The sequence below is a fragment of the Leuresthes tenuis genome, unplaced genomic scaffold (assembly GCF_036924035.1).
Source record: "Leuresthes tenuis unplaced genomic scaffold, fLeuTen1.0.hap1 SCAF_50, whole genome shotgun sequence".
NCBI lineage: Eukaryota > Metazoa > Chordata > Actinopteri > Atheriniformes > Atherinopsidae > Leuresthes > Leuresthes tenuis.
The window spans coordinates 507,556-568,479 of NW_027325404.1; the positions used below are offsets into that span (position 1 = coordinate 507,556).

The following is a 60,924-nucleotide window of genomic DNA, read 5'->3' on the forward strand; positions in this document are numbered from 1 at the left end:
CATTTGCACACAACGTGAGTTTAAAATGCAGGCATCATAGTGATAAAGGGTCCAATGATAAACAATCAAAACATGAACAATTAAATATGATTATCTTCATCCCTCTCTAAGTCAGCGTCACTAGAGGAAAAATTTTGAAAGCAAAAAAGTTCTTTGAGTCATTTGAATCATTTGGTGAGATACATACAATGAGGCCTTTCACACAGGGAAAAATACAGCAGCCCTGTATTATTGCTTCCTGTGAAATCAAGATACAATGTGCACATGCTGGTTACAAATAAGAAAATACAAACAACAAACAGTTTCTTCCATGGTTCACAGCATGTGTATGATCATCTTCATCGCAGGTCTCAGTAAGGATGTTTCAATCTTCGGTGTCAGAGGTTACTAGCACTTAACACACCGGTGGAGTACAGCTTTTACTGCTGACTCTTATCTTTGTCCTTCCGGGCGTGTTGGTTAGGCTGATGTATGTCAGGGTGGAAGTCATCTACTGGTTCTGGTACCTTCTTACAGTGACTGGCATGAATCCAGGTTGCTCTCTCTGCAACTTTAACAGCTGTATGAGTGACCAGTAGCACCTGGAACGGGCCTTGCCAACGTTTGGACTTCCAATGTTTCCTGCGAAGTTCCTTCACCACCTGTCATCTGGTTGGAGTGGTGTGTTTTCTGTGGCTGGAAGGGCTGCTTCTACTGTCTGTGAAACTTGAGATAGAACAGTGGAAAGGTTTCGACAGTAAGACAACATAGCATCATCACAAACAGTTGTGGAAGGGAGGGGTCTGGTTACAGGTCCCAATCCCAGGTTAGGAGGTCTGCCAAATAAAATTTCAAATGGGCTGAGATTCACTTGAGCTCTGATTCTCATTCTCATGTAGGTAAGCACAATAGGTAATACTTTTGTCCATGGCAGACCTGTTTCTTCACAACATTTGGCTAACTTGGACTTTAATGTACCATTTTCTCTTTCCACAGCACCTCCACTCTGTGGATGATAAGCACAATGTGTGCGCAAGGTTATTCCCAGGAATTTACCAACCTCAGTCAATGCAGTGTTTACAAAATGTGTGCCATTATCACTGCTGATCTTCTCTGGAATGCCCCATCTAGGAATGATTTCTGTTTAGCAGTGCTTTAGTCACTGCATTACTGTTTGCATGTTTTGCAAGGAAAACTTCAACCCATTTACTAAACACGTCCACTATTACTAGTGCATATTTCTTTCCTTCAGCTGGTGTGAGTTCAACAAAATCCATCATCAAATGTTCAAAAGGTTTCTCTGGTGGAGGGTGTGCAACTTGCGATGTGTGTAATGCCTTTCCTACATTATGTGTGGCACAAACCATACATGACTGACAGTATTTTTGCGCATATGAACTGAACCCTTTTGTGAACCACTGAGCAGTGAGTGCATTCAGCATCCCCCCTTTTGACACATGGTCCAACCCATGTGTCAATTTTGAAAAATGAGGAAAAAAATGTTTAGGTAGACAGGGTTTACCATCAGGTCCCATCCAAACACCATCCGTATGAGTTGCACCCACAGAGGACCAAATGCGTCCAGAGGACCAAATTTCATCTGCAGAGGCAAAAGTTTGCAAAGCATGGAGATCTGTGAGGGAGTCTTCTGCCTGCAAAGAGAGGGAAGCGAAAACAGGAAAAAAATTAGCTGCTTGCTTAGCTGCAGCATCAGCTCTGGCATTGCCACAAGCAACAGGATCGTCTGAGTTAGTGTGAGCCGTACACTTACAGACCGAGATTGCTGTAGGCAAAAGGATCGCATCAAGAAGATCAGAAACCTGCTTGGAGTTCAGAATAGTTTTACCATCTGATTTAAGGAAATGCCTGTGTTTCCACAGCGCACCAAAGTCATGAACAACACCAAAAGCATATCTGGAATCTGTGTAAATAGTGACAGACTTACCAGCTGCCAACTTACAAGCTTCAGTAAGTGCAATAAGCTCAGTAGTTTGAGCAGAGAAATGTTTAGGAAGAGAACCAGACAACAAAGTGTCATGTGAAGAACATACTGCAAACCAAACACAGTTAGTACCTGTGGCTGGATCACGCAAAGCTGATCCATCTACAAAAAGAATCATGTCAGAGTTTGGAAGAGGAGTCTCTAAAAGATCAGGTCGGGGTGTACAAACTTGTTCCAAAACAGCTTCACAGTCATGAGGCTCCCCATCCTCAGGAGTCGGAAGCAAAGTAGCAGGATTCAGAACAGTACAACGTTTAACAGTGACATTTGGCATATCACAGAGGTGTATCTGAGCCAACGAGCAGTTGAAAGATGTGAAGTTTTCTGCTCGAGAAGAATAAAGGCAACAGCATGAGGAACCAAAACAGTCAAATTAGCGTAGCCCACAATATCTTGGGAGGCCAGGACAGCTTTCTCTGCAGCTGCAACAGCACGAAGACAACCAGGCAGGCCTGCAGTCACAGAGTCCAGTTTTGCTGAGAAATGAGCCACTGGCCTTTGCCTGCCCCATGTTCCTGCATAAGAACAGATGTCATACAACCATGCTTCTCATCAACTGCCTGTATGAAAGGTTTATGAGGATCTGGAATGCCAAGTGTTGGTGCTGTTTGAAGAGCCAGCTTAAGCTGACTAAAGGCTGGAGCTGCATGTCAGAACTGCAGCTGCCTTTACCATGGATAAGAGCACCTAAGAGAGCTTCGAGAAAAGAGTAGTTAGGAATAAAGTTCCTGCAGTAAGATGTTATACCTAAGAATGACATAAGCTGTTTTTTAGTAACCGGTTTAGGAATGATCTGAACTGCAGCAAAACGTTTAGGAGAAAGTGAGCGCCCATCCTTAAAAATCACATGACCCAAAAAGGTGACTTCGTCCTGTACAAACTGTAACTTAGAAAGGCTGGCTTTATGGCCATAAGAAGGAAGATGTTTCAACAGATTCACTGTCTTTTTCACACTGTTGTTTAGATGGACCACATAAAAGGATGTCATCCACATACTGCAAAAGAGCAGAGCCTGTGGTTGATTGAAGTTAATCCAGACTAGCTTTGAGGGCAGCATTGTAAATAGTGGGACTTTCACAGTACCCCTGGCATAACCGGGTAAAAGTCCAAGATCTCCCTTCAAACTAAAAAGCAAACCAAAATGGGCTATCAGGGTGCACTGGCGACAAGTCAACCACTGAGAAAAACTGTGCATCTGATGTAATTTGAGACAAAATAGTGTGTGGGTTGGGCACAGTAGGAGCATGTGGCTGAACTGCAGCATTCACCGCTTGGAGGTCCTGTACAAAACGCCATTCATCTGGCTGGCCAGCATCTTTAATCTTTTTAACAGGAAACAATGGAGTAAGCACAGGTGAATTTTCAAAAGGAACAATAACGCCTGTTTTCTGAAAAGATTGAAAAACAGGTTTAATCCCTTTAATTGCTTCAGGCTTAAAAGGGTATTGTTTTTTACATGGACAAAAGTCTGATTTAGGGGTGACAATTACTGGTTCACAGCCTTTTATCAACCCCACATCATATTTGCTCTTAGCCCAAAGATCATTGGGCACTTCAGCCAACATGGGTATCAAAGACAAATCTGTTTCAGATAAAAAACATGCTTCAAAATGTGATTCTGTGGTAGGAATTAAGTCCACAGTTCTTTGACAATGCATTGTACTCAAAAATGTTTTTTTGTATGCTGACAATCGTTCAGAAAACATCAAATTTGGATCAGCAGGTGAAACGGTCCACTCCATTTCTTTCTGACATGTAGCAACAAACTCTCCCACACCTTGTCACTGCCAGTGTGTATGTTTGGCCAAGGAAATGTGAGGGCGAGTACCACAAACATTAAAAAAATCGAAGTGCTCTGGAGTGAGCGACACAGCCAATAAAGTAGGCGCACATATTTTTTCACTTCTTCTCATAGTCATTGTCAGGCCCCGAAGAAATGTGTGATGTGCAGTGCAAATCAGTAGGTTGCATGAAATCAGAAAGGGGTGAAACTAACGCTTTTGCTTCTTCCACTAGTTGTTGTGAAAAAGGAGAGCTGGGAAGTTTCCACTCATAAGCATATGTAAGTGCCGATGAATCAAACTGCACTGCTGTGAAAACTTTGTCAGGCTGTAACATAACCTTAACACCCTCTGGTGTAGAAGTTAAAATAATGCCTAATTTACACATGAGATCACAGCCCATCAGGTGAATGGGACACAACTCTGATAACAAAAATGAGTGTTTGAAGGAGAGCTCATCGGGAGTGACAACACGCAATGGGCATTGTCATTTTCTCCTTCACAACCTGGCCTGATGCAGACATACAGTAAACGTGGTTTCCACTTAACTTTGGAGGACAATCAAACTCCCCTGACGTCACTACTGATGAACATAAGTTCCTATATTCTGAAAGAAATATCTTTGCTCTAGGACGGAAATAGCATGCAAAACTTTACTACGTGAATCACAGTCGGCAAGCGTTGCTTCACTACACAGAGCAGGAAAAATGTGTGAGTGTGTTTGTGCTATCACCCATTAGTGAAGGCTCCGCTGCCGCGTGACGTCCAGAACCTGCCTCCCACCCTCAGTCAGCCTTTTGCCCAATTTCATCACTTTTTAGCTGTGGACAGTCCTTCTTCCAGTGTCCAGTCTGGCCACAGTAAAAACAAATATTCGGATCATAGCTCTGGCGTGGCCCATTTCGACCTCCTCTCCCACACGTCCACGTCTTCGACTTCGGCCTCGTCCTCTGTTTACACCAACTGCGTAATACATGGTCATGGTTGCCAAATGCAGCTCCTTTTCACACTTGTCCCTTTTGGTTGTCTTACGCGTCTCAACTTGGTTCTGAGCATGGCGAGCATATCGGCGAACGTCAGCCAAACGAGGACCCTCACACCATCCCACGTAAATGTTCTTTACTTCAGTGGCGACATCTATATAATATTGTCTGGGTCCCGTTAAAACATGTATTTTTCCCATCTAATTCCTTGTTTGCTTTAAAACAAGTATTCCCCATTTTCTATCCCTTCAGTAGCCAACCAGTTTGTATGGAGTACACTGGAGCAACTTGACTGATCAGTAAAACACTGCTTTTGTTGTCACCGCAAGGCTTCCCCCGTCGGTTGTTTCACTGAGACACTACTGAGTAACTACAACTCAACACAGTTTATACACATAACATTCATATACATACTAACAAACAAACAAACAATAATTTATCGCAATTTTCTCATCTCTGTTTGAACGTACACCCAGGTAAATATTCCTGTAGTCTTCTCATACCGACTATGGACCCATTCATTGTTTAACTTCACTGTTTTGCAAATCCTAATTGAATATTACACATTGACATTGAACTTTACTGGTGTTACAAAGTGTGTCAAATTATCACTGAAGATCTTTTCAGGAATTTCAAATCTAGAAATGAGTTATTTTACGCGTGATTTTGCTACTGAGAGTGCATCTGCTTGTGCACATGGAAATATTTCAGACCATTTGGTAAAAACCTCTGTTGTCACTGAGCAGAATCGTTTCCCTTAACATTAATTTAGTTCAATGAAATCTACACAATAATGAAATAATGAAATCCAAACAAATATGTTGAAAAAGATACACTGGCTTAGGGAATTATCTTCGTTTTGGTCTTAGATTGCCCTGTGGAATGTATTTTGCACATATTTGACCTGCTAGACAAAACTTTATTCATTTATTTATTCTAAAAAAAAAATTCAATAATTAGTAAAACCATATGCTGTAAAAACCTTGTTCATTATTGCTTCCATCCCTCCTGTTGAGACATGACATGGTCCGTGGCTCAATACTGCAGCATATTTAAACAAATTCTTTGGCAGTATGGTTTTCCTTCCGGTCATTCATACGAGTCTATTGTAGATGGCAATTGAATAACATCTAATAATGCTAAAATATTTGTAGTTTATACATTTAGCTGTGGATGTCAACATACCTGTTTTTCCAATGCTGTGTTAACACATGTACAGTTGAGAAGGCATACTGACTGTCAGTGTAAACGTTAACAACCTTTTTGTTATTTAATTTACAAGCTTCAGTTAAAGCTACCAATTCGACTGCTTGAACAGAGTAATTTTTTGGTAGTGGTTGTTTTAAGAAAACTTCAGTTTCTGTTACTACTGCAAATCCTGTAGCATTTGTGCCATCAGGGTTTTTTGCTTGACCTGTTGAATAAATATAGTTATTTCTGCATTTTCATAACGTATATCAGTTAAGTCTGGCCTGGGTAAAACACTGATGGTTATTTCTGACATGCAATCATGAGGCTTTCCATCTGTGGGGTAGGTAGCAGTGTGGATGGATTAAGTGTAGCACATCTCTCGACAACAAGGTGTGGCTGTGAAAGAAGAACTGTTATGTAGGAGAGATGTCTGGTAAAGATATTTTGTTAAGTAACCATATCACAGCCACTGCATGAGGTACCTTAAGTGTTAATGGGTGAAATAACACCATTATTGTTGATGCCTGCACTGCCAATGGCTTCTGGCCATTGATTCAAAAGTACGATCTCGTCCCTGTTTCCCCCTTTCAGTGGACACTGGCCCCTAATTACCGCAAATCAGCAGGGGGTCTTTCATTAGGAGTACTGGACTCCCCCGTGCACGGTTTCAGCTCCGACCCTGGAAAGCGGAAAAAACGTTGAGATCTGGTTTGAGGACCCAATTGTTGAGAAAAGTCTCTCAATGAGACTCAGAGTTGCTGGAGTCAGTTAATGCAAATGTTTAATCTTGCAGCAAGTTCAAGAATGTGTGTGTGTATGGGTGTATGTGTGCGAACGTGTGTGAGTTTGTGTGTGTGAGAGTTTAAAGAACCTGTTATCCACAGGCCGGTCTTAACTAGTATGGCACAGGTCCAGCCTGTCTCATCTTTTTTGGAAGGTCCAGCGCTCGGCCGTAACCCTTCTGTCTGTTTGGACTCTCACATACATTCGGTTAATCATAGAAAAACGAGAACAAAACTTTTTAGCCCCTTAAATTCATAAAACAGACATGGTGCAGTTATTTCCATTCTAGAAAATAAGAGTAATCACCACCATTCCTATAAATTCTGGATATTCTAACAATCTGAATCTTTTTTAAATGTTCGATGAAGCCCTTTGCTGTTCTGTTTAGAGACTCAGCTGATCATAAACCAAGTTTTGCTCTTGAACCAAGCTTCTAAACTCTTCACCTTTTTCATTTCTCAGTTAGTATTCACTTTAAAACTGATTAAAAGAAAAATTAAATGAATGCCTATCAACAAATGTGGGATCTAAACTCTAGTGCTTTCTCTAAAATAATTTCCTTTCTCAATTCAGAAATGTGTGTGTGTAAGTCACAACACCCGTGACACCAAAACGGCTTTCTTTTCTCTCTTTTCTCTACACTCTGCACTGTGAGCACACACACCAAATCAGAAAGGCTTTTTTCTCTCTTTTCTACATTATGGACTGTGGGGACACAAAACCGCTCTCTCTCTATTTTTTTTTTGATTGTGTGCCAGGGCGTTGTCTCACGTATTAGATTATGCTTAAGATACGAATGGGTTTATCAGTCACATCAGAATCCATACATACTGATCCTCCCGTAATAAAATGGTCGGATCTTATCAAACACACTTTGTTTCTTGTGACAAGTCAGCGAAACAGCGTATACACGTCAAGACACTGAATCAAGTTTGCCACAAGAACTCATAAGTTTGGCAGTATTGCTCTGCCGTCAGCAATCATACACCCATTTTATTTTCATGAGACATGTGCACAATGCCTGTTCAGCTGCAAGAAGGTCTAAATGTCCATCAATAATTGCTAGAAAACATGAAAGAAAATTTTCGAAAATCAAACCACACATGATCATAAGTGGGAGAGGAGGTGTTCAGCTGCAAGAAGGTGTGAATGTCCACCCATAATACCTGAAAAATGGGTAAAAAAAAAGGTGCAAATGCCCAACCATACATCATCAAAAGCAGGAGTGCATGTGTTCGGCTACAAGAAGGTGTGAACATCCAACCAAAGTTTGTAAAAAGCAGTTAAGAAAAGGTTCGAATATCCAACCATACATAATCAAAAGCGGGAGCAGAGCTGTTCGACTGCAAGTAGGTGTGAATGTCAGATCATAATTTGCAAAAAGCTGATGAGAAAGGGTGAGAATGCCCGACTATACACCATTAAATGCGGTAGCGGAGTTGTTCGGCTGTGAGTAGGTGTGAATCTCCAACCATAATTGCTGAAAAATGTGTTAGAAAAGGTAAAAATGCCGGTCCATACATCATCGAAATCGGGAGAGGTGGTGTTCAGCTGCAAGAAGGTCTAAATGTCCATCAATAATTGCTAGAAAACATGAAAGAAAATTTTCGAAAATCAAACCACACATGATCATAAGTGGGAGAGGAGGTGTTCAGCTGCAAGAAGGTGTGAATGTCCACCCATAATACCTGAAAAATGGGTAAAAAAAAGGTGCGAATGCCCAACCATACATCATCAAAAGCAGGAGTGCATGTGTTCGGCTACAAGAAGGTGTGAACGTCCAACCAAAGTTTGTAAAAAGCAGTTAAGAAAAGGTTCGAATATCCAACCATACATAATCAAAAGCAGGAGCAGAGCTGTTCGACTGCAAGTAGGTGTGAATGTCAGATCATAATTTGCAAAAAGCTGATGAGAAAGGGTGAGAATGCCCGACTATACACCTTCAAATGCGGGAGCGGAGTTGTTCGGCTGTGAGTAGGTGTGAATCTCCGACCATAATTGCTGAAAAATGTGTTAGAAAAGGTAAGAATGCCGGTCCATACATCATCAAAAGCGAGAGAGGTTGTGTTCGGCTGCAAGTAGGTGTGACTGTTCGACTAAAGTTTGTAAAAAGTGGGTAAGACAAGGTGCGAATGCCTGACAATGTATGATCAAAAGCGGGAGCGGAGGTGTTCAGCTGCAAGAAGGTCTACATGTCCATCAATAATTGCTAGAAAACATGAAAGAAACTTTTCGAAAATCAAACCGCACATGATCATAAGTGGGACAGGAGGTGTTCAGCTGCAAGGTGTGAATGTCCACCCATAATTCCTAAAAAATGGGCAAAAAAAATGTGTGAATGCCCAACCATACATCATCAAAAGCAGGAGTGGAAGTGTTCGGCAACAAGAAGGTGTGAACGTCCAACCAAAATATGTAAAACGAAGTTAAGAAAAGGTTCGAATATCCAACCAAACATAATCAAAAGCGGGAGCAGAGCTGTTCGACTGGAAGTAGGTGTGAATGTCAGATCATAATTTGCAAAAAGCTGATGAGAAAAGGTGAGAATGCCCGACTATACACCTTCAAATGCGGGAGCGGAGTTGTTCGGCTGTGAGTAGGTGTGAATCTCCGACCATAATTGCTGAAAAATGTGTTAGAAAAGGTAAGAATGCCGGTCCATACATCATCAAAAGCGAGAGAGGTTGTGTTCGGCTGCAAGTAGGTGTGACTGTTCGACTAAAGTTTGTAAAAAGTGGGTAAGACAAGGTGCGAATGCCTGACAATGTATGATCAAAAGCGGGAGCGGAGGTGTTCAGCTGCAAGAAGGTCTACATGTCCATCAATAATTGCTAGAAAACATGAAAGAAACTTTTCGAAAATCAAACCGCACATGATCATAAGTGGGATAGGAGGTGTTCAGCTGCAAGGTGTGAATGTCCACCCATAATTCCTAAAAAATGGGCAAAAAAAAGGTGTGAATGCCCAACCATACATCATCAAAAGCAGGAGTGGAAGTGTTCGTCTACAAGAAGGTGTGAACGTCCAACCAAAATATGTAAAAAGAAGTTAAGAAAAGGTTCGAATATCCAACCAAACATAATCAAAAGCGGGAGCAGAGCTGTTCGACTGCAAGTAGGTGTGAATGTCAGATCATAATTTGCAAAAAGCTGATGAGAAAGGGTGAGAATGCCCGACTATACATCATCAAATGCGGGAGCGGAGTTGTTCGGCTGTGAGTAGGTGTGAATCTCCGACCATAATTACTCACAAACGGGTAAGAAAAGGTAGTATTGCCAGACCATATATGATCAAAACAGGGAGCGGAGGTGGTTCAGCTGCAAGAAGGTTTGAATGTCCGACTAAAGTTAAAATATATTAAAGAAAGCGGGAGGAGAGGTCTTCGGATGAGAGTGGTTGAAAATTTCCGACCATAATGTATAAAATGCGGTGAAAAAAAGGTGTGATAGAACACTAAAAGGTGGAGCGGAAGTGTTCGGCTGCAAGAAGGTGTGAATGTCCGACTATATTTGGTGAAAAGCAGGTGAAGCAAGGTCTGGATGCCAAACCTTACATCATCAAATGCGAGATCAGAGGTGTTTGGCCGCAAGAAGGCCATAGTTTGCCAAAAGCGGGTAAGGTGCGAATGTCCGACTAAATATCAAAAAAATTTGGGGCAGAGGTCTTCGGATGCAAGTGGGTGTGAATATCCAACCATACAAGTATGGTGGAGAGGAAGCTGTGAATAGCCGACCATAGTTTGGAAAAAGCGGGTAAGAAAAGGTTTGAATACCCGAACATACACCATCAAAAGAGGGAGCGGAGGTGTTCCGCTGTACGAAGGTGTGAATGTCCGACCATAGTTGGTAAAAAGCGGGTAAGAAAAGGTTAAAATACCCGACTGTACACAATCAATAGCGGGAGCGGATGTGTTCAGCTACAAGAAGGTGTGAAAGTCCGACCATGGTTTGTAAAAAGCGGGTAAGAAAAGGTGCGAATGTCCGACAATGTATGATCAAAAGAGAGAGCGGAGGTTTTCGGATACAAGAAGGTTTGAATGTCCCACCATAGTTTGTAAAAAGCGGGTAAGAAAAGGTTCGAATGCCCGACTATACACCATCAAAAGCGGGAGCAGAGGTGTTCCGCTGTAAGACGGTGTGAATGTCCGACCATAGTTGGTAAAAAGCGGGTAAGAAAAGGTTAAAATACCCCACTGTACACAATCAATAGCAGGAGCGGAGTTGTTCGGCTACAAGAAGGTGTGAAAGTCCAACCATGGTTTGTAAAAACCGGGAAGAAAAGGCTCGAAAGCCCGACTATACACCATCAAAAAGAAGGTTTGAATGTCCATCAATAATTGCTTTAAAACAAGAAAGTAAATTTTCGAATATCAAACCGTACATGATCATAAGCGGGAGAGGAGGTGTTCCGCTGTAAGACGGTGTGAATGTCCGACCATAGTTGGTAAAAAGCGGGTAAGAAAAGGTTAAAATACCCGACTGTACACAATCAATAGCGGGAGCGGAGTTGTTCGGCTACTAAAAGGTGTGAAAGTCCGACCCTGGTTTGTAAAAAGCGGGTAAGAAAAGGTTCGAATGCCCAAACATACACCATCAAAAGAGGGAGCGGAGGTGTTCCGCTGTAAGACGGTGTGAATGTCCGATCATAGTTGGTAAAAAGCGGGTAAGAAAAGGTTAAAATACCCGACTGTACACAATCAAAAGAGGGAGCGGAGTTGTTCAGCTAAGAGAAGGTGTGTAAGTCCGACCATGGTTTGTAAAAAGCGGGTAAGAAAAGGTTCGTATGCCCTAATATACACTATCAAAACCGGAAGTGTAGGTGTTCGGCTGCAAGAAGGTGTGAACGTCCGACCAAAGTTTGTAAAAAAGCAGTTAAGAAAAGGTTCGAATATCTAACCAAACATAATCAAAAGCGGGAGCAGAGCTGTTCGACTGCAAGTAGGTGTGAATGTCAGAGAATAATTTGCAAAAAGCTGATGAGAAAGGGTGAGAAATCCCGACTATACACCATCAAATGCGGTAGCGGAGTTGTTCGGCTGTGAGTAGGTGTGATTCTCCAACCATAATTGCTGAAAAATGTGTTAGAAAAGGTAAGAATGCCGGTCCATACATCATCAAAAGCGGGAGAGGTGGTGTTCGGCTGCAAGTAGGTGTGAATGTCCATTAATAATTGCTTTAAAACATGAAAGAAAATTTTCGAATATCAAACCTTACATGATCATTAGCGGGAGAGGAGGTGTTCAGCTGCAAGAAGATGTGAATATCCACCTATAATTACTGAAAAATGGGTAGGAAAAGATGCAAATGTCCAACCATAAATCATCAAAAGCAGGAGTGGAGTTGTTCAGCTACAAGAAGGTATGAAAGTCCAACCATGGTTTGTAAAAAGCGGGTAAGAGAAGGTTCGAATACCCGAATATATACCATCAAAAGCGGAAGCGGGGGTGTTTGGCTGCAAGAAGGTGTGAACGTCCGACCAAAGTTTGTAAAAAGCAGTTAAGAAAAGGTTTGAATATCCAACCGAACATAATCAAAAGCGGGAGCAGAGCTGTTCGACTGCAAGTAGGTGTGAATGTCAGATCATAATTGCTGAAAAATGTGATAGAAAAGACTAGAATGCCGGACAATACATCATCAAAAGCGGGAGAGGTGGTTTTTCGGCTGCAAGTAGGTGTGAATGTCCAGCCATAATTACTCACAAACGGGGGAAGAAAAGGTAGTATTTCCAGACCACACATGATCAAAACAGGGAATGGAGGTGGTTCAGCTGCAAGGTGTGAATGTCTGACTAAAGTTTGTAAAAACCGTGTAAGACAAGGGGCGAATGCCCGACAATGTATGATCAAAAGAGGGAGCGGAGGTTTTCGGCTTCAAGGTCTGAATGTCCAACCATAATTTGTAAAAATCGGGGAAGAAAAGGCTCGAAAGCCAGACTATACACCATCAAAAGCGGGAGCAGAGGTGTTCAGGTGCAAGAAGGTCTGAATGTCCGACCAATAATTACTGAAAAATGGGTAAGAAAAGGTGCAAATGCCAAATCATACATCATCAAAAGCAGGAGCGGATGTGTTCGGCTACAAGAAGGTTTGAATGTCCAACCATAGTAAGTAATAGGTGGGTAAGAAAAGGCTCGAATGCCCGACTATACACCATCAAAAGCGGAAGCGGAGGTGTTCGGCTGCAAGACGGTGTGAACGTCCGACCAAAGTTTGTAAAAAGCATTAAGAAAATGTTCGAATATCCAACCAAACATAATCAAAAGCGGGAGCAGAGCTGTTCGACTTCAAGTAGGTGTGAATATCAGATCATAATTTGCAAAAAGCTGATGAGAAAGGGTGAGAATGCCCGACTATACACTATCAAATGTGGGAGCGGAGGTGTTCGTCTGTGAGTAGGTGTGAATGTCCGACCATAATTGCTGAAAAATGTGTTAGAAAAGGTAAGAAGGCCGGACCATATATCATCAAAAGCGGGAGAGGTTGTGTTCGGCTGCAAGAAGGTGTGAATGTCCAGCCATAATTACTCACAAACGGGTAAGAAAAGGTACTATTGCCAAACCATATATGATCAAAACAGGGAGCGGAGGTGGTTCAGCTGCAAGAAGGTTTGAATGTCCAACTAAAGTTTGTAAAAAGCGGGTAAGACAAGGTGTGAATGCCCGACAATGTATGATCAAAAGAGGAGCGGAGGTTTTCGGCTGCAAGAAGGTCTGAATGTCCACCCATAATTACTGAAAAATGGGTAAGAAAAGGTGCGAAAGCCCAACCGCACATGATCATAAGTGGATGAGAAGGTGTTCGACTGCAAGTAGGTGTGAATGTAATCAATGTCTAGATAGATTTCAACAAAAAACAACGTTTTACTTTGCAGTAAAAGAAAGTGCAAATCAAAAGTTTTAGGAATCCGAGAATAAGCTTATTTTCATGAGTTCTGCACGATTTCGGATTTTATGTATAAAATGAATTTCTTCACGCAAACTAAGTTAACACTGCTTTGTCCTTCATATGTACCCATTTCTACATATATTTCAAGCATAAACTTCCTCATATTACCCTGAATGAGAAAGAGCCACACTTGTGATTAAGCCATACCTCCCTTTTGAGGAGTTCTGCATGATTTGGGATTTTATCTATAAAATTAATTCCTTCACTCAAACTATGTTAAAACGGCTTTTACCTTCATATATATCAATGTCTCGATAGATTTAAACAAAAAAACAACGTTGTACTTTGCAATAAAAGAAAGAGCAAATCAAAAGTTTTAGGAATCCGACAATAAGCTTATTTTCATGAGTTCTGCACGATTTCGGATTTTATGTATAAAATGAATTCATTCACTCAAACCAAGTTAAAACTGCTTTTTCCTTCATATTTATCAATGTCTAGATCGACTTCAACAAAGAACAACATTGTATTTTGCAGTAGAAGAAAGAGCAAAACTGAAGGATCAGGAATCCGAGAATAAGCTTCTTTTCATACGTTCTGCATGATTTGGGATTTTATGTATAAAATGAATTCCTTCACTCAAACTAAGTTAACACTGCTTTGTCCTTCATATGTACCCATTTCTACATATATTTCAAGCATAAACTTCCTCATACTACCCCGAATGAGAAAGAACCACACTTGTGATTAAGCCATACGCCCCTTTTGAGGAGTTCTGCATGATTTGGGATTTTATCTATAAAATCAATTCCTTCACTCAAACTATGTTAAAACGGCTTTTACCTTCATATTTATCAATGTCTCGATATATTTAAACAAAAAAAAACAACGTTGTACTTTGCAGTAAAAGAAAGAGCCAATCAAAAGTTTTAGGAATCCGAGAATAAGCTTATTTTCATGAGTTCTGCACGATTTCGGATTTTATGTATAAAATGAATTAATTCACTCAAACCAAGTTAAAACTGCTTTTTCCTTCATATTTATCAATGTCTAGATCGACTTCAACAAAGAACAACATTGTATTTTGCAGTAGAAGAAAGAGCAACACTGAAGGATCAGGAATCCGAGAATAAGCTTATTTTCTTATGGGCAAGTGGGAACTGCTTTGTCCTTCATATTAATCAATGTGTAGATGGATTTCAACTTCTTCTACTGCAAAGTCCAATGTTTTTCTTTGTTGAAGTCGATCTAGACATTGATGAATATGGAAGGACAAAGCAGTTTTAACTTGGTTTGAGCAAAGCATTTCATTTTATAGCAAAATCCGAAATCGTGCAGAACTCATGAAAGCAGGCTTATACTCGGATTCCTGAAACTTTAGATTTGCTCTTTCTTTTACTGCAAAGTACAACGTTGTTTTTTTGTTTAAATATTTCTAGACATGGTAAATATGAAGGACAAATCAGTTTTAACATAGTTTGAGTGAAGTAATATATTTTATAAGCAAAATCCCAAATCATGCAGAACTCACGAAATGCTTTTTCTCGCTTTTCACTGCTTTTTACAAACTTTGGTCGGACGTTCACACCTTCTTGCATCCGAACACCTCCGCTTCCGCTTTTGATGATGTATATTCGGGCATTTGAACCTTTTTTTACCCGCTTTTTACAAACCATTGTCGGACTTTCACACCTTCTTGCAGCCGAACAACTCCGCTCCCGCTATTGATTGTGTACAGTCGGGTATTTTAACCTTTTCTTACCCGCTTTATACCAACTATTGTTGGACATTCACACCGTCTTACAGCGGAACACCTCCGCTCCCTCTTTTGATGGTGTATGTTCGGGCATTCAAACCTTTTCTTACCCGCATTTTACGAACTATGGTCGGACATTCAAACCTTCTTTTAGCCGAACACATCCACTCTTGCTTTTGATGATGTATGGTTGAGCATTCGCACCTTTTCTTACCCATTTTTTACAAACTATGGTCGGACATTCACACCTTCTTGCAGCTGAACACCTCCTCTGCCGCTTATGATGATGTGTGGTTTGATATTCGAAAATTTTCTTTCATTTTTTCTAGCAATTATTGATGGACATTCAGACCTTCTTGCAGCTGAACACCTCCGCTCCCGCTTTTGATGATGTATAGTCGGGCTTTCGAGCCTTTTCTTCCCCGGTTTTTACAAAATTATTGTTGGACATTCAGACCTTCTTGCAGCCGAAAACCTCCGCTCCCTCATTTGATCATACATTGTCAGGCATTCGCACCTTGTCTTACCCGCTTTTTATAAACTTTAGTCAGACATTCACACCTTGCAGCTGAACCACCTCCGCTCCCTGTTTTGATAATGTATGGTCTGGCAATACTACCTTTTCTTACCGGTTTGTGAGTAATTATGGCTGGACATTCACACCTACTTGCAGCCGAACACCACTTTTCCAGCTTTTGATGATGTATGGTCCGGCATTCTAGTCTTTTCTAACACATTTTTCAGCAATTATGGTTTGACATTCACACCTACTCACAGCCGAACACTTCCGCTCCCGCTTTTGATTATGTTTGGTTGGATATTCGAAACTTTTCTTCACTGCTTTTTACAAACTTTGGTCGGACATTCACACCTTCTTGCAGCCGAACACCTCCGCTTCCGCTTTTGATTGTGTACAGTCGGGTATTTTAACCTTTTCTTACCCGCTTTATACCAACTATTGTTGGACATTCACACCGTCTTACAGCGGAACACCTCCGCTCCCTCTTTTGATGGTGTATGTTCGGGCATTCGAACCTTTTCTTACCCGCATTTTACGAACTATGGTCGGACATTCAAACCTTCTTTTAGCCGAACACATCCACTCCTGCTTTTGATGATGTATGGTTGAGCATTCGCACCTTTTCTTACCCATTTTTTACAAACTATGGTCGGACATTCACACCTTCTTGCAGCTGAACACCTCCTCTCCCGCTTATGATGATGTGTGGTTTGATATTCGAAAATTTTCTTTCATTTTTTCTAGCAATTATTGATGGACATTCAGACCTTCTTGCAGCTGAACACCTCCGCTCCCGCTTTTGATGATGTATAGTCGGGCTTTCGAGCCTTTTCTTCCCCGGTTTTTACAAAATTATTGTTGGACATTCAGACCTTCTTGCAGCCGAAAACCTCCGCTCCCTCTTTTGATCATACATTGTCGGTCATTCGCACCTTCTCTTACCCGCTTTTTACAAACCAGGGTCGGACTTTCACACCTTTTAGTAGCCGAACAACTCCGCTCCCGCTATTGATTGTGTACAGTCGGGTATTTTCACCTTTTCTTACCCGCTTTTTACCAACTATGGTCAGACATTCACACCTTCTTACAGTGGAACACCTCCGCTCCCTCTTTTGATGGTGTATGTTCGGGCATTCGAACCTTTTCTTACCCGTTTTTTACAAACTATGGTCGGACATTAAAACCTTCTTGTAGCCGAACACATCCACTCCTGCTTTTGATGATGTATGGTTGGGCATTCGTACCTTTTCTTACCCATTTTGCAGTAATTATGGGTGGACATTCACACCTTTTTGCATTTTAACACCTCCTCTCCCGCTTATGATCATGTGCGGTTTGATATTCGAAAATTCTCTTCCATGTTTTCTAGCAATTATTGATGGACATTCAGACCTTCTTGCAGCTGAACACCTCCGCTCCAGCTGTTGATGGTGTATAGTCGGGCTTTCGAGCCTTTTCTTCCCCGATTTTTACAAATTATGGATGGACATTCAGACCTTCTTTCAGCCGAAAACCTCCGCTCCCTTTTTTGATCATACATTGTCGGGCATTCGCACCTTTTCTTACCCGCTTTTTACAATTCATGGTCGGACTTTCACACCTTTTAGTAGCGGAACAACTCTGCTCCCGCTATTGATTGTGTACAATAGGGTATTTTAACCTTTTCTTACCTGCTTTTTGCCAATTATGGTTGGACATTCACACCTTCTTACAGCGGAACACCTCCGCTCCCTCCTTTGATGGTGTATGTTCGGGCATTCGAACCTTTTCTGACCCGCTTTTTACAAACTATGGTCAGACATTCAAACCTTCTTGTAGCCGAACACATCCACTCCTGCTTTTGATGATGGGTATTCAAACCTACTTGTTGCCCGCTTTTCATTAATTATGGGTGTACATACACACCTTGTCGCAGCCAAACACCTCCGCTCCCTGTTAGGATCATGTATGGTTGGGCATTCGTACCTTTTCTTACCCATTTTGCAGTAATTATGGGTGGACATTCACACCTTCTTGCATTTGAACACCTCCTCTCCCGCTTATGATCATGTGCGGTTTGATATTCGAAAATTCTCTTCCATGTTTTCTAGCAATTATTGATGGACATTCAGACCTTCTTGCAGCTGAACACCTCCGCTCCAGCTGTTGATGGTGTATAGTCGGGCTTTTGAGCCTTTTCTTCCCAGATTTTTACAAAATATGGATGGACATTCAGACCTTGTTTCAGCCGAAAACCTCCTCTCCCTCTTTTGATCATACATTGTCGGGCATTCACACCTTTTCTTACCCGCTTTTTACAAACCATGGTCGGACTTTCACACCTTTTAGTAGCGGAACAACTCTGCTCCCGCTATTGATTGTGTACAATCGGGTATTTTAACCTTTTCTTACCTGCTTTTTGCCAACTATGGTCGGACATTCACACCTTCTTACAGCGGAACACCTCCGCTCCCTCCTTTGATGGTGTATGTTCGGGCATTCGAACCTTTTCTTACCCGCTTTTTACAAACTATGGTCAGACATTCACACCTTCTTGCAGCCGAACACTTCTGCTCTACCTTTTAGTGTTCTATGGGGTATTCACACCTTTTTTTTCACCACATTTTATAGATTATGGTTGTAAATTCTCACCCACTCGTATCCGAAGACCTCTCCTCCTGCTTTGGTTAATATATAGTCGGGCATTCGAACCTTTTCTTACCCGCTTTTTACAAATTATGGTCGAACATTCACACCTACTTGCAGCCGAACACCTCCGCTCCCGCTTTTGATGGTGTATAGTCGGGCTTTCGAGCCTTTTCTTCCCCGGTTTTTACAAATTATGGTTGGACATTCAGACCTTGCAGCCGAAAACCTCCGCTCCTTCTTTTGATCATACATTGTCAGGCATTCGCACCTACTTGCAGCCGAATACTTCCGCTCCACCTTTTAGTGATGTATGGTTGGCATTTGCACCTTTTCTTACCCTTTCTTACCCTACTGATTGCTTAAGATGAAGTTGTTTTTTCTCAAACTACAACATTTTTTTAATTGTTGAAACTTGATTTGAAGTGGATAAATAAGGAGGACAAACAGTTTTAAGTCAGGCTGATAGAAGGAATTAATTTTATAGCAAAATCTGTATTTCGTCATATGTCGAGAGATGCTTATTGCTGAAGAAGTTCTTTCTCATTCTACAAAGTACAACGTTGTTTATCGTTGAAACTTGATTAGACATGAATAAATATGAAGGACAAAGCAGTCTTAACTTGGTTAGAGTTAAGGAATTCGTTTTATTGGAGAATCCGAATTCGTGCATAACTCGTAAAATAGAGCTTATTTTCGGATTCCTGAAGAATGAGTCTGGTTCTTTCTCATAATACAAAGTTTGTTGTTTATTGTTGAAACTTCATCAGAAGTGAAGAAATAAATGAATGCCTATCAACAAATGTGGGATCTAAACTCTAGTGCTTCCTCTAAAATAATTTCCTTTCTCAATTCAGAAATGTGTGTGTGTAAGTCACAACACCCGTGACACCAAAACGGCTTTCTTTTCTCTCTTTTCTCTACACTCTGCACTGTGATTACACACACCAAATCAGAAAGGCTTTTTTTCTCTCTTTTCTACATTATGGACTGTGGGGACACAAAACCGCTCTCTCTTTTTTTTTTGATTGTGTGCCAGGGCGTTGTCTCACGTATTAGATTATGCTTACGATACGAATGGGTTTATCAGTCACATCAGAATCCATACATACTGATCCTCCCGTAATAAAATGGTCGGATCTTATCAAACACACTTTGTTTCTTGTGACAATCAAGTCAGCGAAACAGCGTATACACGTCAAGACACTGAATCAAGTTTGCCACAAGAACTCATAAGTTTGGCAGTATTGCTCTGCCGTCAGCAATCATACACCCATTTTATTTTCGTGAGACATGTGCAGGCACCTGTTCATCTACTGTTCTATCACTATGAATTAGTTTATCTATTATCAATAAGGATACTTCTACAACTACTATCAAAGTATGTCCAGACTTCTTATGTTGTCAGTTGCTATATATGAATAAGTGGGTAGCTACTGACAAGCATTAAGCATGTCACACAGCCCAAACCTATAACATTTCAGGACACACCACACAGTTAACAACCACAGTGAAGTGTCAAAGCCCAAACATGTAACATTCAACAGGACACTTACACAACACATTCAAATCAAACAGTCAGACAACATACAAGAACATATACCCCAGCCGGCATTGCTCCCTGCCTATTTTCCTACAGCTCACTATGTGTGCGCACACCTTTATTCACAAACTCTTCAACTTATACTCTTTTACCAAAGCTGCTACAGCTCGATTGGCCGAATACCCTTAGATCCTATTTCGGTGAATTTGACATCTGCCTTACATGTAACAGATTAGCGGTTTAGCAGTTTTAATTTAGTTTGAGTGAAGGAATTCATTTTATAGCAAAATCCGGAATCGTGAAGAACTCATGAAAGTAAGCTTATTCTCGGATTCCTGAAACTTTAGATTTGCTCTTTCTTTTACTGCAAAGTACAACGTTGTTTTTTTTTGTTTAAATCTTTCTAGACATGGTAAATATGAAGGACAAAGCAGTTTTAACATAGTTTGAGTGAAGGAATTCATTTTATAGATAAAATCCCAAGAGTCTGCTGAGAAAAGAGAGTGAATGCGAAGTAGACTTTAACACGGCTCTGGGAGCGAGCCGAGTGTGGGCTAACCGGGAGAATTGCTTGAAAGAAACGCGACACCGAATGAGCGGTCAGAACAAAGCCTCAATACGGTTTTCCCGTGGTGTTTTTGTTGCTGCCTTGTCTTTTGCACAGAGTAAAAGACAAGGCAGCCATCGAATAGGGCCCGATTGTTCCTACTTGGTCAGCCGAGGAGCAAGGGGGTGGGGGGGGGGGGTGGGGGGGGGCAAGCGTCTCAACCAAGCAAAGCTCACCATGGGGAAGGTGGCTATGCCAACTAGCCTGATGCCCTGCTCCCGCAGTGACGGATAATCGTACTCTGGTTTCTCTTCATAACGTACAAGTCTTTCGCCTTTTACTAAAGACATCTGTGGAGAGCAGCACTAATGAGTTGTTTCTATTTTTGGCAGGCTTTACCTTTGCGGGTGAAGCCCTTTCTGTCTGTGCAAAAGAAATCTTGTTACTGTGCAGAGTGACTTCTCTGAGTAGAGTCGCCTTACTTGTTGCGACTGTGCCGATGTTCGAAGCTGGAGTGCAAAGTTGTTGCTTGAATGGTGCTTGCTGGAGCGTGCGGGAGTGCAAAGTTATACCATTTAAAAGGGCTGAAGAGTGCTCAGTGCAGCAGGTGGGCGGAGGTGCAAAGTGACACTCTGGCCACCTATGGCCATAAAAAGAACAGGGGTGTTAGCGGACAAGTGCGCATTGTGCCAGGAAGGGCCCTCGGACGTGAACCAGTGGACAGTTGTCGCTTCTCGGCCTTTTGGCTAAGATCAAGTGTAGTATCTGTTCTTATCAGTTTAATATCTGATATGTCCTCTATACGAGGACTACATATTAAATGGATTTTTAGCAATAGGAGTTGAAAAATTAGCTTGCTCCGTTCACTCCAAGCATTGACCCCGTACTGCAGTGCCGCTGGGAACGGTGCGCTCTTCTCTACTCTTGTGAAAAAGCAAACAGCGGTGCAGGATGCAAGTTTCAGGGAGCCCAAGATGAAACTTTCTTTTAGTCTGCGGAGAAAAGAGAGTGAATGCGAAGTAGACTTTAACACGGCTCTGGGAGCGAGCCGAGTGCGGGCTAACCGGGAGAATTGCTTGAAAGAAACGCCATACCAAATGAGCGGTCAGAACAAAGCCTCAATACGGTGTTCCCGTTGTGTTTTTGTTGCTGCCGCTGTTTGCTTTTTCACAAGAGCGCACCTGTTGAGGGGGGGCCTGGGGGGGCCTGGGTGATGGTGGGTCTCAGGCCCGGGCTGCTGCGACTGGTGTGACCGGGTGGTTTGTTTGTTTGTTTTTTGTTGTTGTTTGTTTGTTTTTTGTAGAGGTCCTCCGGAGTGGGGTTGGGTTGAGTGGGGTGGGGCGGGATGGGTACCTTCTGGGGGTACAGTAGCTCCCAGAATATGGTCGCTGCAGGCCCCGAGCCTGGTGGACATCAGGCCCTCCTGTCCTGTGTTGGCTCCCTGGTAGCGGGGATGCCTATTGCAGCCAGTCCCTGGCTGCCCCCAGTGTATATCCCCATACCCCTCTCCCTTCTGGCTCCTGTACACAGCACACACTCACACATGAAGGGTTTTGGGGGCGTGTGTGTTCGGTGGGGTGTAGTGGACTCTGCAGTAGTTGCCCTCTGCAGTTCCCACCCCTGTTTTAATTACACCTTAGACATTACTACTTATCAAACACACTCACACACACACATTAGGTCTTGGGGGGTGGTTACACTGAGTGGCATCTGGTGGGCGGGGCTCTTTGGGTATGTAGGCTGCCCAGAGGGCCACGCTCCCAGTTCTACAAGTTTGGCTGCCCCTCAATTTTAATTGCTCACTATTAGAAAATATTGAAGAGCCAGAAGGGTGAGGGGAGGGGTCTTCTTCGCACACCCCTGCTTCCTGGTTGCTGCTCGGGGCGGGAGGGGCCAGGAGGATTAATTAATTGTTCTGCTGGTTTGGGGTCTGTGGTGGCTGGGGGGCTGCTGGCCCCCTGGTGTGCCCGCTGCACTACACCCCAGCGGAGTCGAGGGAGGGAGGACGTGTGGATGTATGGGACATGAAAGTGTGTGTGGTAATGATTGGGCCTGGATCTTGGACTTGCTGTCGCCTGGCCTGCCTGTGCTTCTCCCGATGGGGGGGGCGGCGTGGCCTCTCTCCGCTGCTCGCGACTTCACCCACCTGTGGGCACGTCTTGACTCCCAGGGCACTTGGCCAGGGGTGCTGGGGCAGGCACTGACCCACTGTGTGGCTGTCTGGGGCGCTTGGCCCTCCTGGGTATTGGGTGGGGCCTCTGCCGGGGGGTTTGGGGGCGCTCGGGCTCCTGGGGCCCGGATCCAGTACACGGCCCATGTCTGGGCGGCTGGGGCCTGGCGACGTCGGTGGGCTGTTGCCCCTGGCTCCCGGAAGGCCTCTGCCCTATGCTTATGGGGGCTCTTTCCGGGGGCTTCCTCTGCAGTCTTCTGGGTGGATGCGTGGTTGCCCCTGCGGTGGGCTTCCTGGGTTCTGTGCTCTGTGGGGGCTGCTGGTGGCCTGGGTCTTGTGGCCTTCTCTGCCTGCTTCTGATTGCTTGGGGGGGCTGTGGATTGTGGCCCTGTACGCTTATACACTCATAACTAAGCACGGTTATCATGTAGGTCCTGTGCCATGGGTGTTGCATGTTCTCATACACACACAACCACATTCATTAGTCCAGTAGCATGGTCGCTAAGCAGTTGATGTATTATCATGTCGTCTCAGGTCATCTATATCCACAGCTGTGTTGTATGCGATGTATGTTCTGTTTTTCTCTTCTTTCCTCTTCTTCTTCTTCTTCTTTCCTTGTCCCCCGGTCCGGTTCAGTTCTATTACATGTCATATATTGTAAACAGAAATAAATATATTTATTATATATATAAAAATCATATTTACCATGTCTTGAAAGATTTAAACAAAAAAACCAACGTTGTACTTTGCAGTAAAAGAAATAGCAAATCTAAAGTTTCAGGAATCCGAGAATAAGCTTACTTTCATGAGTTCTTCACGATTTCGGATTTTGCTATAAAATGAATTCCTTCACTCAAACTAAATTAAAACTGCTAAACCGCTAATCTGTTACATGTAAGGCAGATGTCAAAATTTCCGACCATAATGTATAAAATGCGGTGAAAAAAAGGTGTGATAGAACACTAAAAGGTGGAGCGGAAGTGTTCGGCTGCAAGAAGGTGTGAATGTCCGACTATATTTGGTGAAAAGCAGGTGAAGCAAGGTCTGAATGCCAAACCTTACATCATCAAATGCGAGATCAGAGGTGTTTGGCTGCAAGAAGGCCATAGTTTGCCAAAAGCGGGTAAGGTGCGAATGTCCGACTAAATATCAAAAAAATTTGGGGCAGAGGTCTTCGGATGCAAGTGGGTGTGAATATCCAACCATACAAGTATGGTGGAGAGAAAGCTGTGAATAGCCGACCATAGTTTGGAAAAAGCGGGTAAGAAAAGGTTTGAATACCCGAACATACACCATCAAAAGAGGGAGCGGAGGTTTTCGGATACAAGAAGGTTTGAATGTCCCACCATAGTTTGTAAAAAGCGGGTAAGAAAAGGTTCGAATGCCCGACTATACACCATCAAAAGCGGGAGCAGAGGTGTTCCGCTGTAAGACGGTGTGAATGTCCGACCATAGTTGGTAAAAAGCGGGTAAGAAAAGGTTAAAATACCCGACTGTACACAATCAATAGCAGGAGCGCAGTTGTTCGGCTACAAGAAGGTGTGAAAGTCCGACCATGGTTTGTAAAAACCGGGAAGAAAAGGCTCGAAAGCCCGACTATACACCAAAGAAGGTTTGAATGTCCATCAATAATTGCTTTAAAACAAGAAAGTAAATTTTCGAATATCAAACCGTACATGATCATAAGCGGGAGAGGAGGTGTTCCGCTGTAAGACGGTCTAAATGTCCATCAATAATTGCTAGAAAACATGAAAGAAAATTTTCGAAAATCAAACCACACATGATCATAAGTGGGAGAGGAGGTGTTCAGCTGCAAGAAGGTGTGAATGTCCACCCATAATACCTGAAAAATGGGTAAAAAAAAGGTGCGAATGCCCAACCATACATCATCAAAAGCAGGAGTGCATGTGTTCGGCTACAAGAAGGTGTGAACGTCCAACCAAAGTTTGTAAAAAGCAGTTAAGAAAAGGTTAGAATATCCAACCATACATAATCAAAAGCAGGAGCAGAGCTGTTCGACTGCAAGTAGGTGTGAATGTCAGATCATAATTTGCAAAAAGCTGATGAGAAAGGGTGAGAATGCCCGACTATACACCATCAAATGCGGTAGCGGAGTTGTTCGGCTGTGAGTAGGTGTGAATCTCCAACCATAATTGCTGAAAAATGTGTTAGAAAAGGTAAAAATGCCGGTCCATACATAATCAAAATCGGGAGAGGTTGTGTTCAGCTGCAAGAAGGTCTAAATGTCCATCAATAATTGCTAGAAAACATGAAAGAAAATTTTCGAAAATCAAACCACACATGATCATAAGTGGGAGAGGAGGTGTTCAGCTGCAAGAAGGTGTGAATGTCCACCCATAATACCTGAAAAATGGGTAAAAAAAAGGTGTGAATGCCCAACCATACATCATCAAAAGCAGGAGTGCATGTGTTCGGCTACAAGAAGGTGTGAACGTCCAACCAAAGTTTGTAAAAAGCAGTTAAGAAAAGGTTCGAATATCCAACCATACATAATCAAAGCGGGAGCAGAGCTGTTCGACTGCAAGTAGGTGTGAATGTCAGATCATAATTTGCAAAAAGCTGATGAGAAAGGGTGAGAATGCCCGACTATACACCATCAAATGCGGGAGCGGAGTTGTTCGGCTGTGAGTAGGTGTGAATCTCCGACCATAATTGCTGAAAAATGTGTTAGAAAAGGTAAGAATGCCGGTCCATACATCATCAAAAGCGAGAGAGGTTGTGTTCGGCTGAAAGTAGGTGTGAATGTCCAGCCATAATTACTCACAAACGGGTAAGAAAAGGTAGTATTGCCAGACCATATATGATCAAAACAGGGAGCGGAGGTGGTTCAGCTGTAAGAAGGTTTGAATGTCCGACTAAAGTTCAAATATATTAACAAAAGCGGGAGGAGAGGTCTTCGGATGAGAGTGGTTGAAAATTTCCAACCATAATGTATAAAATGCGGCGAAAAAAAGGTGTGATAGAACACTAAAAGGTGGAGCGGAAGTGTTCGGCTGCAAGAAGGTGTGAATGTCCGACTATATTTGGTGAAAAGCAGGTGAAGCAAGGTCTGAATGCCCAACCTTACATCATCAAAAGCGAGATCAGAGGGGTTTGGCTGCAAGAAAGCCATAGTTTGCCAAAAGCGGGTAAGGTGCGAATGACCGACTAAATATCAACAAAAGTGGGGGCGGAGGTCTTCGGATGCAGGTGGGTGTGAATATCCCACCATACAAGTATGGTGGAGAGGAAGCTGTGAATGGCCGACCATAGTAAAAGGCGGGTGAGAGAAGGTGCGAATGTCAAACCATACATAATCAAAACAGGGAGCGGAGGTGTTCTGCTGTAAGGTGTGAATGTCCAACCATAGTTGGTAAAAAGCGGGTAAGAAAAGGTTAAAATACCCGACTGTACACACTCAATAGCGGGAGCGGAGTTGTTCGGCTACTAAAAGGTGTGAAAGTCCGACCATGGTTTGTAAAAAGCGGGTAAGAAAGGGTGCGAATGCCCGACAATGTATGATCAAAAGAGGGAGTGGAGGTTTTCGGCTGCAAGAAGGTCTGAATGTCCAACCATAATTTGTAAAAACCGGGGAAGAAAAGGCTCGAAAGCCCGACTATACACCATCAAAAGTGGGAGCGGAGGTGTTCAGCTGCAAGACGGTCTGAATGTCCATCAATAATTGCTAGAAAACATGAAAGAAAATTTTCGAATATCAAACTGCACATGATCATAAGCGGGAGAGGAGGTGTTCAGCTGCAAGAAGGTGTGAATGTCTACCCATAATTACTGAAAAATGGGTAAGAAAAGGTGCGAATGCCTAACCATACATCATCAAAAGAGGGAGCGGAGGTGTTCCGCTGTAAGACGGTGTGAATGTCCGACCATAGATGGTAAAAAGCGGGTAAGAAAAGGTTAAATTACCCGACTGTACACAATCAAAAGAGGGAGCGGAGTTGTTCAGCTAAGAGAAGGTGTGAAAGTCCGACCTTGGTTTGTAAAAAGCGGGTAAGAAAAGGTTCGTATGCCCGAATATACACCATCAAAAGCGGAAGCGGAGGTGTTCGGCTGCAAGATATTGTGAACGTCCGACCAAAGTTTGTAAAAAGCAGTTAAGAAAAGGTTCGAATATCTAACCAAACATAATCAAAAGCGGGAGCAGAGCTGTTCGACTGGAAGTAGGTTTGAATGTCAGATCATAATTTGCAAAAAGCTGATGAGAAAGGGTGAGAATGCCCGACTATACACCATCAAATGCGGTAGCGGAGTTGTTTGGCTGTGAGTAGGTGTGAATCTCCAACCATAATTGCTGAAAAATGTGTTAGAAAAGGTAAAAATGCCGGTCCATACATCATCAAAATCGGGAGAGGTGGTGTTCAGCTGCAAGAAGGTCTACATGTCCATCAATAATTGCTAGAAAACATGAAAGAAACTTTTCGAAAATCAAACCGCACATGATCATAAGTGGGATAGGAGGTGTTCAGCTGCAAGGTGTGAATGTCCACCCATAATTCCTGAAAAATGGGCAAAAAAAAGGTGTGAATGCCCAACCATACATCATCAAAAGCAGGAGTGCATGTGTTCGGCTACAAGAAGGTGTGAACGTCCAACCAAAATATGTAAAAAGAAGTTAAGAAAAGGTTCGAATATCCAACCAAACATAATCAAAAGCGGGAGCAGAGCTGTTCGACTGCAAGTAGGTGTGAATGTCAGATCATAATTTGCAAAAAGCTGATGAGAAAGGGTGAGAATGCCCGACTATACATCATCAAATGCGGGAGCGGAGTTGTTCGGCTGTGAGTAGGTGTGAATCTCCGACCATAATTGCTGAAAAATGTGTTAGAAAAGGTAAAAATGCCGGTCCATACATCATCAAAAGCGAGAGGGGTTGTGTTCGGCTGCAAAAAGGTGTGAATGTCCAGCCATAATTACTCACAAACGGGTAAGAAAAGGTAGTATTGCCAGACCATATATGATCAAAACAGGGAGCGGAGGTGGTTCAGCTGCAAGAAGGTTTGAATGTCCGACTAAAGTTAAAATATATTAAAGAAAGCGGGAGGAGAGGTCTTCGGATGAGAGTGGTTGAAAATTTCCGACCATAATGTATAAAATGCGGTGAAAAAAAGGTGTGATAGAACACTAAAAGGTGGAGCGGAAGTGTTCGGCTGCAAGAAGGTGTGAATGTCCGACTATATTTGGTGAAAAGCAGGTGAAGCAAGGTCTGAATGCCAAACCTTACATCATCAAATGCGAGATCAGAGGTGTTTGGCTGCAAGAAGGCCATAGTTTGCCAAAAGCGGGTAAGGTGCGAATGTCCGACTAAATATCAAAAAAATTTGGGGCAGAGGTCTTCGGATGCAAGTGGGTGTGAATATCCAACCATACAAGTATGGTGGAGAGGAAGCTGTGAATAGCCGACCATAGTTTGGAAAAAGCGGGTAAGAAAAGGTTTGAATACCCGAACATACAACATCAAAAGAGGGAGCGGAGGTGTTCCGCTGTACGAAGGTGTGAATGTCCGACCATAGTTGGTAAAAAGTGGGTAAGAAAAGGTTAAAATACCCGACTGTACACAATCATTAGCGGGAGCGGATGTGTTCGGCTACAAGAAGGTGTGAAAGTCCGACCATGGTTTGTAAAAAGCGGGTAAGAAAAGGTGCGAATGTCCGACAATGTATGATCAAAAGAGAGAGCGGAGGTTTTCGGATACAAGAAGGTTTGAATGTCCCACCATAGTTTGTAAAAAGCGGGTAAGAAAAGGTTCGAATGCCCGACTCTACACCATCAAAAGCGGGAGAGGAGGTGTTCCGCTGTAAGACGGTGTGAATGTCCGACCATAGTTGGTAAAAAGCGGGTAAGACAAGGTTAAAATACCCGACTGTACACAATCAATAGCAGGAGCGGAGTTGTTCGGCTAAAAGAAGGTGTGAAAGTCCGACCATGGTTTGTAAAAACCGGGAAGAAAAGGCTCGAAAGCCCGACTATACACCATCAAAAAGAAGGTTTGAATGTCCATCAATAATTGCTTTAAAAGAAGAAAGTAAATTTTCGAATATCAAACCGTACATGATCATAAGCGGGAGAGGAGGTGTTCCGCTGTAAGACGGTGTGAATGTCCGACCATAGTTGGTAAAAAGCGGGTAAGAAAAGGTTAAAATACCCGACTGTACACAATCAATAGCAGGAGCGGAGTTGTTCGGCTACTAAAAGGTGTGAAAGTCCGACCCTGGTTTGTAAAAAGCGGGTAAGAAAAGGTTCGAATGCCCGAACATACACCATCAAAAGAGGGAGCGGAGGTGTTCCGCTGTAAGACGGTGTGAATGTCCGATCATAGTTGGTAAAAAGCGGGTAAGAAAAGGTTAAAATACCCGACTGTACACAATCAAAAGAGGGAGCGGAGTTGTTCAGCTAAGAGAAGGTGTGAAAGTCCGACAATGGTTTGTAAAAAGCGGGTAAGAAAAGGTTCGTATGCCCGAATATACACTATCAAAACCGGAAGTGTAGGTGTTCGGCTGCAAGAAGGTGTGAACGTCCGACCAAAGTTTGTAAAAAAGCAGTTAAGAAAAGGTTCGAATATCTAACCAAACATAATCAAAAGCGGGAGCAGAGCTGTTTGACTGCAAGTAGGTGTGAATGTCAGAGAATAATTTGCAAAAAGCTGATGAGAAAGTGTGAGAAATCCCGACTATACACCATCAAATGCGGTAGCCTAGTTGTTGGGCTGTGAGTAGGTGTGAATCTCCAACCATAATTGCTGAAAAATATGTTAGAAAAGGTAAAAATGCCGGTCCATACATCATCAAAATCGGGAGAGGTGGTGTTCAGCTGCAAGAAGGTCTAAATGTCCATCAATAATTGCTAGAAAACATGAAAGAAAATTTTCGAAAATCAAACCACACATGATCATAAGTGGGAGAGGAGGTGTTCAGCTGCAAGAAGGTGTGAATGTCCACCCATAATACCTGAAAAAATGGTAAAAAAAAAAGGTGCGAATGCCCAACCATACATCATCAAAAGCAGGAGTGCATGTGTTCGGCTACAAGAAGGTGTGAACGTCCAACCAAAGTTTGTAAAAAGCAGTTAAGAAAAGGTTCGAATATCCAACCAAACATAATCAAAAGCAGGAGCAGAGCTGTTCGACTGCAAGTACGTGTGAATGTCAGATCATAATTTGCAAAAAGCTGATGAGAAAGGGTGAGAATGCCCGACTATACACCATCAAATGCGGGAGCGGAGTTGTTCGGCTGTGAGTAGGTGTGAATCTCCGACCATAATTGCTGAAAAATGTGTTAGAAAAGGTAAGAATGCCGGTCCATACATCATCAAAAGCGAGAGAGGTTGTGTTCGGCTGCAAGTAGGTGTGACTGTTCGACTAAAGTTTGTAAAAAGTGGGTAAGACAAGGTGCGAACGCCCGACAATGTATGATCAAAAGCGGGAGCGGAGGTGTTCAGCTGCAAGAAGGTCTACATGTCCATCAATAATTGCTAGAAAACATGAAAGAAACTTTTCGAAAATCAAACCGCACATGATCATAAGTGGGATAGGAGGTGTTCAGCTGCAAGGTGTGAATGTCCACCCATAATTCCTGAAAAATGGGCAAAAAAAAGGTGTGAATGCCCAACCATACATCATCAAAAGCAGGAGTTCATGTGTTCGGCTACAAGAAGGTGTGAACGTCCGACCAAAGTTTGTGAAAAAGCAGTTAAGAAAAGGTTCGAATATCTAACCAAACATAATCAAAAGCGGGAGCAGAGCTGTTCGACTGCAAGTAGGTGTGAATGTCAGAGAATAATTTGCAAAAAGCTGATGAGAAAGGGTGAGAAATCCCGACTATACACCATCAAATGCGGTAGCGGAGTTGTTCTGCTGTGAGTAGGTGTGATTCTCCAACCATAATTGCTGAAAAATGTGTTAGAAAAGGTAAGAATGCCGGTCCATACATCATCAAAAGCGAGAGAGGTTGTGTTCGGCTGCAAGTAGGTGTGAATGTCCAGCCATAATTACTCACAAACGGGTAAGAAAAGGTAGTATTGCCAGACCATATATGATCAAAACAGGGAGCGGAGGTGGTTCAGCTGCAAGAAGGTTTGAATGTCCGACTAAAGTTCAAATATATTAACAAAAGCGGGAGGAGAGGTCTTCGGATGAGAGTGGTTGAAAATTTCCGACCATAATCTATAAAATGCGGTGAAAAAAAGGTGTGATAGAACACTAAAAGGTGGAGCGGAAGTGTTCGGCTGCAAGAAGGTGTGAATGTCCGACTATATTTGGTGAAAAGCCGGTGAAGCAAGGTCTGAATGCCCAACCTTACATCATCAAAAGCGAGATCAGAGGTGTTTGGCTGCAAGAAGGCCATAGTTTGCCAAAAGCGGGTAAGGTGCGAATGTCCGACTAAATATCAACAAAATTTGGGGTGGAGGTCTTCGGATGCAAGTGGGTGTGAATATCCCAACATACAACTATGGTGGAGAGGAAGCTGTGAATAGCCGACCATAGTTTGGAAAAAGCGGGTAAGAAAAGGTTTGAATGCCCAAACATACACCATCAAAAGAGGGAGCGTAGGTGTTCTGCTGTACGAAGGTGTGAATGTCCGACCATACTTGGTAAAAAGCGGGTAAGAAAAGGTTAAAATACCCGACTGTACACAATCAATAGCGGGAGCGGATGTGTTCGGCTACAAGAAGATGTGAGAGTCCGACCATATTTTGTAAAAAGCGGGTAAGAACAGGTTCGTATGCCCGAATATACACCATCAAATGCGGGAGCGGAGGTGTTCGGCTGTTAGTAGGTGTGAAAGTCCGACCATGGTTTTTAAAAAGCGGGTAAGAACAGGTTCGTATGCCCGAATATACACCATCAAATGCGGGAGCGGAGGTGTTCGGCTGTGAGTAGGTGTGAATCTCCAACCATAATTGCTGAAAAATGTGTTAGAAAAGGTAAGAATGCCGGTCCATACATCATCAAAAGCGGGAGAGGTGGTGTTCGGCTGCAAGTAGGTGTGAATGTCCAGCCATAATTACTCACAAATGGGTAAGAAAAGGTAGTATTGCCAGACCATACATGATCAAAAAAGGGAGCGGAGGTGGTTAAGCTGCAAGAAGGTGTTAATGTCCGACTAAAGTTTGTAAAAAGCGGGTAAGAAAAGGTTCGTATGCCCGAATATACACTATCAAAACCGGAAACGTAGGTGTTCGGCTGCAAGAAGGTGTGAACGTCCGACCAAAGTTTGTGAAAAAGCAGTTAAGAAAAGGTTCGAATATCTAACCAAACATAATCAAAAGCGGGAGCAGAGCTGTTCGACTGCAAGTAGGTGTGAATGTCCATTAATAATTGCTTTAAAACATGAAAGAAAATTTTCGAATATCAAACCTTACATGATCATTAGCGGGAGAGGAGGTGTTCAGCTGCAAGAAGGTGTGAATATCCAGGAATCCGAGAATAAGCTTATTTTCATGAGTTCTGCACGATTTCGGATTTTATGTATAAAATGAATTCCTTCACGCAAACTAAGTTAACACTGCTTTGTCCTTCATATGTACCCATTTCTACATATATTTCAAGCATAAACTTCCTCATACTACCCTGAATGAGAAAGAGCCACACTTGTGATTAAGCCATACGCCCCTTTTGAGGAGTTCTGCATGGTTTGGGATTTTATCTATAAAATTAATTCCTTCACTCAAACTATGTTAAAACGGCTTTTACCTTCATATTTATCAATGTCTCGATAGATTTAAACAAAAAACAACGTTGTACTTTGCAATAAAAGAAAGAGCAAATCAAAAGTTTTAGGAATCCGAGAATAAGCTTATTTTCATGAGTTCTGCACGATTTCGGATTTTATGTATAAAATGAATTCATTCACTCAAACCAAGTTAAAACTGCTTTTTCCTTCATATTTATCAATGTCTAGATTGACTTCAACAAAGAACAACATTGTATTTTGCAGTAGAAGAAAGAGCAAAACTGAAGGATCAGGAATCCTAGAATAAGCTTCTTTTCATACGTTCTGCACGATTTCGGATTTTATGTATAAAATAAATTCCTTCACTCAAACTAAGTTAACACTGCTTTGCCCTTCATATGTACCCATTTCTACATATATTTCAAGCATAAACTTCCTCATACTACCCTGAATGAGAAAGAGCCACACTTGTGATTAAGCCATACGCCCCTTTTGAGGAGTTCTGCATGATTTGGGATTTTATCTATAAAATCAATTCCTTCACTCAAACTATGTTAAAACGGCTTTTACCTTCATATTTATCAATGTCTCGATAGATTTAAACAAAAAACAACGTTGTACTTTGCAATAAAAGAAAGAGCAAATCAAAAGTTTTAGGAATCCGAGAATAAGCTTATTTTCATGAGTTCTGCACGATTTCGGATTTTATGTATAAAATGAATTAATTCACTCAAACCAAGTTAAAACTGCTTTTTCCTTCATATTTATCAATGTCTAGATCGACTTCAACAAAGAACAACATTGTATTTTGCAGTAGAAGAAAGAGCAAAACTGAAGGATCAGGAATCCGAGAATAAGCTTCTTTTCATACGTTCTGCACGATTTCGGATTTTATGTATAAAATGAATTCCTTCACTCAAACTAAGTTAACACTGCTTTGTCCTTCATATGTACCCATTTCTACATATATTTCAAGCATAAACTTCCTCATACTACCCTGAATGAGAAAGAGCCACACTTGTGATTAAGCCATACGCCCCTTTTGAGGAGTTCTGCATGATTTGGGATTTTATCTATAAAATCAATTCCTTCACTCAAACCAAGTTAAAACTGCTTTTTCATTCATATTTATCAATGTCTAGATCGACTTCAACAAAGAACAACATTGTATTTTGCAGTAGAAGAAAGAGCAAAACTGAAGGATCAGGAATCCCAGAATAAGCTTATTTTCTTATGGGCAAGTGGGAACTGCTTTGTCCTTCATATTTATCAATGTGTAGATGGATTTCAACTTCTTCTACTGCAAAGTCCAATGTTTTTCTTTGTTGAAGTCGATCTAGACATTGAATATGGAAGGACAAAGCAGTTTTAACTTGGTTTGAGCAAAGCAATTCATTTTATAGCTAAATCCGAAATCGTGCAGAACTCATGAAAGCAGGCTTATACTCGGATTCCTGAAACTTTAGATTTGCTCTTTCTTTTACTGCAAAGTCCAATGTTTTTCTTTGTTGAAGTCGATCTAGACATGGTAAATATGAAGGACAAATCAGTTTTAACATAGTTTGAGTGAAGTAATGCATTTTATAAGCAAAATCCCAAATCATAGAGAACTCACGAAAAGCTTTTTCTCGCTTTTCACTGCTTTTTACAAACTTTGGTCGGACGTTCACACCTTCTTGCATCCGAACACCTCCGCTTCCGCTTTTGATGATGTATATTCGGGCATTCGAACCTTTTATTACCCGCTTTTTACAAACCATTGTCGGACTTTCACACCTTCTTGCAGCCGAACACCACCTCTCCCGCTTTTGATGATGTATGGTCCAGTAAAATGGTACACATTTTTCAGCAATTATGGTCGGACATTCACACCTACTCAAAGCTGGACACCTCCGCTCCCGCTTTTGATCATACAATGTCGGGACATCGCTCCTTGTCTTACCAGCTTTTTACAAACTTTAGTCGAACATTCACACCTTCTTGAAGCTGAACACCTCCGCTCCCACTTTTGATGATGTATAGTCGGGCTTTCGAGCCTTTTCTTACCCGGTTTTTACAAATTATGGTTGGACATTCAGACCTTGCAGCCGAACACCTCCGCTGTCTCTTTTGATCATACATTGTCGGGCATTCACACCTTGTCTTACCCGCTTTTTACAAACTATAGTCAGACATTCACACCTTGCAGCTGAACCTCCGCTCCCTGTTTTGATCATGTATGGTCTGGCAATACTACCTTTTCTTCCCCCGTTTGTGAGTAATTATGGCTGGACATTCACACCTACTTGCAGTCGAACAGCTCTGCTCCCGCTTTTGATTATGTTTGGTTGGATATTCGAACCTTTTCTTAACTGCTTTTTACAAACCATGGTCGGACTTTCACACCTTCTTGTAGCCGAACAACTCCGCTCCCGCTATTGATTTTGTACAGTCGGGTATTTTAACCTTTTCTTACCCGCTTTTTGCCAACTATGGTCGGACATTCACACCGTCTTACAGCGGAACACCTCCGCTCCCGCTTTTTATGGTGTATAGTCGGGCATTCGAACCTTTTCTTACCCGCTATTTACAAACTATGGTAGGACATTCAAACTTTCGTGTATCCGAAAACCTCCGCTCTCTCTTTTGATCATACATTGTCGGACATTCGCACCTTTTCTTACCCGCTTTTTACAAACCATGGTCGGACTTTCACACCTTCTCTTAGCTGAACAACTCCGCTCCCTCTTTTGATTGTGTACAGTCGGGTATTTTAACCTTTTCTTACCCGCTTTTTACCAACTATGATCGGACATTCACACCGTCTTACAGCGGAACACCTCCGCTCCCTCTTTTGATGGTGTATGTTCGGGCATTCGAACCTTTTCTTACCCGCTTTTTACAAACCAGGGTCGGACTTTCACACCTTTTAGTAGCCGAACAACTCCGCTCCCGCTATTGATTGTGTACAGTCGGGTATTTTAACCTTTTCTTACCCGCTTTTTACCAACTATGGTCGGACATTCACACCGTCTTACAGCGGAACACCTCCTCTCCCGCTTATGATCATGTACGGTTTGATATTCGAAAATTTACTTTCTTGTTTTAAAGCAATTATTGATGGACATTCAAACCTTCTTTTTGATGGTGTATAGTCGGGCATTCGAACCTTTTCTTCCCGGTTTTTACAAACCATGGTCGGACTTTCACACCTTCTTGTAGCCGAACAACTCCGCTCCTGCTATTGATTGTGTACAGTCGGGTATTTTAACCTTTTCTTACCCGCTTTTTACCAACTATGGTCGGACATTCACACCGTCTTACAGCGGAACACCTCCGCTCCCTCTTTTGATGGTGTATGTTCGGGCATTCGAACCTTTTCTTACCCGCTTTTTACAAACCAGGGTCGGACTTTCACACCTTTTAGTAGCCGAACAACTCCGCTCCCGCTATTGATTGTGTACAGTCGGGTATTTTAACCTTTTCTTACCCGCTTTTTACCAACTATGGTCGGACATTCACACCGTCTTACAGCGGAACACCTCCTCTCCCGCTTATGATCATGTACGGTTTGATATTCGAAAATTTACTTTCTTGTTTTAAAGCAATTATTGATGGACATTCAAACCTTCTTTTTGATGGTGTATAGTCGGGCTTTCGAGCCTTTTCTTCCCGGTTTTTACAAACCATGGTCGGACTTTCACACCTTCTTGTAGCCGAACAACTCCGCTCCTGCTATTGATTGTGTACAGTCGGGTATTTTAACCTTTTCTTACCCGCTTTTTACCAACTATGGTCGGACATTCACACCGTCTTACAGCGGAACACCTCTGCTCCCACTTTTGATGGTGTATAGTCGGGCATTCGAACCTTTTCTTACCCGCTTTTTCCAAACTATGGTCGGCTATTCACAGCTTCCTCTCCACCATACTTGTATGGTTGGATATTCACACCCACTTGCATCCGAAGACCTCTGCCCCAAATTTTTTTGATATTTAGTCGGACATTCGCACCTTACCCGCATTTTAAACATTATGGTCGGAAATTTTCAACCACTCTCATCCGAAGACCTCTCCTCCCGCTTTCTTTAATATTTTTGAACTTTAGTCGGACATTCAAACCTTCTTGCAGCTGAACCACCTCCGCTCCCTGTTTTGATCATATATGGTCTGGCAATACTACCTTTTCTTACCCGTTTGTGAGTAATTATGGCTGGACATTCACACCTACTTGCAGCCGAACACAACCCCTCTCGCTTTTGATGATGTATGGACCGGCATTTTTACCTTTTCTAATACATTTTTCAGCAATTATGGTCGGAGATTCACACCTACTCACAGCCGAACAACTCCGCTCCCGCATTTGATGATGTATAGTCGGGCATTCTCACCCTTTCTCATCAGCTTTTTGCAAATTATGATCTGACATTCACACCTACTTGCAGTCGAACAGCTCTGCTCCCGCTTTTGATTATGTTTGGTTGGATATTCGAACCTTTTCTTAACTTCTTTTTACATATTTTGGTTGGACGTTCACACCTTCTTGTAGCCGAACACTTCCACTCCTGCTTTTGATGATGTATGGTTGGGCATTCACACCTTTTTTTTGCCCATTTTTCAGGAATTATGGGTGGACATTCACACCTTGCAGCTGAACACCTCCTATCCCACTTATGATCATGTGCGGTTTGATTTTCGAAAAGTTTCTTTCATGTTTTCTAGCAATTATTGATGGACATGTAGACCTTCTTGCAGCTGAACACCTCCGCTCCCGCTTTTGATCATACATTGTCAGGCATTCGCACCTTGTCTTACCCACTTTTTACAAACTTTAGTCGAACAGTCACACCTACTTGCAGCCGAACACAACCTCTCTCGCTTTTGATGATGTATGGACCGGCATTCTTACCTTTTCTAACACATTTTTCAGCAATTATGGTCGGAGATTCACACCTACTCACAGCCGAACAACTCCGCTCCCGCATTTGATGGTGTATAGTCGGGCATTCTCACCCTTTCTCATCAGCTTTTTGCTAATTATGATCTGACATTCACACCTACTTGCAGTCGAACAGCTCTGCTCCTGCTTTTGATTATGTTTGGTTGGATATTCGAACCTTTTCTTAACTGCTTTTTACAAACTTTGGTTGGACGTTCACACCTTCTTGTAGCCGAACACATGCACTCCTGCTTTTGATGATGTATGGTTGGGCATTCGCACCTTTTTTTTACCCATTTTTCAGGTATTATGGGTGGACATTCACACCTTCTTGCAGCTGAACACCTCCTCTCCCACTTATGATCATGTGTGGTTTGATTTTCGAAAATTTTCTTTCATGTTTTCTAGCAATTATTGATGGACATTTAGACCTTCTTGCAGCTGAACACCACCTCTCCCGATTTTGATGATGTATGGACCGGCATTTTTACCTTTTTTAACACATTTTTCAGCAATTATGGTTGGAGATTCACACCTACTCACAGCCAAACAACTCCGCTACCGCATTTGATGGTGTATAGTCGGGCATTCTCAGCCTTTCTCATCAGCTTTTTGCAAATTATGATCTGACATTCACACCTACTTCCAGTCGAACAGCTCTGCTCCCGCTTTTGATTATGTTTGGTTAGATATTCGAACCTTTTCTTAACTGCTTTTTACAAACTTTGGTCGGACGTTCACAATATCTTGCAGCCGAACACCTCCGCTTCCGCTTTTGATGGTGTATATTCGGGCATACGAACCTTTTCTTACCCGCTTTTTACAAACCAAGGTCGGACTTTCACACCTTCTCTTAGCTGAACAACTCCGCTCCCTCTTTTGATTGTGTACAGTCGGGTAATTTAACCTTTTCTTACCCGCTTTTTACCATCTATGGTCGGACATTCACACCGTCTTACAGCGGAACACCTCTGCTCCCTCTTTTGATGATGTATGGTTAGGCATTCGCACCTTTTCTTACCCATTTTTTAGTAATTATGGCTAGACATTCACACCTTCTTGCAGCTGAACACCTCCTCTCCCGCTTATGATCATGTGCAGTTTGATATTCGAACATTTTCTTTCATGTTTTCTAGCAATTATTGATGGACATTCAGACCGTCTTGCAGCTGAACACCTCCGCTCCCACTTTTGATGGTGTATAGTCGGGCTTTCGAGCCTTTTCTTCCCCGGTTTTGACAAATTATGGTTGGACATTCAGACCTTCTTGCAGCCGAAAACCTCCACTCCCTCTTTTGATCATACATTGTCGGGCATTCGCACCTTTTCTTACCCGCTTTTTACAAACCATGGTCGGACTTTCACACCTTTTAGTAGCCGAACAACTCCGCTCCCGCTATTGATTGTGTACAGTCGGGTATTTTAACCTTTTCTTACCCGCTTTTTACCAACTATGGTTGGACATTCACACCTTCTTACAGCAGAACACCTCCGCTCCCTGTTTTGATTATGTATGGTTTGACATTCGCACCTTCTCTCACCCGCCTTTTACTATGGTCGGCCATTCACAGCTTCCTCTCCACCATACTTGTATGGTGGGATATTCACACCCACCTGCATCCGAAGACCTCCGCCCCCACTTTTGTTGATATTTAGTCGGTCATTCGCACCTTACCCGCTTTTGGCAAACTATGGCCTTCTTGCAGCCAAACACCTCTGATCTCGCTTTTGATGATGTAAGGTTGGGCATTCAGACCTTTCTTCACCTGCTTTTCACCAAATATAGTCGGACATTCACACCCACTTGCATCCGAAGACCTCCGCCCCAAATTTTGTTGATATTTAGTCGGACATTCGCACCTTACCCGCTTTTGGCAAACTATGGCCTTCTTGCAGCCAAACACCTCTGATCTCGCTTTTGATGATGTAAGGTTGGGCATTCAGACCTTGCTTCACCTGCTTTTCACCAAATATAGTCGGACATTCACACCTTCTTGCAGCCGAAAACTTCGGCTCCACCTTTTAGTGTTCTATCACACCTTTTTTTCACCGCATTTTATACATTATGGTTGGAAATTTTCAACCACTCTCATCCGAAGACCTCTCCTCCCGCTTTTGTTAATATATTTGAACTTTAGTCGGGCATTCAAACCTTCTTGCAGCTGAACCACCTCCGCTCCCTGTTTTGATCATATATGGTCTGGCAATACTACCTTTTCTTACCCGTTTGTGAGTAATTATGGCTGGACATTCACACCTACTTGCAGCCGAACACAACCTCTCTCGCTTTTGATGATGTATGGACCGGCATTCTTACCTTTTCTAACACATTTTTCAGCAATTATGGTCGGAGATTCACACCTACTCACAGCCGAACAACTCCGCTCCCGCATTTGATGGTGTATAGTCGGGCATTCTCACCCTTTCTCATCAGCTTTTTGCAAATTATGATCTGACATTCACACCTACTTGCAGTCGAACAGCTCTGCTCCCGCTTTTGATTATGTTTGGTTAGATATTCGAACCTTTTCTTAACTGCTTTTTACAAACTTTGGTCGGACGTTCACAATATCTTGCAGCCGAACACCTCCGCTTCCGCTTTTGATGGTGTATATTCGGGCATACGAACCTTTTCTTACCCGCTTTTTACAAACCAAGGTCGGACTTTCACACCTTCTCTTAGCTGAACACCACCGCTCCCTCTTTTGATTGTGTACAGTCGGGTAATTTAACCTTTTCTTACCCGCTTTTTACCATCTATGGTCGGACATTCACACCGTCTTACAGCGGAACACCTCCGCTCCCTCTTTTGATGATGTATGGTTAGGCATTCGCACCTTTTCTTACCCATTTTTTAGTAATTATGGCTAGACATTCACACCTTCTTGCAGCTGAACACCTCCTCTCCCGCTTATGATCATGTGCAGTTTGATATTCGAACATTTTCTTTCATGTTTTCTAGCAATTATTGATGGACATTCAGACCGTCTTGCAGCTGAACACCTCCGCTCCCACTTTTGATGGTGTATAGTCGGGCTTTCGAGCCTTTTCTTCCCCGGTTTTTACAAATTATGGTTGGACATTCAGACCTTCTTGCAGCCGAAAACCTCCACTCCCTCTTTTGATCATACATTGTCGGGCATTCGCACCTTTTCTTACCCGCTTTTTACAAACCATGGTCGGACTTTCACACCTTTTAGTAGCCGAACAACTCCGCTCCCGCTATTGATTGTGTACAGTCGGGTATTTTAACCTTTTCTTACCCGCTTTTTACCAACTATGGTTGGACATTCACACCTTCTTACAGCAGAACACCTCCGCTCCCTGTTTTGATTATGTATGGTTTGACATTCGCACCTTCTCTCACCCGCCTTTTACTATGGTCGGCCATTCACAGCTTCCTCTCCACCATACTTGTATGGTGGGATATTCACACCCACCTGCATCCGAAGACCTCCGCCCCCACTTTTGTTGATATTTAGTCGGTCATTCGCACCTTACCCGCTTTTGGCAAACTATGGCCTTCTTGCAGCCAAACACCTCTGATCTCGCTTTTGATGATGTAAGGTTGGGCATTCAGACCTTTCTTCACCTGCTTTTCACCAAATATAGTCGGACATTCACACCCACTTGCATCCGAAGACCTCCGCCCCAAATTTTGTTGATATTTAGTCGGACATTCGCACCTTACCCGCTTTTGGCAAACTATGGCCTTCTTGCAGCCAAACACCTCTGATCTCGCTTTTGATGATGTAAGGTTGGGCATTCAGACCTTGCTTCACCTGCTTTTCACCAAATATAGTCGGACATTCACACCTTCTTGCAGCCGAAAACTTCGGCTCCACCTTTTAGTGTTCTATCACACCTTTTTTTCACCGCATTTTATACATTATGGTTGGAAATTTTCAACCACTCTCATCCGAAGACCTCTCCTCCCGCTTTTGTTAATATATTTGAACTTTAGTCGGGCATTCAAACCTTCTTGAAGCTGAACCACCTCCGCTCCCTGTTTTGATCATATATGGTCTGGATATACTACCTTTTCTTACCCGTTTGTGAGTAATTATGGCTGGACATTCACACCTACTTGCAGCCGAACACAACCTCTCTCGCTTTTGATGATGTATGGACCGGCATTCTTACCTTTTCTAACACATTTTTCAGCAATTATGGTCGGAGATTCACACCTACTCACAGCCGAACAACTCCGCTCCCGCATTTGATGGTGTATAGTCGGGCATTCTCACCCTTTCTCATCAGCTTTTTGCAAATTATGATCTGACATTCACACCTACTTGCAGTCGAACAGCTCTGCTCCCGCTTTTGATTATGTATGGTTGGATATTCAAACCTTTTCTTAACTGCTTTTTACAAACTTTGGTTGGACGTTCACACCTTCTTGTAGCCGAACACATGCACTCCTGCTTTTGATGATGTATGGTTGGGCATTCGCACCTTTTTTTTTACCCATTTTTCAGGTATTATGGGTGGACATTCACACCTTCTTGCAGCTGAACACCACCTCTCCCGATTTTGATTATGTATGGACCGGCATTTTTACCTTTTCTAACACATTTTTCAGCAATTATGGTTGGAGATTCACACCTACTCACAGCCGAACAACTCCGCTTCCGCTTTTGATGGTGTATATTCGGGCATACGAACCTTTTCTTACCCGCTTTTTACAAACCAAGGTCAGACTTTCACACCTTCTCTTAGCTGAACAACTCCGCTCCCTCTTTTGATTGTGTACAGTCGGGTAATTTAACCTTTTCTTACCTGCTTTTTACCATCTATGGTCGGACATTCACACCGTCTTACAGCGGAACACCTCCGCTCCCTCTTTTGATGATGTATGGTTAGGCATTCGCACCTTTTCTTACCCATTTTTTAGTAATTATGGGTAGACATTCACACCTTCTTGCAGCTGAACACCTCCTCTCCCGCTTATGATCATGTGCAGTTTGATATTCGAAAATTTTCTTTCATGTTTTCTAGCAATTATTGATGGACATTCAGACCGTCTTGCAGCTGAACACCTCCGCTCCCACTTTTGATGGTGTATAGTCGGGCTTTCGAGCCTTTTCTTCCCCGGTTTTTACAAATTACGGTTGGACATTCAGACCTTCTTGTAGCCGAAAACCTCCACTCCCTCTTTTGATCATACATTGTCGGGCATTTGCACCTTTTCTTACCCGCTTTTTACAAACCATGGTCGGACTTTCACACATTTTAGTAGCCGAACAACTCCGCTCCCGCTATTGATTGTGTACAGTCGGGTATTTTAACCTTTTCTTACCCGCTTTTTACCAACTATGGTTGGACATTCACACCTTCTTACAGCAGAACACCTCCGCTCCCTGTTTTGATTATGTATGGTTTGACATTCGCACCTTCTCTCACCCGCCTTTTACTATGGTCGGCCATTCACAGCTTCCTCTCCACCATACTTGTATGGTGGGATATTCACACCCACCTGCATCCGAAGACCTCCGCCCCCACTTTTGTTGATATTTAGTCGGTCATTCGCACCTTACCCACTTTTGGCAAACTATGGCCTTCTTGCAGCCAAACACCTCTGATCTCGCTTTTGATGATGTAAGGTTGGGCATTCAGACCTTGCTTCACCTGCTTTTCACCAAATATAGTCGGACATTCACACCCACTTGCATCCGAAGACCTCCGCCCCAAATTTTGTTGATATTTAGTCGGACATTCGCACCTTACCCGCTTTTGGCAAACTATGGCCTTCTTGCAGCCAAACACCTCTGATCTCGCTTTTGATGATGTAAGGTTGGGCATTCAGACCTTGCTTCACCTGCTTTTCACCAAATATAGTCGGACATTCACACCTTCTTGCAGCCGAACACTTCCGCTCCACCTTTTAGTGTTCTATCACACCTTTTTTTCACCGCATTTTATAGATTATGGTTGGAAATTTTCAACCACTCTCATCCGAAGACCTCTCCTCCCGCTTTTGTTAATATATTTGAACTTTAGTCGGACATTCAAACCTTCTTGCAGCTGAACCACCTCCGCTCCCTGTTTTGATCATATATGGTCTGGCAATACTACCTTTTCTTACCCGTTTGTGAGTAATTATGGCTGGACATTCACACCTACTTGCAGCCGAACACAACCTCTCTCGCTTTTGATGATGTATGGACCGGCATTCTTACCTTTTCTAACACATTTTTCAGCAATTATGGTCGGAGATTCACACCTACTCACAGCCGAACAACTCCGCTCCCGCATTTGATGGTGTATAGTCGGGCATTCTCACCCTTTCTCATCAGCTTTTTGCAAATTATGATCTGACATTCACACCTACTTGCAGTCGAACAGCTCTGCTCCCGCTTTGATTATGTATGGTTGGATATTCGAACCTTTTCTTAACTGCTTTTTACAAACTTTGGTTGGACGTTCACACCTTCTTGTAGCCGAACACATGCACTCCTGCTTTTGATGATGTCTGGTTGGGCATTCGCACCTTTTTTTTTACCCATTTTTCAGGTATTATGGGTGGACATTCACACCTTCTTGCAGCTGAACACCTCCTCTCCCACTTATGATCATGTGTGGTTTGATTTTCGAAAATTTTCTTTCATGTTTTCTAGCAATTATTGATGGACATTTAGACCTTCTTGCAGCTGAACACCACCTCTCCCGATTTTGATTATGTATGGACCGGCATTTTTACCTTTTCTAACACATTTTTCAGCAATTATGGTTGGAGATTCACACCTACTCACAGCCGAACAACTCCGCTACCGCATTTAATGGTGTATATTTGGGCATTCTCACCCTTTCTCATCAGCTTTTTGCAAATTATGATCTGACATTCACACCTACTTGCAGTCGAACAGCTCTGCTCCCGCTTTTGATTATGTATGGTTGGATATTCGAACCTTTCCTAAACGGCTTTTTACAAACTTTGGTTGGACGTTCACACCTTCTTGTAGCCGAACACATGCACTCCTGCTTTTGATGATGTATGGTTGGGCATTCGCACCTTTTTTTTACCCATTTTTCAGGTATTATGGGTGGACATTCACACCTTCTTGCAGCTGAACACCTCCTCTCCCACTTATGATCATGTGTGGTTTGATTTTGGAAAATTTTCTTTCATGTTTTCTAGCAATTATTGATGGACATTCAGACCTTCTTGCAGCTGAACACCACCTCTCCCGATTTTGATTATGTATGGACCGGCATTTTTACCTTTTCTAACACATTTTTCAGCAATTATGGTTGGAGATTCACACCTACTCACAGCCGAACAACTCCGCTACCGCATTTGATGGTGTATAGTCGGGCATTCTCACCCTTTCTCATCAGCTTTTTGCAAATTATGATCTGACATTCACACCTACTTCCAGTCGAACAGCTCTGCTCCCGCTTTTGATTATGTTTGGTTAGATATTCGAACCTTTTCTTAACTGCTTTTTATAAACTTTGGTCGGACGTTCACAATATCTTGCAGCCGAACACCTCCGCTTCCGCTTTTGATGGTGTATATTCGGGCATACGAACCTTTTCTTACCCGCTTTTTACAAACCAAGGTCGGACTTTCACACCTTCTTTTAGCTGAACAACTCCGCTCCCTCTTTTGATTGTGTACAGTCGGGTAATTTAACCTTTTCTTACCCGCTTTTTACCATCTATGGTCGGACATTCACACCGTCTTACAGCGGAACACCTCCGCTCCCTCTTTTGATGATGTATGTTTAGGCATTCGCACCTTTTCTTACCCATTTTTCAGTAATTATGGGTAGACATTCACACCTTCTTGCAGCTGAACATGTGCAGTTTGATATTCGAAAATTTTCTTTCATGTTTTCTAGCAATTATTGATGGACATTCAGACCGTCTTGCAGCTGAACACCTCCGCTCCCACTTTTGATGGTGTATAGTCGGGCTTTCGAGCCTTTTCTTCCCCGGTTTTTACAAATTATGGTTGGACATTCAGACCTTCTTGCAGCCGAAAACCTCCACTCCCTCTTTTGATCATACATTGTCGGGCATTCGCACCTTTTCTTACCCGCTTTTTACAAACCATGGTCGGACTTTTAGTAGCCGAACAACTCCGCTCCCGCTATTGATTGTGTACAGTCGGGTATTTTAACCTTTTTTTACCCGCTTTTTACCAACTATGGTTGGACATTCACACCTTCTTACAGCAGAACACCTCCGCTCCCTGTTTTGATTATGTATGGTTTGACATTCGCACCTTCTCTCACCCGCCTTTTACTATGGTCGGCCATTCACAGCTTCCTCTCCACCATACTTGTATGGTGGGATATTCACACCCACTTGCATCCGAAGACCTCCGCCCCCAATTTTGTTGATATTTAGTCGGTCATTCGCACCTTACCCGCTTTTGGCAAACTATGGCCTTCTTGCAGCCAAACACCTCTGATCTCGCTTTTGATGATGTAAGGTTGGGCATTCAGACCTTGCTTCACCTGCTTTTCACCAAATATAGTCGGACATTCACACCTTCTTGCAGCCGAACACTTCCGCTTTTAGTGTTCTATGAGGCATTCACATATTTTTTTTCACCGTATTTTATAGATTATGGTTGGAAATTCTCACCCACTCTCATCCGAAGACCTCTCCTCCCCCTTTTGTTAATATATAGTCGGGCATTCGAACCTTTTCTTACCCGCTTTTTACAAATTATGGTCGAACATTCACACCTTCTTGCAGCCGAACACTTCCGCTTTTAGTGTTCTATGAGGCATTCACATATTTTTTTTCACCGTATTTTATAGATTATGGTTGGAAATTCTCACCCACTCTCATCCGAAGACCTCTCCTCCCGCTTTTGTTAATATATAGTCGGGCATTCGAACCTTTTCTTACCCGCTTTTTACAAATTATGGTCGAACATTCACACCTACTTGCAGCTGAATACTTCCGCTCCACCTTTTAGGTATGTATGGTTGGCATTTGCACCTCTTTTTATACTGATTGCTGAAGATTAAGTTGTTCTTTCTCAAACTACAAATTTTTTTTAATTGTTGAAACTTGATTTGAAGTGGATAAATAAGGAGGACAAACAGTTTTAAGTCAGGCTGATAGAAGGAATTAATTTTATAGCAAAATCTGTATTTCGTCATATGTCGAGAGATGCTTATTGCTGAAGAAGTTCTTTCTCATTCTACAAAGTACAACGTTGTTTATCGTTGAAACTTGATTAGACATGAATAAATATGAAGGACAAAGCAGTCTTAACTTGGTTTGAGTTAATGAATTCGTTTTATAGGAGAATCCGAATTCGTGCATAACTCATAAAATAGAGCTTATTTTCGGATTCCTGAAGAATGAGTCTGGTTCTTTCTCATAATACAAAGTTTGTTGTTTATTGTTGAAACTTCATCAGAAGTGAAGAAATAAATGAATGCCTATCAACAAATGTGGGATCTAAACTCTAGTGCTTCCTCTAAAATAATTTCCTTTCTCAATTTAGAAATGTGTGTGTGTAAGTCACAACACCCGTGACACCAAAACGGCTTTCTTTTCTCTACACTCTGAACTATGAGTACACACACCAAATCAGAAAGGCTTTTTTCTCTCTTTTCTACATTATGGACTGTGGGGACACAAAACCGCTCTCTCTCTCTTTTTTTTTTTATCGTGTGCCAGGGCGTTGTCTCACGTATTAGATTATGCTTAAGATACGAATGGGTTTATCAGTCACATCAGAATCCATACATACTGATCCTCCCGTAATAAAATGGTCGGATCTTATCAAACACACTTTGTTTCTTGTGACAATCAAGTCAGCGAAACAGCGTATACACGTCAAGACACTGAATCAAGTTTGCCACAAGAACTCATAAGTTTGGCAGTATTGCTCTGCCGTCAGCAATCATACATCCATTTTATTTTCGTGAGACATGTGCAGGCACCTGTTCATCTACTGTTCTATCACTATGAATTAGTTTATCTATTATCAATAAGGATACTTCTACAACTACTCTATCAAAGTATGTCCGGACTTCTTACGTTGTCAGTTGCTATATATGAATAAGTGGGTAGCTACTGACAAGCATTAAGCATGTCACACAGCCCAAACATATAACATTTCAGGACATACCACACAGTTAACAACCACAGTGAAGCGTGTCAAAGCCCAAACATGTAACATTCAACAGGACACTTACACAACACATTCAAATCAAACAGTCAGACAACATACAAGAACATATACCCCAGCCGGCATTGCTCCCTAACTATTTTTGTACAGCACACTATGTGTGCGCACACCTTTATTCACAAACTCTTCAACTTATACTCTTTTACCGAAGCTGCTACAGCTCGATTGGCCGAATACCCTTTGATCCTATTTCGGTGAATTTGACATCTGCCTTACATATAACAGATTAGCGGTTTAGCAGTTTTAATTTAGTTTGAGTGAAGGAATTCATTTTATAGCAAAATCCGAAATCGTGAAGAACTCATGAAAGTAAGCTTATTCTCGGATTCCTGAAACTTTAGATTTGCTCTTTCTTTTACTGCAAAGTACAACGTTGTTTTTTTTGTTTAAATCTTTCTAGACATGGTAAATATTAAGGACAAAGCAGTTTTCACATAGTTTGAGTGAAGGAATTCATTTTATAGATAAAATCCCAAGAGTCTGCTGAGAAAAGAGAGTGAATGCGAAGTAGACTTTAACACGGCTATGGGAGCGAGCCGAGTGTGGGCTAACCGGGAGAATTGCTTGAAAGAAACGCGACACCGAATGAGCGATCAGAACAAAGCCTCAATACGGGATTCTCGTGGTGTTTTTGTTGCTGCCTTGTCTATTGCACAGAGTAAAAGACAAGGCAGCCATCGAATAGGGCCCGATTGTTCCTAGTTAGTCAGCCGAGGAGCAAGGGGGGGGGGGGAGCAAGCGTCTCAACCAAGCAAAGCTCACCATGGGGAAGGTGGCTATGCCAACTAGCCTGATGCCCTGCTCCCGCAGTGACGGATAATCGTACTCTGGTTTCTCTTCATAACGTACAAGTCTTTCGCCTTTTACTAAAGATTTCTGTGGAGAGCAGCACTAATGAGTTGTTTCTATTTTTGGCAGGCTTTACCTTTGCGGGTGAAGCCCTTTCTGTCTGTGCAAAAGAAATCTTCTTACTATGCAGAGTGACTTCTCTGAGTAGAGTCGCCTTACTTGTTGCGACTGTGCCGATGTTCGAAGCTGGAGTGCAAAGTTGTTGCTTGAATGGTGCTTGCTGGAGCGTGCGGGAGTGCAAAGTTATACCATTTAAAAGGGCTGAAGAGTGCTCAGTGCAGCGGGTGGGCGACACTCTGGCCACCTTGAAAACGGAGGTTACATCCACTACCAGGGGCAGCCCAAGTTCTGCCGCAAGTGTGGTGAGCATGGGCACCTGGTTGAGGCTTGTACCAAGGTGTTATGTGGGAAGAGCAGAGAAATTGGGCAAACTTTTGGAGAGTGTCCAAATGGCAGGAAATGTAATCTCTGTGGAGAATTAAATCACCTCTTCAGAGATTGCCCTAAATCTTTTGCCAACAAATTAAAGACGGTAAAGCCACAGTCAAGCCAACAAAGAGAAGGACCAAAGGTGGCAGTTGGTGAACAAAGTGAAGAGGTTGACCCAATAAATTCAAACTTCCCGCCAAAAGCTTGGATTGGAAGTGAGGAGCAAAAAGGGGAGGGGCCTGTAGAGGCCTCACCACTCAGTGTTGAAGTCTGTGAGAATTCACAGGCAGAGGGTGGAGCTACGCTAAATGAGGAGGAAGAGCAGACAGGTGAGTCTAGTGAAGATACTCACCTCCCAGAAGGTCAACAGCCGAAGAGGACGGCATCTGAGCCTCTGATTCCCCAGTGGTATCAGAGAAGAGGGGAAGGGTTAGGTCCCTTTCAGACAGTTCTTCAGTGGAAGAACCTAGAGTCTTCCCCTCCGACTCACCAAATGAGGTCTCCTTTTTAACTTCAGCTCTGCAATCAACCCCCAGGGACTCAAAGTTAAATGCAACATTGCGTCAGAGGCCAACACCGAGAGTCCGAAAAGGAAATATAGATCACCCTACTCACTTTTCACCTAAAGAAATGAAGGAAGAGCTAGTTTCCCAAGAAATAACCTGTGTGTAATTTGTTTTGATAACTTAGAAAAACGAAAATGACATACCTACTTTCCTTTATGCTTTTAATGGTTCTCACCTTCTCAACACTAAATGTGAGAAGTGTGAAATCAAAGACAAGAGCCCAGAGTATTTTATCCTTCTTAGACTCCATAAAATCAGATGTGTTTTTAATACAAGAATGTGGACTACCTTTTTTAAAAAACCATAGACAATGGGAGGAAATGTGGCCCCATTTATCGATATGGAGTGGCTCAAATCAAAATAAAAATGATGGTGTGGCCATTCTAATTAAAAATCCGCATGTTCTGGTGAAAGGTAGCACAGTGGTGAGAGACGGACGGGCACTTTTAGCACACTTGAATTTTATGGGGCAAGACTTTAACCTCTTAAATATTTATGGTTTCAATGGAAAAAATGAAAGGTATGACCTTTTAGAAGATATACAGCTTTACATGCTAGGGCAAGTACCTTTAGTTGTAGGAGGGGATTTTAACTGTATCTTGAGCAGGAAAGATAGAAAAAGAGCAGGGGTAGATTTTAAAGTGGATAAGACTTCGATTTTACTTCAGGGCATATGCAGGGATTTTAAGCTTACTGACTGTTTTAAAACCATGCATCCCAGAGAGGAGGGCTTCACCTGGTTTAGTCATGATGGCACCAGAGCCTCTCGCATTGATTATTTCTTTACTAGAGATTGCCCACCCACTGATGTTAGATTAACCCCTGTTTTCTTTTCAGACCACCTTGTGCTCTCCTGCACCCTTTCACCCCCTTCTGGTGTGACGGTAGGAAGTGGTCTGTGGAAACTCAACTGTTCCCTGTTGGAGGATGAAATCATAGTCAGTCAGTACAGGGAATGTTATAAAGAGTGGCAGACCCTTCAAGACCTCTACGAAACACATGCACAATGGTGGGAAATGGTGAAGGAAACGACCCAGACTTTTTTTAAACAGCAAGGTAAACGTAAAAAAAGGAAAGAGAATAGATGTATGATGGGACTACATAAACGCTTACAGCGCTACTTTAAACTAAATCAGTGTGGCATAGACTTTAAAGAAGAAATCAAAGATGTCAAAAAGGAAATGTCAGTTTTAGCAGAAATAAAGAGTAAAGGAATTTTTGTAAGAAGCAGGGAGCAGGAAATTGAGGAAGGTGAAAAAGAAAGAAAGTTATAAATAAAAAGGAGTGTATTCAAAATCTAAAAAGAGAAGATGGGTTTTTAACAAAATCCACACAAGAGATGATTGAAACTGTACATACCTTTTATAGTATCATGTACAAAGAGAAACCAGTGCACTTGGAAACATCGGCAGAAATCTCAAAATTCGTTGACAAAACCGTAAAAGAGAATGCACACTTGACACAGAATTTTACTGCTTTAGAGTTAAAAAAATGCCTAACAGGTTTTAAGAGAAGTCGAGCTCCGGGTTTAGACGGGCTTCCTGCAGAATTCTATCTGACCTATTGGGACCTTTTATCATCAGACATTTTAGATGTTTTTAAAGATTTTGAAAAACTCGACCGACTGCCTAACAGTTTTAGAGTGGGAATAGTGACTCTACTTTATAAAAAAAATGATAAGACTGACCTAAAGAATTGGAGGCCCATCACACTTTTAAACTTTGACTGTAAACTTTTTAGCAAGGTTTTAGCGACACGGATGTCCTCTGTTTTAGAGGAGGTAATTCACCCAGACCAAGCTTGTGCCATCTCAGGGAGACAACTCACCGACAGCCTCGTACTGATTCGAGACATCATTGATTACGCTAGAGACAGAAACACCCGGCTTGTCATCTTAAATTTAGACTTTGAAAAAGCATTTGATCGGGTCTCGCATCAATATCTCTTTCAGGTGTTGCAGCCATCGAAAAGGGCCCGATTGTTCCTACTTGGTGAGCTTTGCTTGGTTGAGACGCTTGCCCCCCCCCCCCCTGCTCCTCGGCTGACCAAGTAGAAACAATCCATTCGATGGCTGCCTTGTCTTTTTCTCTGTGCAAAAGACAAGGCAGCCACAAACACCACGGGAACACCGTATTGAGGCTTTGTTCTGACCACTCATTCGGTGTCGCGTTTCTTTCAAGCAATTCTCCCGGTTAGCCCGCACTCGGCTCGCTCCCAGAGCCGTGTTAAAGTCCACTTCGCATTCACTCTCTTTTCTCAGCAGATTAAAAGAAAGTTTCATCTTGGGCTCCCTGAAACTTCCATCCTGCACCGCTGTTTGCTTTTTCACAAGAGCAGAGGAGAGCGCACCGTTCCCAGCGGCACTGCAGTACCGGGTCGAGGCTTGGAGTGAACGGAGCAAGCTTCTTTTTCAACTCCTATTCTTAAAAATCCATTTAATATGTTGTCCTCGTATAGAGGACATATTAAACTGATAAGAACAGATACTACACTTGATCTTAGCCAAAAGGCCGAGAAGCGATAACTGTCCACTGTTTCAGGTCCGAGGGCCCTTGCTGGCACAATGCGCACTTGTAGCAGTGTTCTTTTTATGGCCATAGGTGGCCAGAGTGTCACGTTGCACCTCCGCCCACCCGCTGCACTGAGCACTCTTCAGCCCTTTTAAATGGTATAACTTTGCACTCCCGCATGCTCCAGCAAGCACCATTCAAGCAACAACTTTGCACTCCAGCTTCGAACATCGGCACAGTCGCAACAAGTAAGGCGACTCTACTCAGAGAAGTCACTCTGCAAAGTAGCAAGATTTCTTTTGCACAGACAGAAAGGGCTTCACCCGCAAAGGTAAAGCCTGCCAATAATAGAAACAAGTCATTAGTGCTGCTCTCCACGGAAGTCTTTAGTAAAAGGCGAAAGACTTGTATGTTATGAAGAGAAACCAGAGTACGATTATCCGTCACTGCGGGAGCAGGGCATCAGGCTAGTTGGTATAGCCACCGTCCCCATGGTGAGCTTTGCTTGGTTGAGACGCTTGCCCCCCCCCCCCCCCCCCTGCTCCTCGGCTGACCAAGTAGGAACAATCGGGCCCTATTCGATGGCTGGCTTGTCTTTTACTCTATGCAAAAGACAAGGCAGCAACAAAAACACCACGAGAATCCCGTATTGAGGCTTTGTTCTGACCGTTCATTCGGTGTCGCGTTTCTTTCAAGCAATTCTCCCGGTTAGCCGACACTCGGCTCGCTCCCATAGCCTAGTTAAAGTCTACTGCGCATTCACTCTCTTTTCTCTGCAGACTCTTGGGATTTTATCTATAAAATGAATTCCTTCACTCAAACTATGTTAAAACTGCTTTGTCGTTCATATTTACCATGTCTAGAAAGATTTAAACAAAAAAAACAACGTTGTACTTTGCAGTAAAAGAAAGAGCAAATCTAAAGTTTCAGGAATCCGAGAATAAGCTTACTTTCATGAGTGCTTCACGATTTCAGATTTTGCTATAAAATGAATTTCTTCACTCAAACTAAATTAAAACTGCTAAACCGCTAATCTGTTACATGTAAGGCAGATGTCAAATTCACCGAAATAGGATCTAAGGGTATTCGGCCAATCGAGCTGTAGCAGCTTCGGTAAAAGAGTATAAGTTGAAGAGTTTGTGAATAAAGGTGTGCGCACACATAGTGAGCTGTAAGAAAATAGGCAGGGAGCAATGCCGGCTGGGGTATATGTTCTTGTATGTTGTCTGACTGTTTGATTCGAATGTGTTGTGTAAGTGTCCTGTTGAATGTTTGGGCTTTGACACTTCACTGTGGTTGTTAACTGTGTGGTGTGTCCTGAAATGTTATATGTTTGGGCTGTGTGACATGCTTAATGCTTGTCAGTAGCTACCCACTTATTCATATATAGCAACTGACAACATAAGAAGTCTGGACATACTTTGATAGTAGTTGTAGAAGTATCCTTATTGATAATAGATAAACTAATTCATAGTGATAGAACAGTAGATGAACAGGTGCCTGCACGTCTCACGAAAATAAAATGGGTGTATGATTGCTGACGGCAGAGCAATACTGCCAAACTTATGAGTTCTTGTGGCAAACTTGATTCAGTGTCTTGACGTGTATACGCTGTTTCGCTGACTTGATTGTCACAAGAAACAAAGTGTGTTTGATAAGATCCGACCATTTTATTACGGGAGGATCAGTATGTATGGATTCTGATGTGACTGATAAACCCATTCGTATCTTAAGCATAATCTAATATGTGAGACAACGCCCTGGCACACAATCAAAAAAAAAAAGAGAGAGCGGTTTTGTGTCCCCACAGTCCATAATGTAGAAAAGAGAGAAAAAAGCCTTTCTGATTTGGTGTGTGTGCTCATAGTGCAGAGTGTAGAGAAAAGAAAGCCGTTTTGGTGTCACGGGTGTTGTGACTTACACACACACATTTCTAAATTGAGAAAGGAAATTATTTTAGAGGAAGCACTAGAGTTTAGATCCCACATTTGTTGATAGGCATTCATTTATTTCTTCACTTCTGATGAAGTTTCAACAATAAACAAGAAACTTTGTATTATGAGAAAGAACCAGACTCATTCTTCAGGAATCCGAAAATAAGCTCTATTTTATGAGTTATGCACGAATTTGGATTCTCCTATAAAACGAATTCATTAACTCAAACCAAGTTAAGACTGCTTTGTCCTTCATATTTATTCATGTCTAATCAAGTTTCAACGATAAACAACGTTGTACTTTGTAGAATGAGAAAGAACTTCTTCAGCAATAAGCATCTCTCGACATATGACGAAATACAGATTTTGCTATAAAATTAATTCCTTCTATCAGCCTGACTTAAAACTGTTTGTCCTCCTTATTTATCCACTTCAAATCAAGTTTCAACAATTAAAAAAAAATTGTAGTTTGAGAAAGAACAACTTAATCTTCAGCAATCAGTATAAAAAGAGGTGCAAATGCCAACCATACATACCTAAAAGGTGGAGCGGAAGTATTCAGCTGCAAGTAGGTGTGAATGTTCGACCATAATTTGTAAAAAGCGGGTAAGAAAAGGTTCGAATGCCCGACTATATATTAACAAAAGCGGGAGGAGAGGTCTTCGGATGAGAGTGGGTGAGAATTTCCAACCATAATCTATAAAATACGGTGAAAAAAAATATGTGAATGCCTCATAGAACACTAAAAGCGGAAGTGTTCGGCTGCAAGAAGGTGTGAATGTCCGACTATATTTGGTGAAAAGCAGGTGAAGCAAGGTCTGAATGCCCAACCTTACATCATCAAAAGCGAGATCAGAGGTGTTTGGCTGCAAGAAGGCCATAGTTTGCCAAAAGCGGGTAAGGTGCGAATGACCGACTAAATATCAACAAAAGTGGGGGCGGAGGTCTTCGGATGCAAGTGGGTGTGAATATCCCACCATACAAGTATGGTGGAGAGGAAGCTGTGAATGGCCGACCATAGTAAAAGGCGGGTGAGAGAAGGTGCGAATGTCAAACCATACATAATCAAAACAGGGAGCGGAGGTGTTCTGCTGTAAGAAGGTGTGAATGTCCAACCATAGTTGGTAAAAAGCAGGTAAGAAAAGGTTAAAATACCCGACTGTACACAATCAATAGCGGGAGCGGAGTTGTTCGGCTACTAAAAGGTGTGAAAGTCCGACCATGGTTTGTAAAAAGCAGGTAAGAAAAGGTGCGAAGGCCCGACAATGTATGATCAAAAGAGGGAGTGGAGGTTTTCGGCTGCAAGAAGGTCTGAATGTCCAACCATAATTTGTAAAAACCGGGGAAGAAAAGGCTCGAAAGCCCGACTATACACCATCAAAAGTGGGAGCGGAGGTGTTCAGCTGCAAGACGGTCTGAATGTCCATCAATAATTGCTAGAAAACATGAAAGAAAATTTTCGAATATCAAACTGCACATGATCATAAGCGGGAGAGGAGGTGTTCAGCTGCAAGAAGGTGTGAATGTCTACCCATAATTACTGAAAAATGGGTAAGAAAAGGTGCGAATGCCTAACCATACATCATCAAAAGAGGGAGCGGAGGTGTTCCGCTGTAAGACGGTGTGAATGTCCGACCATAGATGGTAAAAATCGGGTAAGAAAAGGTTAAATTACCCGACTGTACACAATCAAAAGAGGGAGCGGAGTTGTTCAGCTAAGAGAAGGTGTGAAAGTCCGACCTTGGTTTGTAAAAAGCGGGTAAGAAAAGGTTCGTATGCCCGAATATACACCATCAAAAGTGGAAGCGGAGGTGTTCGGCTGCAAGATATTGTGAACGTCCGACCAAAGTTTGTAAAAAGCAGTTAAGAAAAGGTTAGAATATCTAACCAAACATAATCAAAAGCGGGAGCAGAGCTGTTCGACTGCAAGTAGGTGTGAATGTCAGATCATAATTTGCAAAAAGCTGATGAGAAAGGGTGAGAATGCCCGACTATACACCATCAAATGCGGTAGCGGAGTTGTTCGGCTGTGAGTAGGTGTGAATCTCCAACCTTAATTGCTGAAAAATGTGTTAGAAAAGGTAAAAATGCCGGTCCATACATAATCAAAATCGGGAGAGGTGGTGTTCAGCTGCAAGAAGGTGTGAATGTCCACCCATAATACCTGAAAAATGGGTAAAAAAAAAGGTGCGAATGCCCAACCATACATCATCAAAAGAAGGAGTGCATGTGTTCGGCTACAAGAAGGTGTGAACGTCCAACCAAAGTTTGTAAAAAGCAGTTAAGAAAAGGTTAGAATATCTAACCAAACATAATCAAAAGCGGGAGCAGAGCTGTTCGACTGGAAGTAGGTGTGAATGTCAGATCATAATTTGCAAAAAGCTGATGAGAAAGGGTGAGAATGCCCGACTATACACCATCAAATGCGGTAGCGGAGTTGTTTGGCTGTGAGTAGGTGTGAATCTCCAACCATAATTGCTGAAAAATGTGTTAGAAAAGGTAAAAATGCCGGTCCATACATAATCAAAATCGGGAGAGGTGGTGTTCAGCTGCAAGAAGGTGTGAATGTCCACCAATAATACCTGAAAAATGGGTAAAAAAAAAGGTGCGAATGCCCAACCATACATCATCAAAAGCAGGAGTGCATGTGTTCGGCTACAAGAAGGTGTGAACGTCCAACCAAAGTTTGTAAAAAGCAGTTAAGAAAAGGTTCGAATATCTAACCAAACATAATCAAAAGCGGGAGCAGAGCTGTTCGACTGGAAGTAGGTGTGAATGTCAGATCATAATTTGCAAAAAGCTGATGAGAAAGGGTGAGAATGCCCGACTATACACCATCAAATGCGGTAGCGGAGTTGTTTGGCTGTGAGTAGGTGTGAATCTCCAACCATAATTGCTGAAAAATGTGTTAGAAAAGGTAAAAATGCCGGTCCATACATCATCAAAATCGGGAGAGGTGGTGTTCAGCTGCAAGAAGGTCTACATGTCCATCAATAATTGCTAGAAAACATGAAAGAAACTTTTCGAAAATCAAACCGCACATGATCATAAGTGGGATAGGAGGTGTTCAGCTGCAAGGTGTGAATGTCCACCCATAATTCCTGAAAAATGGGCAAAAAAAAGGTGTGAATGCCCAACCATACATCATCAAAAGCAGGAGTGGAAGTGTTCGGCTACAAGAAGGTGTGAACGTCCAACCAAAATATGTAAAAAGAAGTTAAGAAAAGGTTCGAATATCCAACCAAACATAATCAAAAGCGGGAGCAGAGCTGTTCGACTGCAAGTAGGTGTGAATGTCAGATCATAATTTGCAAAAAGCTGATGAGAAAGGGTGAGAATGCCCGACTATATATCATCAAATGCGGGAGCGGAGTTGTTCGGCTGTGAGTAGGTGTGAATCTCCGACCATAATTGCTGAAAAATGTGTTAGAAAAGGTAAAAATGCCGGTCCATACATCATCAAAAGCGAGAGGGGTTGTGTTCGGCTGTGAGTAGGTGTGAATCTCCGACCATAATTGCTGAAAAATGTGTTAGAAAAGGTAAAAATGCCGGTCCATACATCATCAAAAGCGAGAGGGGTTGTGTTCGGCTGCAAGTAGGTGTGAATGTCCAGCCATAATTACTCACAAACGGGTAAGAAAAGGTAGTATTGCCAGACCATATATGATTAAAACAGGGAGCGGAGGTGGTTCAGCTGCAAGAAGGTTTGAATGTCCGACTAAAGTTCAAATATATTAAAGAAAGCGGGAGGAGAGGTCTTCGGATGAGAGTGGTTGAAAATTTCCGACCATAATGTATAAAATGCGGTGAAAAAAAGGTGTGATAGAACACTAAAAGGTGGAGCGGAAGTGTTCGGCTGCAAGAAGGTGTGAATGTCCGACTATATTTGGTGAAAAGCAGGTGAAGCAAGGTCTGAATGCCAAACCTTACATCATCAAATGCGAGATCAGAGGTGTTTGGCTGCAAGAAGGCCATAGTTTGCCAAAAGTGGGTAAGGTGCGAATGTCCGACTAAATATCAAAAAAATTTGGGGCAGAGGTCTTCGGATGCAAGTGGGTGTGAATATCCAACCATACAAGTATTGTGGAGAGGAAGCTGTGAATAGCCGACCATAGTTTGGAAAAAGCGGGTAAGAAAAGGTTTGAATACCCGAACATACACCATCAAAAGAGGGAGCGGAGGTGTTCCGCTGTACGAAGGTGTGAATGTCCGACCATAGTTGGTAAAAAGCGGGTAAGAAAAGGTTAAAATACCCGACTGTACACAATCAATAGCGGGAGCGGAGTTGTTCGGCTACTAAAAGGTGTGAAAGTCCGACCATGGTTTGTAAAAAGCGGGTAAGAAAAGGTTCGTATGCCCGAATATACACTATCAAAACCGGAAGTGTAGGTGTTCGGCTGCAAGAAGGTGTGAACGTCCGACCAAAGTTTGTAAAAAAGCAGTTAAGAAAAGGTTCGAATATCTAACCAAACATAATCAAAAGCGGGAGCAGAGCTGTTCGACTGCAAGTAGGTGTGAATGTCAGAGAATAATTTGCAAAAAGCTGATGAGAAAGGGTGAGAAATCCCGACTATACACCATCAAATGCGGTAGCGGAGTTGTTCGGCTGTGAGTAGGTGTGATTCTCCAACCATAATTGCTGAAAAATGTGTTAGAAAAGGTAAGAATGCCGGTCCATACATCATCAAAAGCGGGAGAGGTGGTGTTCGGCTGCAAGTAGGTGTGAATGTCCATTAATAATTGCTTTAAAACATGAAAGAAAATTTTCGAATATCAAACCTTACATGATCATTAGCGGGGGAGGAGGTGTTGAGCTGCAAGAAGATGTGAATATCCACCTATAATTACTGAAAAATGGGTAGGAAAAGATGCGAATGTCCAACCATAAATCATCAAAAGCAGGAGTGGAGTTGTTCAGCTACAAGAAGGTATGAAAGTCCAACCATAGTTTGTAAAAAGCGGGTAAGAGAAGGTTCGAATACCCGAATATATACCATCAAAAGCGGAAGCGGGGGTGTTCGGCTGCAAGAAGGTGTGAACGTACGACCAAAGTTTTTAAAAAGCAGTTAAGAAAAGGTTTGAATATCCAACCGAACATAATCAAAAGCGGGAGCAGAGCTGTTCGACTGCAAGTAGGTGTGAATGTCAGATCATAATTGCTGAAAAATGTGATAGAAAAGACTAGAATGCCGGACAATACATCATCAAAAGCGGGAGAGGTGGTTTTTCGGCTGCAAGTAGGTGTGAATGTCCAGCCATAATTACTCACAAACGGGGGAAGAAAAGGTAGTATTTCCAGACCACACATGATCAAAACAGGGAATGGAGGTGGTTCAGCTGCAAGGTGTCAATGTCTGACTAAAGTTTGTAAAAACCGTGTAAGACAAGGGGCGAATGTCCGACAATGTATGATCAAAAGAGGGAGCGGAGGTTTTCGGCTGCAAGGTCTGAATGTCCAACCATAATTTGTAAAAATCGGGGAAGAAAAGGCTCGAAAGCCCGACTATACACCATCAAAAGCGGGAGCAGAGGTGTTCAGGTGCAAGAAGTTCTGAATGTCCGACCAATAATTATTGAAAAATGGGTAAGAAAAGGTGCGAATGCCAAATCATACATCATCAAAAGCAGGAGCGGATGTGTTCGGCTACAAGAAGGTTTGAATGTCCAACCATAGTAAGTAATAGGTGGGTAAGAAAAGGCTCGAATGCCCGACTATACACCATCAAAAGCGGAAGCGGAGGTGTTCGGCTGCAAGACGGTGTGAACGTCCGACCAAAGTTTGTAAAAAGCATTAAGAAAATGTTCGAATATCCAACCAAACATAATCAAAAGCGGGAGCAGAGCTGTTCGACTTAAAGTAGGTGTGAATATCAGATCATAATTTGCAAAAAGCTGATGAGAAAGGGTGAGAATGCCCGACTATACACTATCAAATGTGGGAGCGGAGGTGTTCGTCTGTGAGTAGGTGTGAATGTCCGACCATAATTGCTGAAAAATGTGATAGAAAAGGTAAGAAGGCCGGACCATATATCATCAAAAGCGGGAGAGGTTGTGTTCGGCTGCAAGAAGGTGTTAATGTCCAGCCATAATTACTCACAAACGGGTAAGAAAAGGTACTATTGCCAGACCATATATGATCAAAACAGGGAGCGGAGGTGGTTCAGCTGCAAGAAGGTTTGAATGTCCGACTAAAGTTTGTAAAAAGCGGGTAAGACAAGGTGTGAATGCCCGACAATGTATGATCAAAAGAGGAGCGGAGGTTTTCGGCTGCAAGAAGGTCTGAATGTCCACCCATAATTACTGAAAAATGGGTAAGAAAAGGTGCGAAAGCCCAACCGCACATGATCATAAGTGGATGAGAAGGTGTTCGACTGCAAGTAGGTGTGAATGTAATCAATGTCTACATAGATTTCAACAAAAAACAACGTTGTACTTTGCAGTAAAAGAAAGTGCAAATCAAAAGTTTTAGGAATCCGAGAATAAGCTTATTTTCATGAGTTCTGCACGATTTCGGATTTTATGTATAAAATGAATTTCTTCACGCAAACTAAGTTAACACTGCTTTTTCCTTCATATGTACCCATTTCTACATATATTTCAAGCATAAACTTCCTCATATTACCCTGAATGAGAAAGAGCCACACTTGTGATTAAGCCATACCTCCCTTTTGAGGAGTTCTGCATGATTTGGGATTTTATCTATAAAATTAATTCCTTCACTCAAACTATGTTAAAACGGCTTTTACCTTCATATATATCAATGTCTCGATAGATTTAAACAAAAAAAACAACGTACTTTGCAATAAAAGAAAGAGCAAATCAAAAGTTTTAGGAATCCGAGAATAAGCTTATTTTCATGAGTTCTGCACGATTTCGGATTTTATGTATAAAATGAATTCATTCACTCAAACCAAGTTAAAACTGCTTTTTCCTTCATATTTATCAATGTCTAGATCGACTTCAACAAAGAACAACATTGTATTTTGCAGTAGAAGAAAGAGCAAAACTGAAGGATCAGGAATCCGAGAATAAGCTTCTTTTCATACGTTCTGCATGATTTGGGATTTTATGTATAAAATGAATTCCTTCACTCAAACTAAGTTAACAC

General features: G+C 42.4%; 5 non-coding genes across 5 annotated transcripts; 3 read left to right on the forward strand and 2 right to left on the reverse strand.

Moving 5' to 3' along the window:
* The first annotated feature begins 20,889 nt into the window (after positions 1–20,889).
* On the forward strand, positions 20,890–21,003 carry LOC140285705 (U5 spliceosomal RNA). The gene has a single exon (XR_011910685.1). It is a non-coding gene; the product is annotated as a U5 spliceosomal RNA (small nuclear RNA).
* A 316-nt stretch (positions 21,004–21,319) lies between these two features.
* On the forward strand, positions 21,320–21,510 carry LOC140285665 (U2 spliceosomal RNA). Its single transcript, XR_011910650.1, has one exon. It is a non-coding gene; the product is annotated as a U2 spliceosomal RNA (small nuclear RNA).
* Positions 21,511–48,350: 26,840 nt separating this feature from the next.
* On the forward strand, positions 48,351–48,464 carry LOC140285695 (U5 spliceosomal RNA). The gene has a single exon (XR_011910676.1). It is a non-coding gene; the product is annotated as a U5 spliceosomal RNA (small nuclear RNA).
* Positions 48,465–51,710: 3,246 nt separating this feature from the next.
* On the reverse strand, positions 51,711–51,894 carry LOC140285681 (U2 spliceosomal RNA). Its single transcript, XR_011910664.1, has one exon. It is a non-coding gene; the product is annotated as a U2 spliceosomal RNA (small nuclear RNA).
* A 308-nt stretch (positions 51,895–52,202) lies between these two features.
* LOC140285711 (U5 spliceosomal RNA) lies at positions 52,203–52,316 on the reverse strand. Its single transcript, XR_011910691.1, has one exon. It is a non-coding gene; the product is annotated as a U5 spliceosomal RNA (small nuclear RNA).
* Between the last annotated feature and the right edge of the window lie 8,608 nt (positions 52,317–60,924).